Source organism: Hetaerina americana, unplaced genomic scaffold, assembly GCF_022747635.1.
Source record: "Hetaerina americana unplaced genomic scaffold, ioHetAmer1.1.p SCAF_1, whole genome shotgun sequence".
In the NCBI taxonomy this organism is placed as follows: domain Eukaryota; kingdom Metazoa; phylum Arthropoda; class Insecta; order Odonata; family Calopterygidae; genus Hetaerina; species Hetaerina americana.
Genome location: NW_027286069.1, coordinates 102,327,070 through 102,388,343, shown reverse-complemented (window position 1 = coordinate 102,388,343; position 61,274 = coordinate 102,327,070). Strand labels below are relative to the sequence as shown.

Here is a 61,274-nt window from a genome sequence, read left to right as displayed (position 1 = left end):
TTTCTCTAGTTAAGACAGTATATGATACGTTACCATTACAAGGTTGCAACACATTATTGAATCTACAATTTGAGAAAAATGGCATCCTTGTTCTAAAAATAAGGGCTAATATTTCAATTGAATTTTATGATTTCAGTGTGTGTATCGTGATGCGAATAAACAAATAGAACAGTCAATCTCAATGCTTCAATTTATATTCGATTCTTGCTCTGGTAAAACATGTTGTTTCGTCAGCGCTCTATCGATGTTAATAGTTTTTCCATTTCATGTAATCTTCATACTTTAAAACATTTCATCACTTTTGTTTAATTTAGCGAATTATCAAACAACGTCTTCTGTTTATGAAATACTCTCTCAACTTCCGCTAGATCCCAATTCCCGAAGAATTATAAACGATAAGATGCATACGCATGTGGCGAGTGGATAGGCTATTCATCATTATGAAAAGACGCAACGATTAGAAATCGGAAACTTGCGAGAAACGTTCGACATTCTAGTTGGGGGATTTCGTGACCCATGCATCTTTTTTTGAATGCTCCCTCTCTCTCTCTCCACAGGGCGCGCTTTCCAAACTGTTTCTCAGTCGTTTCTGGCTGTCTAAATATTAATCTACAGTCCGCACTTTTATCAGCGCATTTATTAAAAGCAACATCTGAATGTGATCAAACGATGAAGGCTGCTCAGGAATTCAAATTAAATTTCAAAGAAAGAGCATACATAATGCACGTATGATGTTTATCTTCGAATTTTTAGTCATAGGATGATATGTATAAAAGAATGTAACTGTAATTAAATGAAAGCTTTGGTTGTGAGTTATAATTATTTGTTCATCTTAACCGCCGGTTGAGCTTATTGACTAAAAGTATAAGGTTTCCTCATATACTTATTAGAAATAGCTATGGACTATTTCATAATTCTAGATATATATATATATATATATATATATATATATATATATATATATATGTAGATGATTTCGTCGAAGTAACAGGGAAGTATTGAATAACAAACTTGGACAGCAACAAACAATATAAGAACACATAAAAAGATCACTCACACGTTATTTCTTGATCATTTCGAACTTGTGAGTGATCATTTTTTACGTATTCTTATATTGTTTATTGCTGTCCAAGTTTTATATATATATATATATTTATTTATATATATACATATATATATATCATTTGACAATGCATATTTATTTTCACATCATATATTTCTTAATACATTTCATCGTTGGTAGTCCGAAGGTTGGTCTGTTAATATACAAGCACTGAATAGAAGGTAAACGTCAGGAATCAAACTGCCATAAATTCCTCTTAAAAATATTCATAGTATCCGTCGCACCAGGGTAAGGTGTGTCGTTTAAGTTAATACAAAGGAAGAGATCGGTTTGAAAAGCTGTATTAATTTTTTTGAGACTCAAGCTTATTATTTAAGTTGAGGGCCTTTTTGAAAATAATAGGTCAAAATATGGCATACGCCATATTTTGACCTATTATTATGTATTATCTGAATCAACTGTGTCAACGAGATGCACAGTTTTTAATACGTGAAGTCTAGTAATATATGATATTTTTATTAAGAATGCTTATTACACCCATTTTTTAAAACACCCTCGAGCAATTATTAACAAAAATAAACTAAAATTTAATACGTGAAACTAATTCTGTTTGTATTGAATATCAACGTAGTATTGATGCAGAAACACTTAATGGATCCGTGCATCATTTAATTTTTTTCGTGAAAAAATATAAAAAATATTTTCTCTCAAGTGAACATAGTATATTCGACTGCTTTTCCAAAAACAATTAAAATATACAAACGAAAGCCACAATGGAAAACCATACTTACAATGAGTATAATAATTTTTTCATGTATCATCATCCGCCCTTTGAAGTTTCTCTTCTCTTTGCATTTGTGCTCTTTATACCGCTCCAAAACATGGGAGCTTCCGTTTGGTTCTCGGCCCGCTTTCATTTTCGGAGATCAACGTCGCCTGCGGCTAATCCACGAAAGGAAACAAAGGGCTCTGGGGCGAAGAGGATCACGAGCAGGCAGAGTAGAAGGGCGCCCTTTGGAGAGGGAGGCGACGGGTAAGGAGGTCCCCCTCCGATTGGTTCCACTCACTTTAGTCCCCATCTCCGAATACCATCTAAAATCTATCGTGCCAAATGGCCAGCAGCATCAGAAGTCCTTTTACGAGGCCTCGAAGGGATGCGGAAGAGACTGCGCTTGCTCCCTAAAAGGGCGGCAGGACGGTATCCGGTCTCTGTGACATGTGACTGACAGCTGCAGGCTAGGCCAACGAAGAAACCGATCCAACTAGGCTGGAACTAGGCAGAGACTTAGAAAGAAACAGGTCAATTCTCCACGTGTTAAGTGAAAGACACTCTCAGCCAGTCGTTAGCCGTATCCCTATTTAAATCACTTCTTGCGCAAGGTATTTGAAACCCACCCTGATCCTCACAAATACGGTACGCAAACCGTTTCGTTTAAAATATTTTAAATACTATTTTACCACAAGATTGGATCCAATCGAATTTTCTTAATTTTCCCTGAAAGGTGGAAAACATATTTTTCTTAAATTTGATAGTTTAATTTAAAAAATATTAAATGTATGTACATTGGCTGAGCCATTCAACTAAAAGTCTGTTGATTGTGCTATTAATTGCGTGCCTTCTAATCATCGGTTTACTTTGTACTGTTGTATATAAGAAAGTATGTACGAATAAATTATTGCAATTTATACCACGTTTAATTAATAAATACGCACCAATAAGCCGGATATATTATTCTACAAATAATAAAACCACTAATTCCAAGCTAAATCTGAATTAAACCTTGGGTACGAAGGCTACGTGTGTATGAAATGGTATTTTCGAGAGGAATTTACGATAAAAAATGACATTAACAATCAGCACACATTATAAATCTAATTACCAGAAATTACATAAAATCTGAATACTCATATCATTGCTTGGATTGGCATATTAGATAATTTTCAGATTTTTTCAGTTTTTATATTTTGCTTTGTCAGAATACAAAAATGCACAAAAGGGATAGATTTAGCGCCAGAAGATAGAATATGCACTTGAAAGGAATCAAACAGTGCAATATTTTTAGAGCACGCTATTCAACGTTAATGACATTTTTTAAATACTATGATATACTATTTTAGCAAACGCCGGAAAACAATGCGGTACACAAATATGGACTAAAATTTTAAACTTGGAAGAATATAGAGGGAATAAATGAAATTAAATGGTATTGGATGTTGAAGACCCTGATTGAAGGAGGAATTTTAGGTAAGCTGGTGAGAAGGAATACACCAATGGCATAAAATTGACTAGAAAATATACAGAGCTGAGGGAGGAAATGTTGCGGGGTTTAAGGAATGTATAATATGACGATTGACATTAGAAGATACGTAACTTAACGTTCAGGAAGATATAAAATAGCTTTCATGGTTCCTTCTGTTGAATTAAAATCTGTAGACGATAAGAAGGTGGCTGTGAAAGCTGGAAGTTTAAATGATATTTGATATTCAATATATTTTCTATGTGTTCTTCAGAATTGTGTTCCAAATTTCATTTTTAGATGAGATCTAAAGAAAATGAAATCCAATTTCCATTGATAAAGTAGTGTAACTTACAAACTTTTCCTATCTTCCAACTAAATATGGAAATATTCTGCATTTTGAAGCAGGATAACTTGCTTTTTATGAACTGTATTTTGGATTCAATAAAACTGTGTATCGCTGATCTTCATGCATATTCCATGAAAATTTCTCAACACTTGATCCAGACCGGCAAATTTTGTAAATTTTATCCCTAGGCATTAACTGTGGGCCTGATATGTCATGAGTAAACCCCCACGACGATATCTCCATGAGTTCCATGAATGCGAGTCAATTAGGAGAGATGCCTCCGGAGTAAGTCGTCACGTATGAGAAGAAGCCGCCGTCGCCGCCGTCCCGCTCTCTCTGCCTTTTTCCCCTCTCCCATCCCCCTGACCCCCCATATCATTTGGACTCTTGCACCGTCGCCCAATCCACACTCGCTGTCCATCCCTTTTCCGCTGAAGAGATTTCTTTTGTTTCCACCGGAGGAAGGAACGTCGGGTAGCGAGAGGGCGGGGGTTCCTGGCAGGAGGAAGGCACCGACGGGAGCAGGAATGCATGGGGTACCTTCTTCCTCCTCCCATCATTTCGACACCACATTACGGTCAACTTTAAGGGGAGGAGGATGAAAGAGTTATCGCAATCCGCAGAAAGCGGGTAGGGTAGGGCTGGTTGAAATATAAAAACAAAAGAATCGCTTTCGCCGGACTCAGAGATCAGAGGATTGTTTTACGATTCCATCGAGCTCTCCCCCCTCCCCTCTCCCATTCCCTCCGACACCTTACCCCGCAGCATCAGCTGCCGACTGATGCTGCCGTTCCTCTTAGTTCCCACCCTCCCCCCTCATACCTAGTACACCCCCACCCCGCAGAGCGCGTCCTTGGATCGCTATCGAAGAGAGGGGTTGATTGCTGGGTCGCGTCTTCTCCTTTATGGAGGAATGGGCGGGGGTTTACATTAAATGAAAAAAAAGAACGTTCACGCAAATTTGACGGTGCAATGGCCTATTTCTCGGGGGGAGGAAAGAAATGGGTAAGGTTAAACAGTCAGCCTTACGGACGGCGCCACGAGACCTTTCGCTCTCATCTTCACGGGATATCTTCACGCCTTATTAAATGCGGGAGAATGGATTAGAGTTATGAGGGGCGCACGAATTGCCACCACAGCTGAATCCGAGCGCGATTTGTGACCTCGCAGTAGTTTGAAATTTCTTATCAGTATCTGGGCAGGAAGGATGGTAGGGCAAGAGACTTCAACGCCTGGAATTCCTCGTATTTCGCGTCGCACGTCCGTGGCTCGGCCTTTTAACCGAGAGATCGGTTAAAATCTGGATCGCTTATCAAGAATTCACAGTAAATTGATTGTTCAAGAATGCAGTAGAAGTTATTTTATCAAGGGAAATGATTTAAATAGTTTGTGCTGTAATTACAGATTAGATGGTATTGTTTCTAGTACATGAAACAATTGCTTCGAGGAAAAAATTTGAAGTTTTAACCCCATTTACTTTGAAGGCACTTAGAATTTTCATGACTTGTCTTTTATCCGTATCCGCTACTCGTTTTATCTCCTTTTACAGTAATGCGATAAAATCATGAGTAAAATATAAATATAGATATTAATCTTTCATAGACATTGACGTCTGAAATATTTATTCCCATGATTATTTTTTTCGAGATTTTCTGCCAAAAGTTGGTTAATTCATATTAATACTTAATCATTAATACTCTCATAAGCTAATCATTCTGGGAAGGGATGATTTTCCTCTCACCCTAAGGGGTTAAATGGAAGAAGGGACCATTAGGTCTCAACCTCTATCTATCTGCCCATCACTTGAATTTTGATAACGGTCCTTCATATAATCTCATTTTCATATCAACCCCTTTACTTTACCCCTGAACTTGACCTTAGCCATTATTTTTATATTGCTATATTACTAAAAGCTCATCACTACGATATTTATTTCATTAGTCATATACTTATGGCAATAAATATAACTTTTTGGAGAGTAGATTAGGATGGTTGACTATTAATTCGTAATATAAAAACTGCTCCCTGAAAGAGGAGTTTTAAATATAACTTTGTTGTCTTTTAAATAAAATGTTAATTAGGAGTAGTTTTCTATATGTTAATTGATGCTAATTAGCTTAATACGTACAGGTGTATCAAAAAGAAGCGGTACTTATTAAATCTTCTCGGCAACCTGTGCTTGATGAGAAAGGAACCAATTTCCTTATTAGGAGTAGTCTCAGGATCTGAAAGTGTTCTAGGAGTCCCCTACCTTCGCCCAACCTTTCCGTGTTAGTTTTGATGCGAGAGCCTTCAAAGACCAAATAGATGATTACGATATAAGACGTGATTCTTGTGCATTAGTGTTTAGTCCTGATTGCACCAATTAAATGATACCTAAATGTGGCTTTGGCATGAAATCTGCAGCCAACGTATTTGGAATTAAAAGTTAAAATGAAAAATTGTATGCCCGGAAATTAATTGTTCCTTCTACAAATTTTGACATCCATCTGTCTTAAAACCCAAATGCAACAAGACTGATACTTCTAAATGAATGACTACGATCCACTAATTCACAGGTGATAATACGTTTCCAGGCGTAATGCGACTAACGAACTTCCACTTTCACCAAAACAATTGCTCGTAGATTAATCTCCCTGCTACTTGCTTTTAGACTAGTTCTGTTCACACATTCATGTCCGTTCATTCTCAACATAAAGTGTTTTCTTCTGTACTTCCGATGACAGTATCCCTCTCATTATTACTAAGCCGGCTTCTATAGATTGCATTTTACCTTCTCAAGACAGTGAATGAAAATCAGTCGGGTACACATCCATCACAAATCAACTCGTAATTTTCCCACTTAGAGTAATATACCAAAATGTGTTCTTTTTTATTGACATTTTTAAATTACTCTGAATATTTTTCATATTTATCCCTTTCCATATTTCACTTCTCTCAATTTAATCAGGCTTTCATGGTTCACAATGCAATCATTCTTTCCTCAGATGTCATGTAAGTAAAATTACTCACCATTGTTCCTGGTAATTTTCTCTTCTGGTAGCCAAGTCAGCAAACATATGTACCCACACTTTAAAACCAAAGATTGATGCTGTCACCAATCCGCTGGGAAAAACATCGTGGAAATAGAAAGTATAAGCAATGATGCTGAGTTGCTCAACAAAATGAAAGCAAAGGAAGATGCGATGTCGATGATGATATGACGATACGCGATGAAATAACTTTCGAAGCTCAAGATGTCGTGAGCCTCAAAAAAACTCAAGGATTTTGATGCGCTCCATTAATTTTTTTATGCTTAGTTTAGCATGGAAAAGAAACCATTTATGCAAAGAATAGCTGCCAATTTCCATACATAAGGTAATGCCGCCAGTATTGATCATTAATTGCTCATAAATATACATTCTTTAGCATTTAAATTTTTCTTAGGCTCCTATCTTTTCCTTAGTCTAATGTGCATCATCAGAGTATCCAGAAGATTGGTTTTGATAGATTAGGGTAGATATCAACCCTAATTAAGCCATCAAACGTTTAGCGGCGCGGAAGGTGGTAGTATATAAAAGCAATGGTTCATTGCTTCATTTCGCATTCATGCACAGATAGATTTTTACTGATTATTTTTCTTCAAAACCATTTTATACAATCATATTTTTCTTTCCTGTGAAACAGCGTTGATGCTGTTCACAAAGGACTAGATCAACTTGGTGTTTACAAGGCAAACAAATTTAAGAGAGGAAGTATTTTCTTCTATTTACTGGAAATCATGAAACCAGCATTTTTTAACGAACCGATTTTCAAACGTTCAGTTCCAGGGATACGTCAACTGAAATAATCATTATTCTCGTCTGTATCTTATATTTCTTGAAAACACAATTATTATAATGCATCTTTTTTTAATTGATCAGAGATTATCTTTAGCTTGCCCAAAAAAGGTTCAATTAAATTTGTTTCTCTACGCTTGGTGACTGCGAGGGCAGTTCTGCTACCGGCAGTTGGCGTTGTTGGAACGCTCTTAGGATAGCGGCCAGCCGTCTTCACGCCTAAGCAGCGTTAGTGTTGGGGCCTTCTTTGTCACGGCTGGACGACCGGTGAGACCTTCACGTGATTCCCTCATTAGTTCTGCTCAAAGGGTTACAGGACTCGTTCCAAACTTTACTCTTCTTCTCCAGCACGAGGTCATCCAGATTAGAGCGCGCATCAAATGCACCATTCATATCGAATTCATTTCCTATTGCAGGGAGAGAGAAAGAAATTCATAGAGACGAAATTGAAATACCATCAGCATTTAATTAGGATTGAGATTGGGCGCGATTCTCTAGCCTATCGTTCTTCCGTTTTACGAACATGTTATTGCGCCACTTAATCGTTTCTTCACTGCGTTAGAGTAACAATTATCCCCCCTTCACTCCACGAACTTGAGATGCATACTTCCTGAGGTGCTTTTTATCGACATTCTAAAAAATGGTCAGCGTTTTATTTTGCATTTCTCACTGGCGCATTCGATTATAACCGAATGGCCGAGACACCTTCAGATTAATTTTCAGTTATTTTATCTCATTAAAAATTTCAACACTATTATTACCACTAATATTCTTATCGCTCATAATCTATGCCATATATCTTTACAAAATAGCACAATTAATAATGAACCGTTAAAATTGGTGGAATAGGACGGATGTTTCATGCATGAAAGCAGCTTTATGAACTTGTTGGTTGAAGTTTCACTCCTCCTTTCTTAGCTGAAATTTTCTCCAACACAGAGAGCAATTTTTAAACACACTTTAGCCTAATAATTTATAAAAATATATCAGGTCTAAGTATATTGTCAACGTTAATCACCTCAGAATTAAAAAAATGTCATTTGGAAGTCTGTCATTCAATTTAGGCTTTGGATGGGGGCAAATTGAACCCGCGTACATTTCTTAGCCTCGCTTAATAGCACAAAACCTCTCGGTTCCCTCTTAAACAAACCTTAAATCAATCCCGAATACTCCTTTCCTCACTTCATTCCGTAAAAAATGCTTATATTTTTCCTTCCCTTTCTGTGTCTGCCTGGCTGTCTCCCCGTGTTCTCCCTTCTATTACAGTCTTCAATTTTTCATCGCCTATCAAAATGCTCTGTATCCAAATTTTCTGCCTCCTTTGGATTTATCCCAAACTTCTGTCTCCTATTGAATCATGTCTAGCGCGTTTCTGATTGTTTGAATTTCCATCAATTTTACCTCTTCTAGCCTTTTCTATTCCCCACATATCAATATATGCAATCTACGCCAATGATCTTGCTTCAACAACCAAGTTTCCGAGCCCTAAAAAACCACACTCCATAGCCAAGATTTCACTAGCCTTTTCTCAACGTCCCTGTCATAAATTCCCTCCTTCTCGTGAAAGTTTATTTGCCACACACCGACTTTCATTCCTTTCTCTAGTTTTTCTCATGCATCCCTTGTCATTTCCTCGGCGTACATATTGAAAAGTATGGGTGATGAAGGACATTCCTGTCTCGATCCCCTACCTAGCACTGCCCATTCTGACTCTCCATTCGCCACAAGCACCTGAGCGGTTCAAGCCATGTACAGTATGTCTCCTCCTATCCCTCCAATCTAATCATGACTTCTGCAATGCATTCGTTAATTCGAGTCAATTTACTTTATCGGATGCCCGATGGAAATATATGAAGCAAACAAATATATTCTGATTGTACTCTATACTCTTTTCCAATACTTACCTCATTACTGTTATGGAATCACGTGTGCCTCTTTCCTGATTATTCCCTGAGTAACCATATTCTCCCACCCTTTTATTTATGATTTTAATTAACATCTTTATTGCGTATAGATTTAAATTTATTTTCTGTATAGTCCCCACACATGGCTTTCTCTCCCTTTTTTGGAATAGAATCTAACGCTGATGTAATGATTTCTTTAGGCCCAAGCTCTTCCTCATAAATGCTACAAAGTACATTAGCCCATAAAAACCCTTTCGCGTTTTCCTAAACCCTTAATTAGTCCTCCTGGTATGTCATCGATTCCCATGATATTATTTTCTTTCGAATCCCTTAGTGCCCTTTCTATCTGGTAGGGTCACTCATGGCCGAAGGTTAGGAGGCATACAAAACAGTCCACACAGTATCTGTTCCTCAGTTAGGCGGCTCGTAAAGTCATCTGACTCCAGTGAAGCGACTTTTTCAGGTGTCATATCAAAAACGCTATTGATGAAGGCTACAAGAAACCACCTCAATCACTTATTCCACGACATTATGGTGGACAACAATTATGAGAAAAGTCCCTGAAAGACTCGGCCAGCTGGGGCGTTAGTCGTGCCCCGCAGAGAGAAAGCCAAAGTTTAAGCAGCCTTCATCCAACAAAATCTTTGCAAAATAGGCTCAATATCAGCATCAGAGAAAGGATATATAGTAGAGGACCAAACCAGTTAGAATGGGGACTTGGAATATTTGGACATTATTTAGGATTGGGAATTTTTAAAGTTAAAAACTGAGGATGGCGAGAATATATGTAGATATTTTAAGACTGTGCGGGTTGAGGGGAAAGGATGGCGTGGATTACTGGAGCTATATAGTAGTTAAGAATAACATGCGGCGGAAAGGAAGAGAGCCAAAGAGGCATGGCAGTAGCATCGGTCAAAAAGGCAGGGAGAAGCGTTGTAAACATCGAGGAGATGAGCAATAGAATATATTCTTAGAATAAAAGCTGAACCAACACCCTTCTTCAATATTCAGGTCTAGATGCAGATAGCGTCGTAGGAAGAAAGAAATAGGGTGAACCATCAATTACAGGAAATAACTGCGGGTGGCCCTGGGAGGAAACATTTAAAAACTATGAGGGATTGGAACGCGGTGATGGGCGATGGGGAGTGAGGTAGGTGACAACAGTTCAGGAGCAGGGAATGATAGCGGAGAGATAACTGTGCATGAGACATCATTAAATCAAAACATGCACTTGGCTAAAGCATCACAATTAGCGTAAACATACTTGGAAGGTGTTTGTGAGTCCAGAGAGATATATGTTAGGCTACACATATTATGGTTACGCGCAGATTTAGGCACTGGGAAATTAATTAGCAGTTTCCTGAAAACGAAAGCGAAGGCAGTATAATTTTGTGCTTCAAGTATAGCGTCACATTTAAGAGGATAATACAAGTAAGACGAATATGGTAATTGAATATAGAAAAATTAACCGGAACAAAAATAAAGGAGTGCTTAGGTAAAGTGGGAAATTTAACGATCAGAACAGAGATACGGGAACAGTAGAAGGAAGATGAACGCATAAAAAAAGGAATATCAAAATCCGCAAGCGAACCTATAGTTAAAGCTATTAGGAAGAGGACAGGAAAACTATGGGTTACATGCGATAATATGAGGGAGATAGAAGAGAGAAGGAAATGGAAGAATTCGCTAACAGAATCAGGTAAAATAAAAGCACAAAGAGATAAATGATAAACTTAGGCGGAGAAAGGCGAAAGAAGACTGATGGAAGACGCTGTGTGAGAATACTATATGTAGATTAGAAAAAGGAAATGTTAAAAGTGTAAGCTGTACAGAATAATGAAACCTCCGTCAGAAAATTAAGTTGGAAAAATCTGTACAACCTATCAACGATAAGTCTGGAAAATTATTAATGAATAGGGGAGAGATAAAATAGTGATGGAAATAATGCATTGAGGACCTAAATCTGTGGTAAATATATTAAGGCATCAAATTTTAGGTATAGAATGAGTGAGATAGAAAGGGTAATAAGGGAATTAAAAGGAAATAACGTCGTGGGGTTCGCTAACATCCCCGGGGAACTAATTTAATATTTAAGAAAACGCAGAAGAGTTTTTATGGCCTACTCTATAGCGTAGCATTTATTGGGGAGACATTTTGAAAACGATGATAGTCATACATTCGAGTCTTAGTTGAGGTGAAGAATGGAAAACATAAGTTTGATAGGAAGGAAAACAAATGAATAAGTACGAGGCATTGGGGAAGGAAAAGGGGCTATTGGAAGAAATACAAAGAAGGGAGAAAAGGTGAATGCTGACCATTTTGATTGGCGATAAACTTTTGAAGAGTGAAGTATGGGAGAACACTAGGCAAGTAAGATAGGGGTAGAGAAATGATATTGAATGGAATGAAGGGTGGTACAATTTTGGCGAAAATGAATAAAAGTTATATTCGGTGTGGGGTGTCAGATCGTATGTATTTAGGTGTGGCTAATAAATGCAGTGGTGTTCAGTCTCTGCCCATTCAATAACTGGTTTAAACAGGAGGCTATCAAATGATAACAAAAATTGGAATTTAGATCTTATACCGATCGCATTATCATCACCAACTTTGTTTGCTAATTTTTCAACAAACATGATATCCTTTCCTCGTTAATATTTGAAATTCAACTTCCTCCCAAATACTGAATGCGAACTTTTAGTCTTAAATTTCAATTTTACACCCGACAGATACATATTTAGAATATTTCTCAAAAATTATATTAATTGCCATTACTCGTGTTTCATGTAAATCTTTCCGAATAACGAATAAATTGTTTTATTGAAGACACCACCAGACAAAAATTAAGTCGACTAAAATGGATGTTAAATATAATGAAACCTTGCATGATCAAATTTTATAAATTATCTCAAGTTCAACAGTTGAGGAAATACTGTGTAAGGCTACAGAAATATTTTTTGATCATTCGCTTTCCTTTCAAAGATAAGGCATTATCCTTCAAACATTAACATGAATAATATTCTGTTCTCGGAAAGCAAAAGGTTGCGTGTCGATGAATGAAAGCAATGACTCACGCTCAGGGAAGCCCAGAACTATCATTCACACAATGCCAATGAATCACACCCTAAAACCAGAGGCTTTAAGAAATGATACTATCATCTCCTAAAGACGATTAAATCCTCAATCCTGCTGCCTTTTGACCCGGAAAAAATCAGCGCCCTAAACAAGATTAGTTTATGTGCTTTAGTCACCCATCAATCATTTTATCTCTGAATAACGTGTACTCATCATAATTATGCTTTACTCGAACACGATCAATAAAATTACTGATTGTTTTTTCTTTAAATTTCTTGCTTTTTTTCATTTATACTTAATTCGATGTAAAATCCAAAAAAACGAATTATTATCATTATCAAAATAAGCACGTAATATGGTTTTTTTATTTTATACTAGATGGATTATCGCATATGATATACTACCGTATCAAAGCATCTTCATGTATCAAAGCTAAGAATTGAAATCCCGGGGCAGGAACTTAAGGAGGAGTATCAGCATAAAAGATTTAAGGACAGTGCCATAAAATGAGAACGGAATATAGCAAGAAGACTGGGAGGTGGGGAGAGGTTTGTTCGCGTTTTCAATTTCACAGGCTCATTGAAAATGTTTTGAAGGCGGTATGTTTTGGGACTCTAGTTTTGGAGGACACTGGTCTTCTGCATTAAAATCAACTGAAATCAACCACTATAAAGAATGGTGTTTTAATCAGTGGATGGCCTTACTTTTTCTAAGCTTTTGTCCAAATCCATTTTTTTAAATCTCAGGACCACATTACGGGTATAATTTCGCTATTGTCATCAAAATCCAACGAATGCTTACCAAACAGGGAAATAAGTTGAGAAATGAGTGGTTTTGTAAAACTTATTAAATCTTCATGCATCCGTATTTTGATACTATTTCCGATCTCTCCCACGTAAATTCTGTTACAGTTGTAATTTGCTTGTATTTTTGGAGGTATTAAATTTTAATTTTAATTTTTTACTCCAAAAACGCCTCTTGTTTTCTTTATGGCATCGAGACGCCTGACGAGGGATTGAAACAGGGAATGGGGTAACATAGGAGATTTTGGTACGCAATTTGAATTCCTTTAATTAACTTTAACAAGTGCTTTCTTTTACTTTGAATTCAAAATATTCATATTCCAACTGTGGAGAAAACATTTTATCCAACCCGTAGAAATAAACTTCATATTATTACAAGCGGAAACTTGTCTATAAACAATATTTCTTGAATTATTTTTACCTCTGCAAAAATAATCCCTGGTACCTCAAAATGAGGTGTTCACGTAATGGCACGAATAAAAGGGATATTCTCAAAGACTAGAATGGATCCTGGATTTCGTATTCCAGTGCATATTGGTGAGAGACCCGACGGCTAAAGATAATAAGGTCCCAATTTTCCTCGGGATTTAATAGCCCTGTGACCGAAACAAGGAATTCTAGGTTGGAAGTAACTTTATTGCCAGTTTCACAAAAAAAAGGTGATCTTCGTGGATTCCCACACCGGCGAAGGCACGCAAAAAATATAAAAATCCAAACACAATCCGTAAGAGTATCATCTGCAATCCGATCATTTTTTTCCCACAGACAAGTCGTACGGGCCATAATAATTGGAGTCACCTCACGAGCAGGCACTTTCGTTTTCCCCTCCATTTCTCCTCGCCCTCCCGGCCTCTCTCTCCCCCTCCCCCTCCCCCCGGGGCCACTAATTCAGGCGAAGACATGTCGATCACGGAGACCGCGGGAGAGCGTCCCAGTCGCACACACGCGGAAAGAGACTTCACCGCGCTCTCACAGCCCCGACGGCGGCGGTCCCCTTCACCCGTCCCGACCCCCTCCCACCGACCTATCCCGAGGATCAATTCCTGTCACATATTCGGACGCTCGGGTAAACAGACAAACGAACCGGTGGAGGCAGGACCGTCCCGGAAGAATAATGATGGGAAGCGGGAAAATCTGGGGATCGGGGGCGTGGGCGCCGGGCGGAAAAAGGGAAACCGAGTTAAGGGAGAGAAAAGGGGAGGGTGGGCCATATGGGTATAAGTATATGCCTCTATAGTTTCCACTTAGTTTAATTTGAAAATTTCAGAGCAAATCGTTTAACCGGTCATCAAACTTAGATAAATTATCATTCTATTTATAATTGTTCCCCATTATTATAGATGGATATGTGACATTTATCACATCAAGAATCATTTCTTTACATTTAGAACCGTCAACAAAGACTCCACTAAAGTGAAATAGAATATAGCCCCTTTTGTAGTGTTGTTCTACGAAATTTTCCCGAGAGAATTTCATTCAAAAGAGTTTTGATGCCACGAGGGTTTTCTGATTATTTCCTATCTGCAGCGATGGTCGTCTTCGTATTCAGTAGAAAGTAATTTAATATATTTTTAAGATAACATACATACATCTGTATATACATTTAAAACCTTTTCGGACACAAATGAGTCCAATAAAAATTAATGGAAACGATTTATGCATTTACTTCATGAGTTCTTCAGTTTAATTTTTTGCTCTGTTTCAGAATTAAGCAAAAATTTCTCATTAAATTGTAAGTGCCAAATAGTAAAAATATGAATTCTCTCATGTCTATTATGGGGTTAAGAGTCATATTATATTTATTTATATATATATTATAAATGCATAGTTATTTAAACTAAAACGTGATTAGTGCCTCAAGAACAGCCCGCCAATTGGTGAATAATGCGGCTTGAATGATTTCTACTTGAGTTTAAAATGTTATGCGACTTCCTTCGATCAAAAATCTCGAGTTTCTCCATTCAGTTTTACATTGATCTTAAACAGTGTATGGGAATCCACTATCTACCAAATTGACGGATGCTTCAAATCTCTGTTCTTGTTTGCTATTTTCACCCACTTTGCAATGGAAAACCCATTTTGTTTGCGATAAAATAACAGTTCGTCATTGTTATTCATGCTTATCTTCTCATATATGCATATGCATCAAAAGATTGAACCGTGGCTTTGTTTGTGATCACCGACGGAGCCGCCACTCCCTTTCTGTGTTTCTCATCGTCAGTTGTTTTCAAATAAGGGGCAAATAAGTATGGGTTTAGTTACTTAATTACTGCAGGGATGAATGCACCCCAATTCTCGTACGTTCCAAATGGAAAACCAGTTAAGATACCCTGAGCGTATTTTATTAATTGAACCCTCAGTCCCTTCAGCATGGACCATCTCCTCTTAAACATTTCCAACTCTAAATGTGGCATTACCACATGGTCACCAGTTTTCAGGAGTGATATTTTATCAATTCTATGGATCAAATCATTGAATTAAATAAACGGATGTTCCACATGGTAAAAAAATTGGTCTTGCTCTTGAACGGTTTCTCAAGTCTTTGAATTCTCAAAATGTCGATTTTGATGAATTACCCTCGGCATCTCCCATTCCGAAAGTGGACCGGATGCGAAGGTGATATAAGAGTTCGGCGAGACGTTCGTTCCTCCTTTGTTTGATGACGTGAGCACATATTTCGTGATCTGGACCCCCGGAAGTCTTCGACGGTTTCTCAAAAAATGCGAGGATGTTGCGGTGAATGGGGGATCCTTCGAGGATTGTGTGCTTTCCAAGGTTACTGGGGAACGGAAAAGTGGGTGAGAGATATTTCGCCCATATAATATCCCTTGGTTGCGAGAAGCCGATGGCTGGTCCGCATGGGAGGCATGGAAAGGGGATTGGCAAAAGGGAAAGTGAGGTCCGTGGGAGGAGAGAGGGGGTTGGGGGGGGAGACTGGCTTGAGAGGATGAGCACAATGATCGGGTCCTGATTTCCTTTTTATTTTCCCCTCCGAGGAGGAAGTATACATGGGGAAGCTCTCTGCATCGGATGTGGGCAATATGAGTTACACAAGATTTTTTTGGGAGCGATTACTGTTCAGCGTGACAGCGTATCAGTTATTATGTGCGATGAATAATTCATTGAATATAAACTGCGCAGAGAAGAATGATCAAAACTGCGCTTATCTAATCTACCGCTTTTTTACTGCGGAGGGTTACTGAATCTCCGTGTGGCCATCCAAAACATGCGTCGAAGGTTCTTCACGATAATGCTCGTCTCCGCGTGGCACAGCTGGCACAAAATCTGCTTCGATAATTCTCCAGGCTGAAGTTCGAACTTGACTCCAAAGGTCTATAACACCTGCAGGGCATTAGTCCCTTGAAGCCAGTCTTTTGCCTCTTAGTAGTTGAAGTAACTGACGGCAGAGGTCTATGATGACAGCGTTCAAAAGTTGATCGCAAGAGATGGCAAAATTTTAAACAGCCGTGGCGATGATGTTGTTAAAAAGATTGTGAATATACGTGTTAAGATTAAAAAATAAAAAGTAGATAAGTTATTAATGCTTTGCTATTAAGGAAAAATGGGTATTATTTGCATGGCTCTCATATAATCTCATCTGTTTATTATTTTTGCTTTGTCAGCCACTTAAATCTCGAATAATCCCCTCCAACCGGAGTCACCATAGTGATAGTTTCATCTGCTGAAATATATCCATTAAAAAAATTGAATCCAACGTAAAATCCGAGTTTTTGTCTCTTCCTATCTGCTCTGTTTAAGTCACAACAAATGCACACCATATTTAAGAAGAAAACGGGAGTGTATGTATCACGAAAAAATCACTAACTGACCCGAGGTGAGTGTTATTGATGTACGCGTAACATTATTGTATCGGGCATCTCTGTTATTCCGTGACAGTTTGTTCTATTTTAATGATCAGTATTCGCATCCTGGTATCTACAATTGTACAAAGGGTAAGATCCGCGGATACTCTACAGTTATTGAATAGCATGAGCAAGGTATAGGAATGTTATACTAACCATATTTTTAAGCCTGTTAATATTTGGGTCCTGTAATACGTTTTAAGTTTTCAATTCAAGCTCTATGGCAGGGAATAAAAATAATTAGCTTATAATTGTTACCACACGATAAAGAGGCCAAAGGTTGAAAAAATAAGGGAAAAAAGTTGTGTTACAAATGTGGCGAATGTTTTATCAAAACATTTTCAAATAGTTTAACGAAAAGGTTAATATATTTACTAACAAAACGTCCTCTTCGATTTAGTGCCGTCAAAAGTGGAACTTGCTTGATTAATAAGGTACATTATTATATGTCTAATAACTACATTATAAAAGAAGTTGAGCGATTTATCAAATAAAATAGTAATGTCAAAGAATCTCCCGTTAATTCACTGAAAAATTGACAGTCAAATATTGCTCATTGATTTTACCACTCAATAAAAACTATTGCAAATCTGATGTATCCAAAAGCTTTTTTTTAAATTTTCGAGTCATTCCAGTTCGGAGAGTAGTATTTATATAGAAATATACACAGAGAGGCAGACACATTGATACTTTTATGAATAAATAAAAAACGAGGAATTAAAAATGTGGTCATCGACGTAGAATATTTCTTTGAACATATTTTTCACTTGATATACATACTATATCTAATTTTCTTCTTATACTTTGAGTAAAAGTAGGCAGTTAAATGACATGTCAACGACTTCCCCAGTTGCTTTGTTGGGACGGAGTTAGTTGGATAACCGTGTTGAAAATTTAGTATTTCTTAATTTAAGCATCAACAAACATTATTTAATATTGCTCATGTCTAGCAACTGGTACGATATGTACAATTATTACAAAAGTACTCGATGAAAAGTTTTGAAACACATTACAAATCGTGATACGTATTTGAGCGGCAGCGAAATAAGTATTGAAACTCAACCACGTGTCATTTGCAATTCTCTGGAGAAAGCAGGGTAGAACTGCATTACTGTGTAGCAGAGTTATTTCAATGAGCACAGAGAGCCTTCCGCTTTGTGCCAATTATTTTCAAATTGTAAGAGCGTAAGAATTCGTCCCTCTTAATTTTCGGTAACATATAAAAAGGAGGAACACAAACAGTCCTTAAAATAAAACAATACGGGAGAGATCTCTCATCCATGAAAGATCTTGATACCAAAATACTTTCAAAAAGCACCTGAAAAGCAGATATTTCTGGCGCAAGCAACCCATTGTTGATGCCACAGCCGTAGAAACGCTCGAAGTTTTTGTTTCAACCAGGAAAAGAAATTGCATCTGTCACAATATATTAAAGCTATCTGGTTACCAGGCATGCTGAAAGAAAAGGCATCACAATAACCTTAATACATTTCAGTTAAATTTTAATGAATGGGAAGTGAGAGGTATTCTATCACTTTATTCGACAAAGGAAGCAGTGGTCATGATTACCATGAAAACGTTATGTGCAAATACATTCATCTCTCTCTCTCTCCAAACCACGACCAATGTATTTCCTTCCCGCCGACGAATTTGCATTCTTGTTTTAAATTTCTTGGGTGCATTATGCTCATCCAGCAACGATAAATCGTTTAATAATATAATTACAGAAACATAACGCAGGTACGTGTATATTGGGCTGTTTCCGCTGTGGAAAATAGATAAACGAGTAGTTCAATCCATTCTATCGGTAAGTAAAGTTTTTCTAAAATTTCATTTCGTAAGTGTATAGATTTTACTAATGTTATCAATAGACATACTCAGTATATTTTAGATGTAAATTTCACATTAAATAGTAAATATTTGAGATCAGAATATGCACAAAGTTATTCTTAGAATTGCATGAGGCAATCGCGTAGCTTGACATGACAATAGTTTAAGCACGTTCTACGTCTTACGCTCATTGAAAAGGCGCACAATGTGTGTCCGTCGGAGGATATGTTTGTATTTTTTATAATTAGTGTAGCCATTCAAATTTCTTTGGCTTCTTTATAATTTACTCTATCAGGACAAATATAATCGCTAACCGAGCATCTTACCTATTCTCTCGGGTGAAAATTCCCATTTTGGGTTGCAAATAATAGTATAAAGTTGGCGTATGTAATCTAATTTACAAGTTATTCATCTGGGTAATTAGTTGGGTAAATCATGAACCATTTTGATGAATATTGGTGAAAGATTTAACTAAACGAATATTTTAACAAACCTGTTCGACAGTACGGCTTAAGCTGATGCGTACGTAAGGAAACGATATTAAACTGCGATGTTGGCAAAAATTTTATTTGAGATCCCGTAAGAGTTATTTAATTATACGGCGTGCTAAATCACTTTGTGAAATTAATGAGTTCTAAGATAATAATAGTGTGTTTTGGAAATTCATGGAGGTTACTAAATAGGAGCAAATAATTCACATCTGATTTTTATTTCTACCTTGAGACCCCACACTTGAAATTCTTTGTATAAAAGGACACGCAACGCTAACATGTTTCCATAATACATATATCATGTATATATAGTGGATAATGAAATAATTTCCTTGAAATAATATAATAATATATCAACAAGAAACCAATATATTATTTTTCTTGGCGCAGCATTATATATCTCTTTGGGTCCTTTGACCAGAGACAATGGAACTTTTGGTCTTGATAAAATTTTAAGTTTTAAGTACTTTTTACAACATGTATTATTTACCTGTCTAAGGCATACCCAATGAATAAAAAGTCTGCCATTGCGTGCATAGATCATGGCAGGCACTGCCCAAGGCTTAATTTTCAAGTCCAAAAATGAATAAAAACTTTTAATGTATTTTAATAAATTAAATATGATAAAAAAGATATATTTAGGGAAAAGGAGCACTTTGCTAAACTATGCAGGCTAAAATTATCTTATATGCGCTGTAACAGCATCATATGCACACATTTGCGGAAAAAATGTACTCAGTCAAGTTTAAAAAAAAAATATTTTTATTCTTCGACGAATTTACTCAGCTAATTATTCACACACATCTAATGATTTGATTCCTCAAAAATATCTTCTACGTGTCACATATTCACAAATTATTTCATAAAAAGGTATCATCAACAGATGCACACATCCTCTTTATTCTCATTGATGAAGCTCAGTCATTTAATGGAGTCATAATGATTAAACGAACTTTTTCAGTGGAATTCACAGTTGCTATTTGGCACAGTTCATACCAGAGTGTTCCCTTGCCTTCTTCGTCGAAGCACAACATTCTTTCATTTATTCTCTCGCATTGAAAGTTTCAATTTCCTGTTTTCTTCTGTGGGATGATTCCAAATTCCAAATTCTTAATTTCGTATAAATTAGGCGCCTCGTTACATGGCAGAGCATCTTCTGGGTCCGTGCATGTCAGTGACTCCTGATTAAACATGGTCAAGTTTCCACAGAAAAAGCTGTAGTGTGCCATTCCCAGTACCTGCAAATAAATATTTAGGATAATTATGTGCAAATTTCATTAAGTAATATTTCGCATACAGACACCTTTATGTATGTCAGAATTATCCAACTAACCATAAATTCCCTTCATCTATCCGAGAGACATATTATGATCATATTAATATGCTATAATAGTAATTATTATCACTTAAGAGTTAGCATTTATTGAATAGCTGGCACGAATTAATAACAGTAATTACATTGCATTTGAATCCTCGTAATTGATTAGATTATAACGGGGTGGTAAGTTGTCATTTTATTCTTTACTGAACTTAATTTTATTTATTTATCTCTATGTGAATTAATGCCTCACGGCTCAGAAAATTGTTCGTTTGCTCTAGGATTAAAAAATATTATTCTGTCAAGATTTCAAGAACGAAAAATCAAATTTGTATTTATTTGCATGAATTTATATGCAATGACAAGTTATTTCCCCTCATTTTTATTTTTAACAGAAATTTTCAATGAAATCCGTAAAACCGATATCTTTTTGTGGATATTTTTTTCAGTTACGAGTAAAGCAGAGGAAATTAATGAAAGGGTAATTTTCTCTGCAACATGTTCAATTATAATGAATGGTATAATAGCAGCATTCCATTGATTTTTTTTGTCAAATTAAAATTGCTAATGTTAATTTGAAAAACTGCTGTTACTTAGTTGTTGATGCAGGGTCAAAAATCAAATGTTTTTTGTTATGGAGGCCTTTTATTAAGACTCCTCGAGTTGAAAGCTTGCTTCTTGGAAACAAAAAGATGTTTCTTTGGAAGAAAAAGACGTAAGCGACTGTAAAACAATGCAGCCAGAAAGAAAGCAATTATGTCACGGATAAAGTGTATCATTAAGTGTAATTTCTTTCAAGCTTGGTGAGATGTTATTATTTATTTCGATTTAAAGGCGGGAATTTATCCGCATTAGCAACTACCATACCATGAAGTAGATATTGATCAAGCCGTATTATTATTTCAAGAAACACAGCATGGAGGAACATTTGATTGACTTTAGATATAAAGACATTGCCTTCTTCTTAATTTTAGAGAAAAAAGGTTAACATAGGACGATGTGAACTCAATTTCCCGGAGTCATCCGAGGATATTCTACCTTGATTCAGTCTTTCTTTTGAGACACCGATTATCACCATCATTGATGCTACTATACCACCCTCGTTAAATTTGAGTTGTAATTTTCGTTACTTATAACGTTTTATATCAGATTTAATTTAATCTTTCTTTGCTTCGATAGGCAAAATACGTGTTCACTAAATGATAAATTCTTCGGTAATTTTATGTTGAAACCCTCTAAGCCATTGCGTCATAAATACATCATAAATATATCATTCTGAGGTTTGATATTTTAAAAAAAGGAAGAATCACAAATTCAAGTAAGTACTGCATTTATCGGCACATAATACGCTCTTTTTTACTCCAAAAACGTACTCTAAAATCAGCCTGAGTCTTATGGGCTGGGGGTGTACGAGTTTAACTTCAAGCTACTGTTCAAGCGAAAGCCGATTCGCTGGAAAAAATACTTATAATTAAGTTGATTTTCCCACGTCAGGCAGACAAAATAGTTGTCTGTTTTACGAATTCAATAACGCTGCTCTTTTGAACCAGTAGTAATTATAGATTTTTATTATTTTGTTTTAAGTAGTGTCTTTTGAGCCGGGAAATACGGTATTTTAGATTCAATATGTATTTGTTTTGGATTCCACCCACTATCACATCGGTAACCAAACTCTTTACATTTTCTCACAGAAAAGTGTTCAATGTTCTAATATGCAAGAACTTACCTTCCCATTGTCGTCCACTGATGGACTGCAGACGTGAAACACCTTACAATCGTTTTCCACATCCGCGTAGTAGCCATATATCCTACCATCGCACGAGAAGGTCGTGCGGACGTTCGGGATGATCTCTTCGTAGCCGGAGGCAAAGGAATAGCCCTTGCTCGCTGGAGCCTGAGCCGCGGTGGGTGACACCACGGCACTCAACACCAAGGTGGCCACCCCGAGGGAAACCAAGAGCACCACCCTCAGCTCTCCCACGCGGGGGTGTTCCTTGTCTGCCGCCATGACAACTTCTTGGAAGGGTGAACCAGTGGCGAGTGGAACTCCTCACTGTTTATGAAAAACACAAAGACATACATAAGACTGCGCGTTCTCTCTCATCAGTTCATTACCAAAAAGAGTAGGGGTTGTTTTTTAAATGTGACAACCTGGTAATTCCTTTATTGTCTAATTGTATGAATATCTTTGAAATACATTAGATAGAGATAAAAGGGGGAAGCCACAAAACTGAATCCGTAACCTAAAGAAAAATTAAGGACTCATTTTACTTTCAACCGTGTCCAACAAATAAAAGTCAGGAGATTCTCCGGATCATTCGCTTTATTACATATCTGAAGCATATGAGAAAGAAATATATCCAGTTAAAATGGAAAATCAGCCTTAGTTTCTTTAATTAAAATCTTAAGTGCAATAATCTCTATTTTCTGTTGTAGCTATTCCTGGTCTATAAATTTCCTGCCATTATATTTACTCGCATGGACAATAGCAGTTATTTTGTCATTCTTTGAAGTCCGAATAACAATGTAAAGAGATAAATGAAGAGTTGACAGTAGCAAAAGGAAACTGGAGTACAATGCTGTCATCAATGCAAACTTGAGTCTACATGAATAACAACTTAATTGGCATCTCTCATGTCCCAAATTACTGGCACTGTGGTGCCCTTTTTGCTCTCTTTAAACAAAACCCGAAAAACCGAATTTCTTAAAAGTATCACTGAAAATACTCTAATATGAACGTAGTCCGAGTTCTCTACTCCTAAGTCGAGAAAACAATTCATTTCAGCCACCCGATCTTGCCCCGCATACCAATTCAGTAAGTATGTGTCGCACGAACAAGGAATGAACACGTCTTAAATAACGGAAGTGACATTTGATTGTATCGCGCTTACCTTCAAAGCTGATGCGCTATCAAGAATCTTCATGGCGCGCTCGTGTTATAGTATATCGTTCTCCCGAGATTGATTACGAAAAAGCTCATCTTTGAATTTCGCGCTTCGAACACGGCTAACGCGATTTCTGGAACACTAATCACCGTAAATGGAACTGGGTCGCAGAATCCGTGCTCTAAAATTGATGCAGAGGAAAACCCCGTTGCGGGCAGTGATGTCGATAATGCGCCAAAAAAATGCGCTCCGTCAGTTGTGACAAAACATATCATAGGTATGGAGCGGACAACGAACCATGTCTCATATGTACAGTAGTTAGAAATAAAATTTGTTAAATGTATGTGTCCTTCCTTCTACCGTTAAGAATGCTGGGAAGCATTATTACGAGCGCCTATTCCGTAGGTAGAGCCGACTATGCTTTCTCGGTTGCCTCTCTTGCACTCACCGTAAGAAAAAGTTGCCTCGCTTGTAACTGACGTGAATAAATGACCCACGGGAGGAATGAAATGCAAGACGGGCACAAACTGCTTTTGCTGCGCGAGAATAGCTACGTCGTCCTCTTTGATCGACGCGATTATCTTTGCTGAAACCCCTAAGGGATCCCCAACACTCGATCGCAAGGCATCTCGCTTGATTGCGCGAATGATTAGAGTGAATTTGACGAATAAATTTGAAACACGTCCGGCTGGGAAAATAAATTTGTCCTCCCTCCGGTCGTTAGGCATCATTAGCATGTGACCGTTTATGTCGCTCCTCCTTTCCGACCTCACCCTATTTAATCCCCGACCACGTCGCCTCCTCCCGCATCCAATCTCAGCCGTCCCCGATCTCCGCGTTCAATTCATCGACGATCGATCACCGGCGGAGAGCGATGCGTGACGCAACAATGAGCTCGTCTTCGAGAGAGAGAGAGAGGGGGTGGGGGGTGAGGGGGATAGGGAGATACCCTTTCGAACCGCCACTGCCGGCGGTAATCCGCGGAGAAAGTTATGAGAACCGAAGGGTGCACCCAACGCCGTTGGAGGAGAAGACGCTCCGCGCACCTTTGACCTCCTCTTCGGGGGGGCCTGTTTATCGCTTTCGCCCACACGGTCGGACGGTTCGGAATCGGCTTCGAGATGGCCTAGACGGATAAACATCAGTCGAGAAGAGAGAGGGAGAAAAACATTACTTCAGCGTTGCGCGTAGTGCGTAATAAAAACCCTCCAGTTAGCAGGTGACTAAATAGTTTTGCAACATGAAGTCTGCTACCGCACTCTTTGCCTTTGGTCCACGTAAGGCTTATGTCCACCGTCCTGTGAAAAATGGGTGCCAGTCGTCGTGATGATGCATTTTTTTCTAAGTTATAACCGCGTGCGTTAATATTGTGCAAATATACTTAACCTCTTAGCTTGCTGAGAGCAAGCGTAGGGATAGCGCAAGGTTGGCCCTGAAGAATGTGTCATTCCAGGGAAATTAAACTTTGACATTTGCCCAATCTTTCTTCGAATGGCAATGAAAAGAAGAAAATAATGGCACCATCACTGAGTCCCAAATTTGAATAAAAATGTGAACTCACCGTGGCACACGGCTGTGAAATCAAAGACGTATTCATTAATATAAAATCCGTCAGAGGAGCATCTCTTTCTTAACAATCACTTACCAATAAGGATAGATTTTGTTCGTTCAAAATTATTTCATGGGAAATTGCAGTACTTGGCGCTTTCTTTTCTCCTGGGAAAACAAAGGAACAGTGTTATCACGAATATTATTGCAGACATTAACTCTTAACTTTCAATGACAACAACATTTTATAATGCGTTCACAATTGAAAATTGCTGGTGTCGATTTTTTTCGTGTTAAATGGCTATCTTCAAACCTACAGTGTCTTTTAAATCGGTATTAAACCTAGTTTCAAGTTATTTTTCCCTTTCTGGAAAGATAATATTGTTATTTAAGTTTAAATAAGTTCTAGAAATGATGATAAAAAGCAATACTGCTGGGTAAATACTTGTACACTACTTTGGTAGAATACAAGTAAATTGTACATTTGAAGGTTCAAGAAAATTCGGAAAGTTAAAGTGGCCTAGAAAGTATGCCACCAATTTCAAATACTTAAAAACTTAGGGAACAGTAATGATCTTGTGGATATATGCATTATCTAATTTAATTGTAAATTTCATTATTATTTTCCCGATACTTAATTGAGAAAAATCTTCACCATGCGTTTCTTTATCACTCAGGAAGAGGTAATTCTGACTAATAATACCCTCGATAAATATACGAATACGTTTGTATCTGGCCATGAAGGTATTTTGACAAGGTTATAATTATTCGGTTTTATGAAGAGATACCGGCAGTGATGATGAGTTGACAAACGTTCCGTCAACTTTCACCTGGACCTCAGAGGACGAACTTTAGGAATGTGCGGGAAAAAAATAGAGGATGGAGGTAGCAGGAAGGAAAGAGCTAGTAGCGGCAGACTAAATAACATGAACGTAATCATAAAAGTTACACGAGAGCAAATTTAAGTGGATCACGTATCCGGTAATTTGACACATTTAATTATCATCTGTAAGAACTGTTAAGGGTAAGAAGCTATCGAATTAAGAAATCACTGAATGGATTTGGACATTTTCTGTTGACGATATAATGAAATGAATCATTCTCTTCTTAAATTTGGAGCATTAACATACAATTAGCGGTAAAAATATTTAGATTTCGACATTGTCAGCCTCACTCAATAAGAATGGAAAATATTTAAATATAAAGAAATAGTGGAAAATTACCAAAATTGAATCTCAAATCTCGACTTTATTAGAATAATAATTGATGCCCTTCAGTATGCTTTCTTTTTCACCATGTATTCGAAGTTGCCGGTGAGTTTTCTTTAATAATTATATTATTGATATGCTTGTACGAAGTTTTTCTTTTTGTGTACTAATCGCAAATCAAGGGATAGCGGACATGAATATTACCTCTATGATCATACGATTAAAATTTCGGATACAGAGTCCTTTCTCATTCAACATTCAAGGTTCCTCCTACTTTTAGTGGGAAGGTGTACTTTTAAGTTTTTAAGCTACCTGGAATCTTTCATTTAATTTTAGCCTAGCGGTGCCTAATTTATATTTGCATTTTCTTCCTCCCGTAACTATTGCCTATTTTTGATTATACAGGTATTGTTATTGATATTACTTGCGACATTGCTTCCTACAACCCCACACATACTGTAGTTATAATCAGTATGATGAATCGATCACATTTCAACCATTCGCAATTCCTTTGAGTAAAAGTCATTTGGTAATGTCATTTTCTACTGGAAAACTCATTTCTTACGTAATGCTAACCATAGAGACTCATTTATTGACACAGCCAGAGTATATTTTCAAATCGCGAATAGGAAAGGGATTAGCTAAAAGGGAAAAGTTTCTAGTTCTCTCAACAAACTACGCAAATCCACTTCACAATCACATGGCGATGCATGAGAGCGGACGGATCACCGCTAGCCGAGAGAGCAGTTGAGACATTTACGTTCGAGAAGAAACACGGGGAAAGAGGACGAACATTCAGAGCTCTCGTTGATAGCCGTGCCCGCTTGCAAGCATGTCTGCGAGGAGCGGAGATGCGGCTTAATGAGAAAACCGCAAAGTCTACGCGGAGTGTATGGAATTTATCAGCACTCAAGGGCTTGTCAGCATTAACTCTTTATGATGTTTTCATTTTATCTAATGTCCTTGGAAAAAATGATATAAGAGAAACTTTATATTTGTCCACCATTCGAAATATATGGAAATTATGCCGAGAGCTATCACCCTTCATTCATCATATCAAAATACATATATTTCATTCTCGCATCGTCATTCTGGTAATTGCAAGGACTGCCTGATTTTCATACACATATTCAATAAGTGTTGCCTTTAAAATCAATTACGGATTCTAGAATTTATATGCATAAAAAAGTGACATTTCTATCCTGCAATTAGAGGATTTCAAATTATTTTTTCTTCTACTTGACTTTAAATATTCTGTTCGGTGTAAAAAGCATTAGCAAAATATTTCACGTGTTTATTTTCAAAACATGAGTATGCTTTACAAAATCTTTCTTTTTACTTCCAATAGCGGGCATCATTTTTTTGGGGAAAATTTAATCAATTTTGGGTGAATAATTCCCGAATCAATCAGTGTGCATGAATGCTCGCACAGAGCCTTTACGGCTTGGAATAAAATTTTATTGCTCATACCAAAGTATTCAGTTATTCTTTTTTAACATTTTGACGTAAATTGGTTTTTGTCCAATTAGGCGTGAATTTGCGTATTTGAGTTAGTGCCTTGTGCCAGAAAAAACTTATTTGGAGCAGTTTGAAATTAGGAATCAATGGGGAAATAATCTTTAAAGCTTAATGAATGATGTATGAAATTTATGTTCCGGGGAAACTTGCGTCTCAGTGAAGTTTTACTACTCATCAGCTTGCTTATTTTTGCTTTAAGTAATTTTAAATATATGGTGACAAATATCTGATCTGTTTTCAATTACCATTAAGACAATTCTATGAGGATTTTCTTAATATATACCCTATCCTACAATATTACTTACTCTAATTTTATATTCTAGTTTAGTAAGCACAAAAGACCTCAATTTCTTAAATAATGCGATAAAGTAATTTTTTAAACATTTGCAGAAGTTGTCCTTAAAACTTCAAAAAGCAATGAGGTTCCTAGGAATTTAATACTCATTATCGTTTAGCCTTATGGTACATAGTTTTATTCCTTTGTTTGTCAACATGATTTCAGTTCTTTTAATCGGATTAATTATTCATTAGCATTTTAAAGCATTTATGACGGGCTACCAACACCGAAGATTTTAGAAATTGGAAGCCTACGTATGCACATGCCTGGAATTTGGCGGCTTTTTGGGGACCACTTTCAAGGCTCCGAGGCACGTTTAAGTATAATTTTTAATTCTTGCCGCAATGCGTTCCCAGGCATTCCAAAATTTTATTCATACAAAGAAAGAGATGCCTCCAAAAGATAACATTTATCATTTTTGATGCCAATAAATTCTTCAGCAAACAACTTAGTCACATTTTGATTGATACTTGATTTTGAGGTTAAGGCGATTTAGGTTTTTCCAATACGTGAAATTAAAAAAAAGAGGGAATCCTATAAGTTTTAAATTCCAAAGGTGGTAAAAAATGAACATTTTTAAGAAGAAATTTTGAAATATTAAACTGATAAAAAGTATTTTATTGCTTCAGCACAACTTGAATACTTACCTAAAGTGCTGCAATTAATAGTTCTGCCGGTGATTTTAAACCCCAAACGAAAATGTGCGCTACCGGGCTCATCAATTTTCTCGGGTTCTGGGATATTTCGGTTTTTAATGAAGTTGATTCATTTCCTGAGCTAGAAATTACGTAAGTTGAATAATGCAATACATAAGTTTTGAAACATTTTCCGTTGCAACTGAAGTTATTCAGTGAAAAATAAAGGCTCAATGAAAATTGGAGTTCTTTAAAAAAGGTTTCAATTCCGTAACGCAAGAGAATTTGATGCTTGGTTTGCCAAACGATTGGAAGTTTTGGTCAGTTATCAAATTAAAAATTTATAATTGCAAGAGTGCTTACCATTCTTAGGATTTTTATTACAAAAAAAGAATTTTTGCAAGCCTTTCACACGAAAACATTTTGCTACTGGCCGTTATCCGGTATGACAAGTGTAAATTCATAGAAATAGTTCAAATAAAATCGCCAAACATCTCCATATGACTTTAAATCCATATAAAAACGGAGGACTCATACAATTCATTCCTGCATGACTTCTTATTTTTTCATAATAAATAAAAATTAACACTTTTATTCGGTGAATGAACGTTTATCTCCCATTTAATTGGTAGCTGATTAGTCGTCATTGGCCAATCCCGGGCAGCAAATTTCGTCATTTATATCTTTTTTTGGCCTATAAATGGACATTTTCTTTATCATTAGGGTTCCTTAAAAATCTGTATCCAACTATTTATCGTTGTTCATAAAAACACTGATCAAGTCTCATTATGTTCTTGTTTCACGTTATTCATTAAAAGTTACATTATTATTTTGTTATTTTCGAGCGCCGTGAAGAGTTGAAGCTCGAGGATCCCCTATCCTCAACAATCCGGCTAAATTAACAAAAAAAACGAGTTTTCTTCTTGTAAAATCTTTCCGTGAGAGATTGGACATGAAAAAGAGAGAGTGAGAGAGACAATATTTGACTCGAACTTGAGAACTGTATAATCGGCCAACGAATAGCAAAAGATTCTTTGGACACCAATTACTTCATGCCACCCTCTCCTTTCCTCCTCCCTTTACTGCATGGGTCATTCCCACTCTGCGTCTTCCAATCGTGAATACAATGTCCTTGAACGCTAGCATTTAAGGGCAGACACACAGCACACTCAAAACAACCGTGCCCGAATTTACCTCCTTCTCATGGCCGTGTATTCCTCTCATCTCTCCAAAATCTCGGAAGCCGTTCGGAGAATATCCTCGAAAGGTCAAAACCTTCGGCTCGAATTGAATAAAATTCCTCCCAAAGGATAGCTTTCTTTGGCCTAGAAGTCATGGATACCAAAATTACCTGCGGAGACAGCGACTAAAATTTTGAAGACTGACCATCCCTCTTCGATCACTCGAAACTTCTTTCAACCACACCTCAAATTTAACTCCCGCGCGAGCACCACTTTTGCAGAAGGGAAGGACCTCGACCTATCCAAGAGGATTTTGTTTTGACCTTCAACTTCTCGAAGTAACTTCGAAAAAATAAAGAGCCCAAGTCGTTATATTTCGACGTGGGAAAATCATTTAACCTCAATGAATACATTTTTTCCTTACTTTGGGATCATGATTCACCGAGTGGGGAACGATCTGCGAATGCTATGCAAAATTATGATACGTTAAAACGATTTCCCATCGCAATTGAAAGCGTTTTTCATTCTATGCTAAATTTCAACAAAATAGATTTCATGAATTGTGGTAATATTCTTTAAAAGTACACAGTTCAGGTGGGAAGAATTTAGCTTGCTAACTTCAGGATGCTAAAGTGTGTTTATTCCATTCTTATCATCTCCAAAAGAATTTCAATTACGTTGCTTAATTAATATTATAATTTAGTCCTAAACCTTTTATTCTACTTTGTAGTAGTTAATCAATTCTCCAATGAGGAAAACTTCCGGAGCTGTGTTCCTTATTTTATTAATTTTTTAAAATAATTATTGTCAGGTGCTCCACAGAAACCCACATTATGGAGTATGTCTACGATTTAATTGGGTTGACTCCTGACAGATCTAATACTACACCCATACACATTTTTAATAAATCCAGTTATATCTCGAAAACGTCTTTGGTTCTGAAAACCAAATCAGGCCCCGTTCCAAAGAGAGTGCAGAAATTCATCGATCGCTGCAAATAGTACTGTCTTTACTTTTTGTCATGCCTTTACTTTTTAATTCATGTGTCTACGTTTAAAAATACTGAGCTTTCCAATATAACGAGGGGTATATGTACAAGAGTAATTATTGCATCACATCAAGAGAACTAAAATTTAATATATTAAAGAGAAGGAGCAAACGGAAACTAAATGAAGGGAGCACCAAATAAAACCCTCCAAGTAAGGTAACAGAACAGGAGATCCAAGCTTATTTAAAAGGCATACGATACTTAACAATTAGTCATTTAAATGAATGTATGCACTCCCGACTTTTTAACACGCATTAGGGCGTGCGTTGAGAGTGAGAAAGGGGGAGGAGTGGAGGAAGAGGAGGAACGATCTCCGCTGCAAGAGCGTCCGTTCATTGTTTAACCACAACCGAAGCGCAATGGCGAGTGGGAAAGACAAGCGCGACCCGCCAAGCGTCGCTCGGGTGTGTGTGGGTGTTCGCGTACACGACTAAAATTCCGCTTGTTCCTGTTCCCCGCGTCGCCTCCCTTCGCTCCTTTTCCCGACACCGGAGATCCACGGGAAGCCCGGCGCTGAATAATGAGGGGCGACGTACGTCTTGCGTGACACTCTCCTGCCAATCACCGCGCCTCCGACCCCCCGGAAGAAGAAGAGCCATCGACGACGCCGCCGCCGCCTCCGGTGAGCGCGCCTCCCACCGGCCCCGGCTTTCGCCCTCCCTCGCCCACGCAAACCATCGTCCTCTGCGGCATCCCCCTCCTCGTATCTTCCTCCCCCGCCACTCATCTCTTCGCCCCGCACTCTCTCTCTCCCGCTGTCCATATATCCCGCCACTACTTTCTCCTCCATTGAGTCGTTGTGACACCAAATGAAACAAAGGAGCATCAGTTGCTGCAACCAGGCGGAGATATTTATACGCGATGTAACACTTCGGAGTCGTGTGATGACCCAGGCGTATAAGCCAGCCAGGATGGGACCCGGGACGACGTTTCATAATGGGAGAATCTTTGAATTTCTATTTCTCCGCAAAGAGTGAATCGCGCACGCGCTTAATTAGCAGGTGACGCCTGCCATCAAACTCTCGCCCAAGAACAGAATCCATCGCTCGAGCGTGGTTTCGTTAATTTCAAGGCGAGTTACGAGCTGTTATGCCCAGGATGGCATCGGTAAAAAAACAATTGAATATTGGACACAAATTTGTTAGTTTCTCATAATATTTGCGATAATAAGTAATAGAGTATTTTACTTCACCCAACCTCAGGCGCTGCTTATCAATGCATCTTAAATTGGATAAGTTAATATGTATTTGCTATTAGCTCATTCCTCAACTCTTAGCTAATCCCGTCTCACTTTATTTCGGTGTTTCTTCGTGACGATGGATTGGGTTATTCTCTGAAACATTATATTTAATAAAAAGTCTACGAGGAAGCGTCATTGTATTGCAAAGTGTGTTGAATCCTTTCTCTCTGGGGTCAATGTCTTAACTAGCGTGGTTGTATTGAGTTTATGATTTAACAGAAATTGTAAGTGACCCAGTGTCCTACATAAAGTACATCTTATGAATCAAGCCAAGTCATACATGTATTTCTACTTAACGTGTGTCCATTAAATGGCACATTATTTATTTTTATTTTAATCTATCGATTCTCAGATCGTGAACCTAAATGATTCACGTGCAGGCCTTTTCACCAGTGAAGAAATTAGTCACGATTCGCCTTTGCGAGCATCTATGATTCATAGCACGTTGGCGTGTTCTATCGCACGACCTTACCCGTTATCATCATCGGAATATATCTCTGAGAATCTGACAATTTTCAAAAAACCTAGAAATTCCTCAAATCCTCGGTCAGTACCACGGACTGGAATATAGAATACTTAGAATCATAAAAAAGTGTATTGAAATTAGCTAAAACGATTTTTCAGGTCACGGACCTAAGCATAATTCGTACCTACGTCAATATCGGTATTAATATATATATATATATATATATATATATATATATATATATATATATATATATATTTATGTAAAATAATACTTCGCATTTCAAATATAAAAATCTATTTATTAGGTGACTAAGTTTCGTCACAGAGTAACACCATACAGAATTTTCAGCTGGTGAAGAGAAATGTTGGAGGGGAAATGAAACGGAATATTTTACCTTAATATATAATCAATAAGTTCCACAAATATAAACCAGAAACAGTTTCTTTTGCTATATAATACAAGCACACACTTGATTGAAATCAGTGGCTACTTACTGACTGGACCATATAATATATCATATAAATAAAATATGTTATACTCATTTCATTATAAGAATTTAAATATATTCCATTTTTATATGAATAATAATAATGAAAGCTGATAACTTATTCGGGAGTACAAAGAATGTATATCAACTATCTCATCTTGAGTTCATCACAAAGTTACACTCGAGATGAGATAATTGAGAGAAAACATCGCCCAAACATCTTTATATAAAAAATGAAAGAATTCTTTGGCTCTTAAAATATCGTGTATTAATTTTCAGTACGTGGAAACGCTATAAGACAAGGGCTCATCCAAATATTCAAGGACTCATGCGGTCCTTGAAGCCCTAAAACTATTTATTATTCTTATTAGAGATTACGCAGGTTTAACTGTATATGCGTTGATGTTCGCTTTAAACAGTTAACGCTATTTAGTTCTGCTTTTATAATATCTTTTAACTTTACAACGTTCCATTTTAATTCCGAAAATAAGTTTTGCTAATGCTGCAGGCATAAATCCCAACTGCTACTGAAAGTCCTACCATAAATTTAATAACCTCAGGATCTATAAGTGGTATGACCAGTATTTGATAAAAATGCTTGGTGTTACTCAATATCTAGTTGTCACACCCGTACTTTTGTTAACAAACAAACATGAACTGTAGTTATCAGTTTGATTTATCGAAAGGTTATAAACTGAGCCCTATAAAAATATAATATTTTATCTAAATATTTTCTGAAATATTATGCAAAAAGTGCATGCGTGATATTAAAAAAAAAACAAAAAGTAAGTACCTTGACAGGATACCAGCATAGTTTATCGCTCATTAAACATTTCCCTAAAGAAAATGTGATAGTGACATGAGAATTCCGTATGAAATCGAGAATACTTGTCAGCATCATGTTTCAAGATTTCTTTAAGCTTTTGCATTTACATTTTTACATTTATTAGGACATTCATGCATACATACATTTGTCTTTTACATACATTTGAACATACATTGGTCATACAAACTCGCTTGGTTAAATTTCATCCCTGAGAATAATGCAAATCAATTAAGTTTCTAGCCAAGTTTTAATTCTTTTTTGTATGCGATCACTTCATTTAAACTTTTAAAATGGGGATGTGTAATTTATGCTGCCAATGTGAAGAATCTATAGAGAGGAAGAAAAGGGCAAGGATTATGAAACTTGCCTTCGCCCTCTGTACTCCAATTCACTGTAATGAAAAAATGTAATTTTTCCCAAGTTCATACCGGTCTTCATGACCTAAATGTTACTCTAATGCAAGCCCTATGTTAACATTAATTCTGCAAGAAAAAATTATGAGCAATAAATAATAATTAAATCAATTTATTCCACTTAAAAATTAATTTGTGTTATTCTTTTATCTCCCAACTGCCATTTTCACATTATTGTTTGAAATATTCGCTCTTCGTATATTTGATAACTTATGCAGAATCTAAATTATTACCAAAAACTTGTCACGCTAATGAACATTTTAAGAAATGAGATTGTAAGTGACATTTTCCGCGCTCAATTCAAGCGAGATATCAAACGGAATTTCCTCACGTTGAAGCGGTAGATACTTAGGGATAGGCTGCTTGTTTGACATAAAACTCGAAGGACACCACGTTATACCCACATATTATATAATAATAATAATATTCATAATCCCCAATAATATACATAGGATAATGCAAGAATTTTATCTTGGTGTATGAATATCGTGTGCGCAGAAAGTTCTGAATTAGTAGAGGTAAAATTTCTATTGGGGTGGAATTATCTAAAACTAAGGATGAAATAATTTGCTAGAAAGTAGCTCAGTTTTTTTTTTAATCTAGTCCTCTTCAATAGTTTTTACCTTGGTACATAAAAGAGGGTTGATAGTCTGACAAAATTGAAGTCATGATCAATACATGTAACTTTTAGGAAGAAGCGGATTCAGCCCCATAGCCTTGAGTGCACGAAAAACCACCGCACTATTCAAGGGGAACACCTAATGACGACGCGGAAGCAAATAATTGGTAATTGGGGAAAGTAGCGCATGACTATTGCCATACCACTTCAACACTTGTTTTTTGTCACCCGAATGCTACTGATGGCCACTGATCCCGCGAGGGTACCGTTAAACCTTGCCATCAAGTGCCCTAAAGGTCACAACATCATAGTATTCACAGCCCTTTGATCCAAGGAAGAATTGGAGCACATGGCCCGCTGGCGAGCATGTTGTTCGGTAACAAGCCCGGCTGGAGATTCTCAGGACTGATTCGTTCCTCACTGATAGCTATCTTTTAACATCAATAGCCACCAAAAATTCAACACTGCACTTTTTCCTAGTTTCACCCTGATCTCTCTGACAGTCTAAATGAACAAAAACCACGATAACATCTGTTTCAGACCGAGATATGGGGAAATCTGCATGAAACGCACTTGTTATCATTCAAATATTGTCAACCACTGGGCATTCCAGTAACAACGACGTCGCCTAAGTTTATTATCCACAGGATGTCGCCTTACCTCCAAAATGCCCGCAACTCTCCTCGCTCCAAGAGATGTCAGCTTTGCCTCACCTCACTGATCCAAGCGAAGAATATAATGGACAAGTCTTATGTGAGTTTCCCCACTTAAATAGGCGAAAGCACCTTCCTCCTCCTCCGACTCATCCTTTACTTCATATCTCACCACCCTTTCACCCCACGCTCTCTCTCTCCCTCTCTCTCTCTCACCGCCTTTTCGAATTCTGTGGAGATGGACAAAGAAAGGGATGGAGGAGGGAGGAAGATGGGACGGGAAGGAAGTCAGTGGGCGGCTCGATGAAAGGGGTTGGAGGATGAGGAGGAGGAAGGAGCAGGGAAAGGTGGAGGGGAGCTGGACGGTGGCGCAAGGAATTTATTGTTATCCCCCCCTATGCCCCTCGTTTTGTGAGAGGTCAAGGGAGCCCAGCTACGAGGAAAACTGCCCATAAGCAAAATTCCATGGCGACAAATCCGACCTGGAATGGCCTCCTCCTTGTTATTTGAACATGTGGTAACATGGAGACACAAAAGTCGACGAGATTCCTCCTCAAAAATAAATTCTGCCTGTCCTTATTTCAATTCAGTATATGAAATGAACGCTTGAAAAAGAAGCTCCGTTTATTATTGTAGCTACTTTTCATTGAAGTGAGGTTGGAGCGACACCAGGAGTTGTCGTCAGCCTGCCAGAAGTGAGACCCAAAAGGTTTCCTCAGCTTGACGGTTCCAACCACCAAATGGTGTGGACACACGTCAAAATCTCTCCGCCGTCAGGAATCATCTCGTGGTCCTCAGCGTGGCAAAGGAGCACACCCTCTCTGCACTCGTACAATTTGCTCATCGAAACCCGATGATAGCTGATGAAGGATGCGGATTGACCATCCCTTAGAAAATGTTTAATCTCTTGATTAATGCGAGTCCTGATGAAATTGAAACCTTTTAACCCTGCAACATCCACACCGGAGGGGTACGCTGGAGACTTTAATTCGAGACGCTAAAGCACTTGCATGAGAGCTGGAAATTCCTTGAGGTTTCAAGACTGTTTATTCTTTTTGTATCTGGGTGAATATTTTACGCTACGCGATGCGAAATCCGTTTGAGTTACAGTTACGTAAATGTGTGTGGAAACTCTTTACGAGGCAGGCGATCGGGAATATTTTTTTCGGGTGCATTCGATTGGACGGATAAGGGAATATTCAGCGCGCACGCAGCCGTATTTAGTTTCGCCGTTTTTCCGCAGACACAAGAGTTAACCGAGAAGACGGCGGGAATGATGGGCATGTCCCCTCTCTCCTCTTACCCATCACTCTCGCCTTCTCGCCCGCCGTCCCCTGGAGAAATCCCGTATGCACGCCGCCGACCATCCTCTTCCTCCGCCTCCTTCTGCCGCCCCTCCCTTCGAATCCCCCGCCACCGTCTCTCCCTCCCAGCATCCTCCTTTCCCTTTCCTTTCCGCGGCAGGAGCCGAGTCGGTCGCAGTCATCAGACCCTCTGGGGGAGTCGTGTCAGTTTACAGAGGGTGGAGGTACTAAAGTCACACAGAGGGCAAGGTGGCTGGGGGGTGGGAAGGCTTATTTTTCTGTTGTCTTTGGAAAATGGGAAAAGATAAACATTATTTATTTGTGGTTCACGAGAAGGGGTTGCTTTTGGGTACGGCAGACGCGCAATTCGTGTTTTTCCCCCCATGGTCATCGAGCCCGAGTCCTGTTTCCCTCAAGGTGACAACACCAAGTTCCCTTTATTTTTTTAATATGACACCTCTTAAATTATCAGAGTCTTTATATTATTTTCTTTATTTATCATCACTGAAGTACTCGTAAGTCTTGGACAGTAATATTAACTGGCCATATCGTATCCAGAGGGAGTTATGGAAATCGGTCTCATATAAGTTTTATTTCCCGATTGCTCGCAAAATGCTGATAACTTTTTCCTCTAGCAATTAATTCATTTTGAAAATTAGTTACATTTAATTAATAAATAATGAATTTTTTAACCTCATGAATACTGCCCAGAAGTTAATCCAGTCTTGCATATGAATTAGATGCAGAAGTTATCAAAAATTTTCATTACCATGCTTGAAAAATAATTAGCATGAGATATTTAATTTTGTGTTTGATTAATTGATTGCATCATTAATGCTAACATAATATAGCAAAAATGTCGCTTGCAAATGTTTAATGTCATACATGATTATCGTATTTGTTTTCAATTAGGATACTTCAAAGATTTTCTCAAATGCATTATCCTATTAATTATTTTATAAATGGTCAAGTCCGGAGTGAAAGGTCACATCTAGGTAGGTGGACAACATCACAAGCATCGCAACCGGTCTCGTTGCCACTCACTAGGTCAAAAAGTTTAGTAAGAAGAGTGGCAAAGAAAGTGGATTTTCTAACTAGGAATTACGGTATGGACGAAATATTTTAGCAGTCATTTTGCCTGCTAGAGATGCGATGAGGCGCACTTATAGTTAAATCCTAAGGTATACATATATCTAATGCTATTGCATTCCAAGTTAGACTATTTAATATGTGAGCTGATGCAATGGTTGGCATTTTTGTTGGCACACACATTATAAATATATATTCAAGAAATTGTCATTTCTATTTTATATCGTATCAGTATTGTCGATATATTTTTCAGACGTTTTTCTTCTTATATAGTATTTCCTTTCGATGGACTACTTCAAGAAAATCAATTTAAGTTTAGTTTAAGAGTACCAGCTTAAGTACTCATTTATATAATGAAAGCTATCACAGTAAGCAATATATGCTAATTTCTTTTAAGTTAACGCAACATATGGAAATTCGAAAGTGGTACTAAAGAGTCTATTCATGTATTTTCCCAAATTTTCTCTCTGTCGTTTAAAAATTACTCAATTCTTGGGAAGAGACATAGTCTATGTTACACCGTGCAATAGACTGCTAATAGTTCTCGACCCACGAGTTCCAAACCCATCATTAGCCCCGCTATCTCTCGGCATGAAATCGGAAGGAAAGTTGTGAGAAGCAATAAAACAAAATAACCCAAACCCGAATCAGTAAAAAAAACTCGGAATGAAAGCGATAATGAAGATATAAAAAAACTATTTAAAGTTTTACGAGATTCATCGGTGTAATTTTTTCCATGTCACAAGAGATAATACAAAATATCTTGAATGTCTTGCGATTTTCACTTTGCCATACATGCGGCCACTTGATATTCTTTGCTTTACCAAACGGACGATGTTATTCAGCCGATTCACTTTAAGCGTGCAGATGTACATCTGCATGATACCCCACAAGCCGCCGCAAGGGCGTGTGGCGGGGGGTGTTAGGTCACCAACCGTAAAAAGGAATTTAAGATTGTGAGTATTTTAAAAGATAGTTCCCAGTGCTAAGAGAGTTTCCAAATAAGGAGTGAAGCCTATTGGGGAGTCATTAAGTACGGTGGAACCTCAAATTCTTCTCGCAAAACTGAAAAGTCGTGTTCTTCCAAAGATAACAGAATTCGTCACGATTTCGAATCGCACTAATCAACGTTATGTCAAAACTTTTTGGAATATAAGCTGGAATAAACAACATTTTTTAATCAATGCACGTGCCGCCACCAAGAGATGGGATTTAGTTGTATTTAATCTCTTTCTGTACTTAGTTATTTTTTTCAACATTATGGGCAATATACGTAAAATTATGCAAAGATCTCCGAACTACTATCCTCACGCATGTAATTTCCTTAAAATATGTGCGCGGATGAATGCTTGCTCATCAACAATGTTTCATTTATACACTACGTTGATCTTCATTAAAATTCGACTAGCTGCATTGCTGGAATCAAACTGTTGTTATGAATTAAGCAAATACAAAGCCGAGGTATTTATTTGGAAACGCTAGCCAACTTGGTATCTATCTCCTCTTCACAGTTGAGTCTAATCAAGTCTGCTTGAAGTGCGTCTTTTAGAATCGTTGAATATCGGTATCATGTTTTCATCCATCTTTTTCTTCATGTTTCCACCCTCGTCTTTTCATAATTTGTAAAATATCAGGATGCAAAAAATTACGCACTCACTCGATGTTATGCCTTTCCCAATAAGTGTTCTCAAAATGACTGAATTAACAGTAAAATATGAAAGGATTCAATCTAGAACTTCGGGATCATTATTCTTTGTTTATTATAGTTAAATCAACATTAATTCATTTAAACTTTCGTAAGAAATGTTTAACCACCAATTTACTCTGTTCAATCAATACTTTACGAAACACATCGATATTCTGAAAAATTCCAGCTATTTGAATGAAAGAGTATAATGGCTAGCCCAGGGTATAATGGCTTCGACTACTGAGCGAAGGGCCCCGGATTCAAATCTTGATTTGATGCATTTCATAGAAACCCCATCTAAAGATCCAAATGATGCCACTTCCTGGTTATAAAAATCCGTTGTTAACCAAACTGTGTCAGAGGGAAAGGAACTGGCCCCGTGAATGCGTGAATTTCTTCTGCCTCAAGGCTTAGTGTGTGAGGGGGGCTTTATAAAGTGTGGAATTTTATACAGAGAGCTGCTTCCTCACCTATTTTCACCTATCAAAATCGATATTTATGTTATTTACTGTCAAATAAGTTAGGTGATCTTCAGCATCTCCTCTAGTGTTACATAGTCCCAAAATGTGATAATGCACTCATAGTTCAAAAGTCCCATAACACAACCTCTTTAATCTATATATATAAAGGAGAGTGTTTGTTTGTACGTATGTAATTTGTTTACTTTTTTGCTGTCATAGAAACGGCATTTTTCCAACTATGCCAGCAGGATACTTTTGCAAGAACACTATTGTATTCAGAATTGCCGAGATATTATACGTGGAATACATCAAGGAAAGTCATTTGTAGAGGAAAAATGGGCAACTTTGATCCTGAGAATAATATTTATTCATGTGACGCATTGGGCCGAGTCTACACAGTCCATCCTAACAACGCCGAATGTTATTTTTTAAGAATGCTTCTACATACCATTAAAGGACCTCGCTCATTTGCAGAATTAAGAACGGTAAACGGAGAAATATGTGAGACATTCAGAGAAGCTTGCCAGAATTTAGGGTTGCTAGAAGGAGATCAACACTGGGATGACTCATTGCGAGAGGCCAGTTTGATTTCTCTTCCAGGACAAATCCGAATTTTGTTTGCCATCATAATAACCTCCTGTAATCCATCTAACCCAAAAACAATATGGGAAAATATAAAGAATCAATGAGTGAGGATATACTGGCTAAAGTTCGAAGTGAAAATCCTACATTGGATATTACGTTTAACTCCGAAATTTTTAATAAAACTTTGATTATTTTGGAGGAAAAGTGTATCACCATGGTTAACAAGACTTTAGTGGAACTCGGTCTTTTTGCACCTGTACAAGATCAACAGGGTGTATTTTACCCAGATTATATACGTGAAACTAGCTACAATGTCTTAGACTTAGAAGCATACATCGCGGATAAAAAGCCACTTCTTAATGAAGATCAGAAATTCGCGTACGAAACAATAATGGATCAAGTGGATAAACAAGAAGGAGGTATCATTTTTCTTGATGCTGCTGGTGGCATGGGAAAAACATTTTTAATTAATTTAGTTCTCGCTGAAATCAGGGTTCATGGAGAAATTGCTCTAGCCGTTGCATCTTCAGGTATTGCAGCGACATTAATGGAAGGAGGAAGAACAGCCCACTCTGCCCTTAAGTTGCCACTTAATATTTCCCGACAAGAAAATCCCACATGTCATGTAAATAAAACAAGCGGCCAGGCACAAGTTCTTGTAGAATGTAAATTGATAGTATGGGATGAGTGTACGATGGCTCATTAAAAATCTCTTGAGGCCCTCAACGCAACACTTCAAGATCTTAGATGAAACTGCAGTTTAATGGTAGGAGCTGATACTCCTGTGTGGAGACTTCCGTCAAACTCTGCCTGTCATTCCAAAATCGACTCCAGCCGATGAAATTTATGCCTGTTTAAAACATTCTGTTCTATGGAATCATGTCCAAGAAATTAGCCTTAAACAAAACATGCGAATCCTCTTAAGAGATGGGAATGCTCAAAATTTTGCAAATAAACTTTTGGAGATTGGAGAAGATAGATAAGTTATTGAAGCATCTGGTATGATAAAATTGTCATCAGATTTATGTGTATCGGTGAAAACTGTTCGCGATATGATACAAGCAGTCTATCCTAACGTTAATCAAAATTATAAAAATTTAGAATTGTGGCGAGAAAGAGCCATTCTTGCTCCTAAGAACGATTGTGTTAATGAAATTAACAAGGAGATACTAGCCATGCTGCCAGGAGACGTGATTGAATATAAATCGGTTGATACCGTAGTGGATGCTGACGAAGCCGTCAATTATCCAACGGAATTCCTAAATTCACTTGATCCAGCTGGATTGCCACAACATCGCCTTATACTTAAAGTAGGATCTCCAATCATTTTATTGCGAAATTTAAACCAAAACTCTGCAATGGGACACGATTGCGTGTGACAAAATTAATGAAAAATATAATCCAGGCAGTCATTTTAACTGGAAAAGGGAAAGGTTAAATAATTTTTATTCCACGGATACCTCTAATCCCAACTGATCTTCCCTTCAACTTTAAAAGATTACAGTTTCCAGTCCGGCTAGCTTTTTCAATTACCATTAATAAATCACAGGGACAGTCTTTAAAGTTTTGTGGTGTTGATCTAAGATCGCCATGTTTTAGCCACGGGCAACCATATGTTGCTTGCTCCAGAGTGGGTTCGACTAAAAATTTATATATTCTTTCTCCCGGATATGAAACAAAAAAATGTAGTTTATAAACAGGTGTTAAATAAAAAAGATTCTTAAATTTGTATGAAGTGGTGTATTATTGTACTTTATAATTTGTTGTTTTTATTTATGTAGTATATTTATATTATTGTTTCTCCCTAACCCGTGCAAAGCCGGGTATTCAGCTAGTGATTAATAAAAGTCCGTCTACAAGATTCGTTGAACTCCCACCATCCATTATTACTTTTAATACTCTTATAGAGTAATTAATCATTTTAGGCTATATTTTTTTATTTTATTAAGCATTTATAGGCACAATTATTGAACTTGACTTATTGACTTAGGAATGAATCTTCATATACAAGTATTTTTTCTAGCAGGTTCTAGTTTTTTATCTCAGTTTTACCGGTGGAATTATTTAATTTTTAAAACTTTATGCTATAAACTACACTAAAAATACAAAAAAATCCTTTCTTTATTTTTTTTACAATTGAAAAATGGTGCGGCACTCATATATCTATTGTGAACCTCTTACTTCCACCACACCAAAAGAGAAGAATTCTCAGAAGACATTTCCATTATGGAAGCATTTATTCTACAACCGACTTCCTGTTGAGTATTTGATCTACCATAGAGTATGGGAAATCAGTAACTGTGTTGAAGAACTGCCTTCATGAAGGGTTTTATTTCTTTTTAATGACACAAATAAGGAACCAGAAAATTATTTCTAAATACAATAGCAATACGTGACTATAACTTTTACTTATGTGTATAAAACTGTACCAAACTGGAATCACTTCGTAGTTCATTTTGTATTTATCATTAAGGTCACCAGAAAAAAAGGTGATCTCGAAACATTGAGCAAATATGAAAAACACGAATTCACTTGGAATTATTATATTCATTATAAATTTTTGGTTGCTCAAAATTATTTTTATTCTTCTCTCATATTAATATTTTTTAACATTTCAACAAGCTGCCAGCAAACGTAACTTAAGCTTTACTTCAGTAGTATGATACAGGGCCCAAACTATGTTGTAAAAAATGTGACATATATTCCGTTGTAGTTGTTTACTCCATATCTTCCGCTTGTCATGATTCTCATTAATTATTTTTTCACTACTACCGGAAACGTTGTAATTTAACCATAAAAGCGAAGGAAGACTGGAGGAGAAGAATGGACAGGAAGTTTTGTGTGTCAAAATGTGAGAGAAACTTAGCGACGAATTAACCCTACTTGAAAAAGAAATAAAAATCGAAAGGTCACAAAACGCTAGCGCCTCTAGATATAGCAATCGAGTTCCTGCTTCCTTCTCCGATCCAAACGTGGCCTGGTAGAAACAGGAAATTGAGCACTAAAATTTCATCCCACCGAGAAATGTCATCGCAGCCGTAGCATATGAGATCAGGAAGTTAATCAGTTACTATCATCTAACCAATTATGCGAATTGGGCATATTCACAACAAATACGTGGCATGGCGCGGACAACGACGATATCCAAATTAATTTATGCTGCATTCGTTTGATATTCATATTAATAAGCGAGTCTATCATTATCAGTCACACAATTTGGAAGTTAGTGTTTATATGGCATTTATGATTGCCTCAGTGAGCATAATACAATGTTCCTAATATACTTATTTTCATTTTTCGTGGACGGCTCAAAAATATGTGATATTTAGTTGTAAACTGTTTCATTGATGTTTCGTCCGCTGAGGATCTGCTGTCTCCAAATCGGCGTGCTTTTTGTTAACGCAATCTTTTAGCCACTCCAAATTAGTTTTTAAAAATAATTTAAATTTGTCTGTGCCAAGTTTTCTCCAATTCTAAGAATAAAATTATGTAAGTTTATGTGTTTGTGTTAGAGTTAACTCATGCGTGAGCAAGTTTAAATACCATGTGGCCCAGTGTAATTAAAGTTAACTCCACAATCAAACATAAAAGTGTAGAATTTACCAATGCCCATTAAATAATGATTTAAATAATGATCGATATGCCGAGAGTCATGAGGCATTTTTTACCATCTAAATAATCGTATTTAAATGCATTGATATTCAGCAACCAGCGAGACAGTGCCAACTAAAATGTATCTATCTTCTACGCGTCTCATTTTCAAAATCAACAAATAATCGGAGAGATATTATGGTTTAGCTATGCATGTAAACTCTACAGGTTACGTACTTATTCTTTAATACTACAGTTAATTTAACATACCCTTACTCGTTATTAGTAGATATGGCCTTCGACGGCCACAATAAGCCCCATTTTTGTTGCGAAATTCAAAGTGGTGCAAAATAAAATTAGAAATAATTAGATAAATATAAAACACGCATGTAACCTAAGTCATATTCATCGGATCTAAAAGCCTTATGAAAATTTAAAAGATTTCAATTATAAACTTTCTCTAAAGCGTATTAGTATTACCGTTCTAAATTCCATATTGTATTTTAATGTTACCACTGATTATGGCAGAGTACCAGGGTCGTTGATTTTGAAACAGTAAGGTTTGCACCTATCAGTTATAAAATGACCAAGAAAAAAATTCGAAAAATATTTTCAGTCACTTTACTCTTCAATGCACGATGTTTTGTACTTATCCATCCTATACATTTGTTATCGCATTTCTTATCAGATCTTCCCATGAACTCAAAAAAATCCTTTATCGCATGTTTCATGCATTTCATTTCATGTAGCATACGGCTAATAGCGTGGAGTATTCCCATCCACGTGTTCTCTTCCGTTGTTACCCATGTCTCACCTCCATAAAAATATTTCAATATTTTGTTAAATCTTGGTTGTTAACGATATAAAATGGATAAAAACAGCCAACAAATTTCGTGTTTACTTTCCCTTCTTAATTTTCCATCATATATTATTACTCTAGGTTTCTATTAAAAGTATAAATAAATTGAAAAACAGGTTTGCTTATAAATCTTCACTTCCCTCCTTTCCCAAATGATTTTCTTTCATCGACCTTTTGGCGTTCATTTCCTTACCCTCTAAAGCTAATCTTCGTGTGCATTGATATCTCTTACCCACATCCTTATTTGGCTATCGTAATTGTTCCTCGATCCATTCTGAGGCGTGGCCTCCAAATTTAACTAAAGAAAGCTTTGACGTCTCAATGCGGACTCTAACAACTATTTTGGTTTTTCTTTTCCATATCTAGCTATCCATGCGGATTTTTTTTCTTTGGCTCTTTTGTATTTCTCCTGGTTTCTCACTTTTTCCATTCCTTTGATCTTCACCGCCGTCTTCCAATCAGGCTAGTAAATATGTTTATTTTATTGGGTCTACTTTTGTAATGGCCCAAGACACTGATCTACGAACTCGCGCACAACATACGAGTATTAGTTTGAATTATATCTAATTTCAGAAAAGTAGCTGTTTATTCATTTTGATCGCTTTTAGAGCCGCATTATATTATTTTAAGAGAAGATTTAATAGCTTCATGGCTGTCTAATCTTCATGATTCCTTGCCAGAGAGTCTTAACCAGTAATTTAAAAAACATTGTCGCCACCCTCCGTGTATCAGGAAGGGATTCAAAGAGGTCAAGTGTTAGAGGTACTATTGGAGAAAATATTTGAAATTTTCTTATCACTGGGTATGCATAAACGTAAACTGTATGAAATCATTCAATAATTTAATGAACGATTCTTTAAATTGCATTTTACCTGTTTTAACTACTATATACGAGGGTCATCCGGAAAGTAGTACCCGTTCGTGAAATAAAGACACAAAAGTAAATATTAACAAACATAAAAAATTTTATTTGAAAGAGGATACTTTAAACTACTTCTCAACATAATCTCCAAGCAAATTAAGGCATTTGTCATAACGTGTGACAAGTTTCTGTATTCCTGCTGCATAGTCCTTCGCCGCCAGCTCATTGAGATACGCGAGGGACCCATCTTGCACAAATTTTTGCATAATGCAGATGGTGTTTAACAATTTCATGAACAATTGTTCGAGAAACATTGGGAAAATGCTCACAGATGTCATCAATTGTGACGCGCCGATCGTTCCTCACGAATTCGTCAACTGAGCTCACCAGTTGGTCTGTAATGACAGACGGTCTCCCCGAACGCTCATCGTCGTGTGTGTTCCCCCTCCCCATGTTGAAGTTGCGACACCACCGCCGAACAGACGACTCGTCCATTACATTGTCTCCATACACCTCCTTTAATTGGCGATGAATATCACATGGGCGAACGTTTCTTGCATTGAGGAATTTAATCACTGCCCTCACTTCACAACTGGCGGCGTTCTCAATTTTTTTAAACATTGTAAACAATCACAGAAACAACACAGGCAATGCTAGCGTCACGCAACTTGGCTCAGAGAAGGCAGACAAGCCACTGAAGCTATCTGACCTCGTCCAGCGGCTACTCGCGTCGTCAGCACTTCATGCGGCACGAACGGGTACTACTTTCCGGATGACCCTCGTACATAAGCTTTTTATTTCATTAAATATGGAGATAAAGGCTTTTATTTCAAATTATTAGATGATTCCTATTTTTAACATTCAATTTTTAATAGCTTATCATTAATATTGTGACTTTTTAAGTGATTATCCTTCCATGTAAGGCATCAGTTGGTTATAAACTTAAAGGTCGAATCATGGCGGAATGATGACCAGGGGAGTGATAAGCCAGCACCAAGAAACAATACGTAGCTACTACAATACCCCTATTTACGTTTCTAAATTTCCATTTCCTCCAGTTTCCTTATCTTTTTTTACAGGATGTAATACTTCCTCCACATTAGCTGCCTAATTTTTTTTATTTCGCGTGAACAATTTATTAAACACAATAGCACATCGGCTTGAGGTGCACGAGGAATGAAATGTCAGCCATCCGGTTCCCTAAAAGAGGAAAGCGGAAGCGATTTCAAATACAAAGATAAAATTCTTGCCTCGAATAATTGAGGGCTATTAATTACATCGGCGTTATTTTAGACGTATGCAGGAAAAACCTAAGTGACTGGAAGAAGCAAATTTCAAAATTCTGCGATATATTTTCAAATGAATCTTCATTTCCTTCCTTCGAAGTTTCTTGCGCGAATAAAATAGTTGAAACAAATGTTTCCAATTCAAAGTAATGTATACAGTTGACCAATGTGTTTTAAATTTGTTGTAACGGTGTATTATATTCTGATATCAAAAAGCCATTTTTTCATATGGTTGTCAAACCTTTAACGGAAAGGTCAATAACAATGCACCCATTATCACAAGCAGAATTATTGCGCAAGATAATCTCAACCAAAATCCTGATACCGCGGTGTATCAAACTATTTCTTTATAGTTATATTTATAGTGAAATTACATCTTAAAAGATAAATAGTAATTGCTAATGAAGATGACAGCGTTTTGAGACTTACCTTAATTAAATATGTATGGGACGCATAGAAAATCACTAACTTCTCCTTTTCCACGAAATTTCCATTTTCTCCAGTTTTTGCGAGCCCGGAATGCGAAATGAGAGCATTTTTGTCTACATTTGTTCACAGCTGTGCATTGCGTAAATTTCGCAGCGTATTTTAACTTGGTCTATCTCATTCCAAAGACTCCAGCCTCAAAGAAACTTCCCCGAAAGCAGCGGCGTGTGAGAATGTGACTAGGAATAAGGGCTCAGGAAAGTTTCACCATTGATTCTCCGCAGGAATGTTTCTCAACCTGTGCACCAATGGCATCAGTGATCCATGAAACTCGCTAAAATGACAGTGATAGCATTTGATTATTAGCGGTAAATATGGTTCCCTTCTTCCAGAATTAGAGTTGAAGTTTTCGTGCATCTCACAAAATAACGTTTTTTTCAAATTCAAATGTAAATAAATGTTCGTTGTCCTCTTTGTGCAGATTTTAAATAAAAATTAGGGGGATAGATATAACGAGTTCTGTCATTATTGGACAGATACTTATGTACTTATATGTCAGATTATATCGTGCTTAATGTCATATTACTTGATAGCAAGGATATGAAAATCAGCAGGTTCTCAAACATCATGCGTAAATTAATCGTTTCGGGTGTAAATTTGTGAAATTGTTCCATGATGAAGGACGTTAAAATAACTCTGTATTTTCAAATAGAAAATTTGATTTAAGACAGCATAGGTTTCACTAAGGTGCGGCATCATCATGCAAAGCAATTACATCCATACAGGTAGGTATATACGAGTGTGCAATATTTAGGTACCCCTGTCTGGATGTAATTTCTTTGCCTGATAATTCTACACCGCAATGAAAACTAGGTCGCGTTAAAGCAAATTTTCTGAGAGAATTGACAAATTTTCAATTGGCGCTATGTATCTTGCGTGAAGTTAGCCTTTATGACCAGAAATTATATAGAATAACGATAGATTGACGACACAGTAACGATAGAGTCTAAGAAAATAGAATAACGATAGAGTAATGATCATATTTTTAGTTGAAATTTCCCCGGATGAAAAACACTGAACGAAAGGCTCCATATCTTACGGATGGAACTTGAATCTCAATGATTTGGGATTGTTACCAATTCAGGGGAAGAGGAAATCAACGATTGATTCGTGGGAAGCTACCTATTGTTAACATTCATTTATCATTAGTTATTTGGCCAAGTGCATTTATTTCCCTTCCCCATCCATCATCGTGTTGACCGAAACTGCCCTCCAGAAATTGCTGATAACTCCTTCCGATCGAAAAATAAAGTCTAACCTGTCATAGGGTAGTCGTAGGTCTGCAGTACTCCATAGCTAATAAACGTGAATCCTTGCATAATGGGAATGTTCAGCAGTAGATGTAATTATAGGGTGCCCTATCAAAGCGATTTCTATCTGAGTCGTCGGTAACCCCTCACCGCTTAACGACGGCGCACGGTCTCTCGCCTCCGCGACCCATTCTCCGAAAGACGTTTTGTTTCCCGAAGCCTTAATCTCTTCCGCATTCTGAAGTGGGCGTCTCTCTCGAAGCCCCCGGGTGGGAAGAGGCGGTTGTTTAAGTGGCGGGGCGCGGGGGCGTGTTGATCGTGCGGGAAGGATGGGGTGCTTCGCTCCCGCTCGTCCCGGCCGGAGGAAGCAACCGATATCCTCCACTCCCTCCCGAGATGAAGCGATGAAATGAGTGGGCGTGCCGCGGGGGCGAGCGAATCGGTCTCCCCTCTCGCGCGCTAGAGAGAGGGACACGCGGGCTGCACACGTCACGTCCCATTGTCGAAGCGCGCTTTTAACGGAACCTCCCGCGGAGGCCCCTCGCCCTCCCGCTCCCCTCTTGGTCTTCTCTATTCCGCCCAGCCCCGCGTACGCCCCCCGGATCCCCACTTCCTTGCCACCTTCCCACCGGGACATAGTTCACGGACCATCGGTGTACCCAAAGACATGAAAGCACTATAGCTCGTAACGCATGCCCAAAAAACAATAGAGAGTGGAATTCCCGGGTGGAGAACTTTTTAAGTCGCAAAGAAAAGTATCGGATTTGATAAAACACGACTAGCATGTCTTCTTGACAATAGGCTCTCGTTAAATTCGTGTTAGGAAACCGCTATTTCGCGACTTCAGAGTAGAATGTGTCAGAGTTAGCCATTTTCTTCCCAGTGTGGTGGTTTCCTGTGTGCGAGTGTATTCTCTCGCCCACATTGAGCTCATATTGAAGTATGCGTTAAAACTTGTGGTCATAACATAATTCAGAATGAAAGTTCAAATTCTCCAGAAAAATTCATGCAAAACACATCAATCGAGTTAGTTTAAATTTTACCCAAATACTTTAACACGCAATCGGCTAAGAAATCTGAAATCTTGGCACCACTAAAGCTATGCTAAAACATTTTATTGCGATTAGAGTGATAGGATTTTGTAAATGACGCTAATAGTTTTACGATTTTTTTCCTTAAGTGTAGTCAACGTTTCTGCTTTTATAAGTAGAAGGGCCGAGAGACGATTCATAGATGAACGACACAATTAATGATTCATCACTCGATTTTGTCATTCCTTTTGTGGGTTTTCTATCTCGTACTATATACTAACTGGTATCGGTAGTCAGTTTATCTCGCTGATCTAGTACGGAAAGTAAAGGAGATGTGAGCATTCAAATTGAACTTTTTAATATGTATCCTCTATCTTTTCAAAATAATTATTCAGTGACTGAAAATTTCAATACATTTAACCATTATCAAAAAAAGTGTGCGCGGGTCATTAAAGTCAAATTAGAGACGTGAATCTCAAAAAGAGATTCACACACATATACTCCACTTTAGTGAAATCATATGTAAATCACTTAGCTTATCGCTGAAAAAATATTAGCTCGAAGTTGGTCTTTCCTTATCACTATGCTTCGTGTCCACTCGCAAATTATTACTTTCTCCGGAAGAAGTCAACACCACAGCTTTTTTAGCACTTTAAATGAAATGCAAAACAACATAGGTCGATATAAAACGGTTTGATGCGTGAATATGTACTCACCATCCATTGTTTCTGTTTCATATTTATACATTGTCAAACTCCTCATACTTTCGGATGAAAATATTTTCATTACAAATTTGACCAATATTCCACAGAATTGGTCTGTGGAAAATTATAACCTCTTTTAATATGGACATCAAACAATTCCATGAAGTGCAGCCTGATAGTTTGAAGTATATTTTCATTGAATTTTAAAAATGTAGGAGATGATTTTGAAGCCACGACAAGTTTATTTGGTGACAAATCTCGTTGGAACATTGATTGCCGATCGTATTCTTAAAATTCGTGAATTATTGAATTTTTTAGCATTTTTTGAACAAAAAGTTAATAAAATGTTTGCAAGGAAATTTCACATAAAATAAATTGATTTTTTAATCAATAGTAACATAAATTTTTAAAACTTAAATTTATAAAACTAAACAGATTTCATTTTACTAATTACTTGTATAACTAACTAAGCTAAAGAATCTAAAATTGATAAATGTTTCTGTATAGTTTCGAAGTAAAAGTATATGTCCTTTTGGCTGTATTTCGTTTCATGCCTGATTTTGGACACTTAATAAATATTCCTGGTACCTTTTTATCTATTCAGTACAACAATAATACGCTTAATTATCAGTCCCATTTAAATTGACCCTGCGTATCATACCAACGTGTATTGTCTGCTGTTTGTGTCGGGGGGGGGGCACGGAAGTCAGCACTCCCGGAATCCGAGGGGTCTCGCCCCGGAATGCATACCCTTTACCCCTCCGATTGATAGATACTCCTCCCTTCATCGGTCGACAACCTCTCTTTGTCTCGTGCTTCTGAATGCGTTTTTGTTTGTCACGAAGAATCCGTTTCCGCACGCTTTTCGAGTCGTCACCTGAATTCGTTATTGCCACAGTGCGCACGCGCGAGGATGCATGCGACTTAAAATGTCCCCTTTGACTCCGCACTCTCCGAGGGCAAGCATGTTCTCATGGGCATATCCGCTTGCGGATATATGACTGAGCCGCCTTCCCGAAGGTCATCTTGACCTTTTTTTCCTTTGAGGAAAAGGCACCTTTTGAGACAAATTATTTGCCCGTGAATTTCCTGGCAAGCATCACTTAAAAAAAAATAAGGGCTCCACCATTCCAACTCCGACTTTTGGCACAAGCGCAAGTCTAAAGTTGATATGAGTCATCTGATATGATAACTCGTTACCCTACTATTTTCTCAGCGCAAAATCATTCTGATTCCTTAAGTGCAGTGCCCAATACACTTCAACTTTATAATCTCGGCAAACCAATGAATTCACTCTTCGCATGATACGCATTTAGGGTGTCCGCTTCAGTATTGACGACCAAACTTTTGAAAGTGAACATATAAATTTTTTAACGCAATTCGTGTCTTATGTTTTTCAAAATCGATTTTGTCAGAACAAATGCGACTGGGGCGTGCATAACGAAGGAAACACAATCAAGGAATTTACCTTGTGTTGAAGTGTAATTCTCCACACAAGATTGTAGGTAGGGGAAAATTGGGTGTGCCGGGAGAAGCACAAATACCGACTAAAATGGGTGGGTATGGAGTTCTTGAGGATTGTACGCGGCAAAAATACGTGAGATAAAGTGATGAATGTGTGTGTCATGAGAGAATGTGAATTTGATGTACCGGTAATGGACACGGGTTGGTCATGTTGAGAGAAGAGATGAGAGTCGGAACGCGAAACGGGTACATATGAGAGAAGAGTAAATGGTTCGAAAGGAATGGGAAGATTGAGAAAGCCATGGGTGAATTCGAATGAAAATGACCTTAGAGACAAGAAATATTCGGACTCTCAGGAATGGAAGAGGATGTATGATTTATGAATAAGGTAGAAGTGAAAGAAGTGTGGGGTAAGTTGGGGTAGTTGGATAGAAATTAGTAAAAGGAGGGTTAGATAAATGAAAACCTTTCATCAGACCTCTATTCAATTTGGCTACTCTTGAAGAGAAAGGCGTGAAGGGTATGCATGTATTTACAGGAAGAGGTAAAACTTGCTCAAAACTGAACAGAAAATCAAGATAACTTTGATTGTATTTCTCTTCCGTCTAAATCAAATAATACGTGAATTGTTTCATATGGCTATATTGATTCGTGCATGCAGTTTTTATTTGATCTCGACTATATTTTAATGATGGGTTAAATAGTGCTGATCACTAGTAATTTTCATAAACTCGGTGTCTACCTTGACAGGAGACCAAATATTTAGTTATGCACCAGCCATCGTCGTTGAGCTTTCATTACTGTTTTTTCTGTGTTGCCTTTAACGTACATGGCGTCCAAGGCACCTGGAAAATGAGTATATTGTACTCTCACAACCTAGCGGTAGCTTGCAGGGTACTAAAATATCTACAAAATTAAATAATAATTTTTCCAGACAAAAATTTTCACTGCGTGGAACTTATTTTAACCCAAACATCGGTGTATTAAATACCACCTGGTACAAAATTTGTTCTCCCCGTATAGAATATAGTCAATGTTCATAAAAATAATATTTTGAATACAAACGTAAAGTATAAAATAATTTAAAAATAAATATTTCATATAGTTTCTTCTTTTTTCTCAATTTATTGCATGTTGAAATTCCAAACCTTTGATACAATACTAATTAATAAGCTCAGAGTAAGTTCTCTAACTCCTGTGATTGCGTGATGCTAGCTAAAAACGTTAAGTGACGTGTATTTCCAATCTAAAGCGTTGATCATCTCGTGAGGGCAAATAATTTTCAAAAAGTGAGTTTCATCACTTAAAAAATGCATACCTTTACTATTTACCAATAATTTTCATGGCAAAAAACTTTCTCGTTGCCTATTTCAGTTTAAGAAAAGATGAAGTAAATGTTACAAGATTGTAATCGCATGAAAATTGAGGACGACATGGAAATAACTACGCCAAAAACCTAATAATTTAATAGCCATGCTTTTCGTGAGTTTAACTCAATCTTTTCAGCATTTACATTTGTAAGGTTTATATCAAAATACAGATTATATATAATAGTTTTACGTTTGGATTAACAAAATCTAGCATTAACGTAATCTATATATAAACGTCAGTGCAATGATCCCGTTTCAATAATCAGTTCGAAATTTCGATTATAACCAGGATTTCTACACTGGAGTCCCTGAGTCAAGGGGTTTAGCGTCCAAAGCATTCATCCAACTAGAATTTAAGATCCCGATCAGCAGACATGAACTCTATCAACTCGTTTTTTTCGTGACTTGGGTTTTACTACCAAAAAATTTCGGAAAATTGTTTACAATATCTATTATTCAGGTAAATTCCGCATTGTAGTTCACTTGAATTAAATATAAGATGCATAAGTATATATGTATATACATATGCATATACACAGATGTTCATATGTGCATATGTGTATATGTATATACATATGTATATACACAGATGCTCATAAGTACATATGCACATGTATCCATAATGTAAGAAAAATCTTACAAGTATATTCGCGGAATCAATCAATTTCTCTCTGTCTCTAAAAGCGATCCGAATTGATGGGAAAGTCGTCTTTCCAGATCATGAAAACATCGAACGTATTCTGATCGAGCAGAGATTTTATTTCTTTCTTCTTTCACCTTTCCTTGCAGTGAAATTGTCTTTAAATCAGTCACATTATATACGGGCCCTATCTATTTTTTCCTCTCTGACTTGCAAAAGTAATACCCGAGACCAGAATTCCAAACCCTGCGAACGCTAGCGTAAAGCTGTTTTTTCTCCGTTCTGCCGTGTTCGCCAAGAGTCTGTCCATCATAGCAAATCCCATAAAGTACTCTTGGCAAGTCCCCAGAGTGCAAGCTCTTAATCCTGAAGCCGCGTTCGCCATTCCCCCGGGATCAAGATTCGTCTGTACGTTTGGAAATCAACCAGCGGTGCGGCGTCCCCTCTAGTTCAGTGCTGGAACTGGCCAGCGCTCGCACTAGGGGTGACTCACTCGAGCACACGCACAAACTCATTACAGTCCCTCAATATAATCTGGCATCTTGGCAATCCTGCTTTCCAAAACTAATCGTTCATTCCAAAAGAGATGCTTTTTGTACATGGGACGGAAAGTTTTGACTAGCATGCCAGAAAGCATTAAAGAAACAAGAAATGGGAGTAGTTTTTTTTAAACAAAAGAATGGATACTTGCTTATGAAAATGTAAATATTTTATTTTAGACTGCTCGTCATAGTTTAGATAATATTTTGTGCAATTTATGTGAAGTAATGCATGTTAAATAATGTATGTCAATTTTTATACCCTACATTTTTTATGATGGATTATCTCTATTTGAAAATGGATGTTGGACTTATATTTTCCATCTTGAAAATTGAGATTTAATGGGTAATTCTCGGTTAAGTTGGAATGAAAAAAGAATATTTTAATATTTTCATTGTATATAAAAGCACCATAGTATATACATACCCACACATAGTTTGTATAAAAAGTAATGGGAAAATGTTCATAAAAATTGATTTATTCCAGATATTGTCACAATGCCTCAAAATTCTTCAAAGTACACTCCTTTACCGTCGGCATACTTTAGCCAGCAGCGGCTTTCCACGACTCAAATACTCCCTGGTAGGCGAATTCCAGAAAGTTCCTTAAGGGTACGCGTGCAAGCTTCTTTGGGGGCACTAAGGGTCCTATGGTGGTGTCCTTTGAGGAAGGATGTCACTTTTGGAAATAGAAAAGAGTCTGCTGGTACCAAAACAGGGCTTTAAAGGGGTTGCAGAGAGTCATCGATGCGTCACAGTTGGTCTTTGCAAGCAGACACTCGACTCTGCTTTTGGTCGTCCGTCCAGACCTTCGGGACAAGTTTAGCGCAGATCTTTCGCATTGCCAAATTTTCAGTGATAATGGCGTGTACTGTTATCTTTTCAATGCCAATACTATCTGCAAGCATTCGTAAATTTAACCGAAAGGTCTGAATTCAGCACGTCACGCATGCGTCATGACAAATTATTACCGATTCTTTGTATACAAACCTTGTATTATATATATATACATGTACATATATACATATGTACACGTATATATGCCATGAATTGAGTTGTTTCTAGTAACAATGCATTGATTTCTCGGTAAGCAGCCTCCGACAAAATCTTCGAGGCTGCCTACAGCTCCAAATCATTAGTTACTTGTATTTTATTTAAATTTTTGGGGTAAAAATATACTATTATCGATTAAAGTTGTAGAATTTCTTATTCAATGATTTTTCGAGCAAATACAACTTGTTTGTATTAAAAAAATTCATTAATTCGCTTGATTCCCTCTTATATAAGAAAATGTGCAGGTTTTTTTGTAAGAAAAGATCTTCTACACTCAACTTTTATTTACAGAACAATGCTTGTTTTATTTAATATGATCCAAAGGATGCTATTACTCGTCAAAAATGGCCGCAAATGGTCAAAAGCAGAGAAAGGTTCAAATTATGACTAAACCGCAAATTTTGTGTGATATATCACTCCGGCAATTTGAATGTTTGACTCTCATGTTAATCTCCCGCTGCAGTTTTTTCCCGCCTCTGTGAACCTGTCTCTGCCTACTTTGATGCGGTAGTTTTTTTGCATTTGCTTAAAGGTCCCATCATAGTAAAACTATGAGTTAAAACTTGAATGAATATTTTTTTAACTAGGCACTTCACTTTTTAACAAATTTTATTTCTTAATATCCTGAGGCCTTGTTAGAGCTTTATAAAGAGTATTTATTTGTGAATCAACAAATATGTTGAGTGATTAACGGAATTTTAAATGTGTTACATAGTGAAAGTGTGAAAATCATTGGTTATTTTAGCATCCTCGATATTTTATTAGTCTTCTAAATATTTCGATTATTATTCTTTTATCCCATGGACATATCTTTTATCTTACAAAAAATGTATATTTCATTGTTCTAGTCAAAGTAGAGGCGGAGATCTGTAAGCAAAAGTAGGTAACATGAAGTTTGACATGAGTACGGAGATGGATCTTAATGAGAGCCTATGTGTCTAATAATTCATTTCGGACAAATTCTATGCTTAACGAAGAGATCAGTGCACCTTTTGTATGCTATTTCACCAAAGTTTTGTTGGGTTATCAATTTAAAAAATATTTTTAATGCAAAATTTCATATGGAACTCATCTATAGTGAAGATTATTTTAGTATGATAAGAATAAGGTTCCACTTTCTTTGCTAATTTGAGAATTCCGAAACCATTTACCGAGGCTGTAGTTTATGGTAGATTTAGGGGAGGCGACCGCCAGCTGAGGTCATTTGCGCCATTAAGGATGGATTGGAAAGAAGAAAGGTTGAAGAGAAACCCGGCGTCGGCATTAGCCTACTCTTTACCAAAGGTGCCAAGGAGTCCACAGGTTAACGTCCCAACCGATGGGCATTGAACTCACTCCAAGTGCTCTCCACAAAGCACCTCAAGTAGGGATTGGGATGCCACTGAAAAATAGCCATCATATCCAAGATTTAAACACGTGCGCTCTGGGTGGGAAGCCAGTAGGTCAGGCACCGCAACAACCCTAATCCCCCTGTAGTTTCTCTAGTGTCAAAATTGCAATAGATAAAAATTATAAACATCTATGCGTATGAATACCACAGAGAAATGATCATAGAGGTAATGTGAGTGATTCATACTAAGAGATCCAACGTAGATTTAAAAGTCATAATTTTTCTGCCACTAACCTCAAATTTGAAGTATTTATTCTTACACATCGTAAACATATACGTTCTGCCTGACTTATTTTTTCTTGAATGGACGGACAGACGGACGGCGGTTTCTCATTGAGTTTGAAGGAGGAAAGTCTCGGGAAAGGCTGCAGGCGGGTGACTGTTGGCTCCAAGTCTTTGCTGACTGCGAATCGTTCGTTTGCGAAACCTCTATAACCATTACTCGTTATGTTCTGTCATGAACCGGTCATTGGAACAGCACTACACCATCAAATTTTGCGTGAAACTGGGCAAAACCGGGAAATAGACTCGTTGCTCAAGATGCTCAAGGCAGATAATGGTGATAACGCCATGGGTAGATCGGGTGTATTTGATTGAGAGCCTCTCGGCCATGTGATTGAGGATCCAAATTTTTAGACATTGCCCCACCACACTTCTTCCTCTTCCCCCACCTCAAATCCATGCTGGAAGGACGTCACCACGGTTCGGTGGAAGCGTTATTACAGGTTGTGACGAGGGAGCTTAACAGCAATCTGTGCGCCGCCTTCCAGAAGGCGTACTAATCGTGGACGACCCGCTGGTAGCGGTGTGTGGACACACAAGGGTGCTACTTCGAAGGCTATTCAGTGAATATATCAATTAAATAAATGATTTTATTGACTCAGTCCTACTAAGTTTGGGATAGATCTTAAGTATGTTCATGCATTTGGACTTACATTGATTTGTCAAATTTTTAATGCACAATTTACGTTGATTTTGATTCTGTTACCAAAGTACACACTCATCCTCCATGTACCTACTCCCTCAATCTGCCTTCCTCTTTGAGGATGCTGTTTTTTTCATCTCTTTGTGATATTAAACTAGTTTGAGTGTGGTATGGGTATTTGTTAATAATTGAAAATATGTTTTTCGAATATTCTTTTCAAATTATCTTTCTACTGGTATTGGTGAATCATAAATCGTTCCGTCTATAAACAACCCGTGACCGCTAATGCCTCAATGAAGCCGTAAACGTCAACTATTTCCGAAATGAGCTCGCATTGGGATGTGCACACTCTGGAGTCAAGTTCTTGAGTGCACGGATGAGCGCCAGATCACGCTTCTTCTCTCTCCTACTTATCCCCGCCCTCCCATCCCCCATTTGGCTGCGATACCCCCTCCCATTTTCCCCCTACCGACGCCCCCCATTCCCCTGCTCCCTCGTGAAGGGCGGGGAGATGTGGGTACTCTTCTGCCCCGGGCCCGGCGTCCCAGTTTGTCCGCGTCGCGACACGCAACCATCGGCCGCCTGGTGGATGACGGACACCGAAAAGTGTGTCGCGGGTCGACATCGCAACCGCGAGGTCGGGATGACTCGTGGGACAACCGAGCATTATAGGAGCGTCGAAGAAAAGAGGAGGACTAAGCTCTATTGTTTTACTTAGTTCCCCTCCCATTCTCGCTTTCTTCGGCTAACCTCACGTGGATTCACACTGTGTTTTCGTCTTCTCCTCTCGCTCTCCCTCCTCGATCCATATGGAATATTGAATCCCCATTATGTGAGTAAGCGACATGGGGAGAATCATCGCAAACTCAACACATATACACGCAAGCATCACCTAACTCTCCCTTACCTTCCCCTTCCCGCGCGTCACTTCTTGTTTGCATGGGCCTCCGCTGAGCCGTCGGAATGAGGGGAACTCGAAGCACGAGCCGGGCCCCCTCCTACATCATCTTCGCCCCCCCCCCCCCGGTGGTGTTCCCCGCTTTGCGCAATTTGGGTGTGCGGGCGGTTCTGAGTATCGCCGGTGCCCGGGTCGTTCCCGTCACCGTTTGATTACTTCGCACGCTAAGGTCACGTGTCGCGCTCTTCCACGTTGTTGCCCGGCTCGAGGCGAGGGAAAGGAAAAGCGCCGATGACCGAGGCGCACTTAATTGTGGGAAGAGTCTCTGTGATCGATCGCAGGTCCTCTTCCGAGTGGTACAGACTCTGCTTGGGGGCATAGAGGGCCCTCATCCGCGAGGAATATCGTGGATAATTGAGCCAATGGAGTTAATCGAGTTCGAAGAATTAGTTGCGAAACGTCGAGGTCGGTCAGGTGGATAACGTGTCCACCTACAGACCCAAATGTCGCGGGTTCGAGCCTCGTGTGGGGCGTTAGTGACGCACAAATAGAAGTGATTCAGCAATTGTGATACCTGGTGATATATATATATATATATATATATATATATATATATATATATATATATATATATATATAGATGTATATATATATATGTGTGTGTGTATATATATTTTGTTTTCAAAAATCAGGACATACAGGCCATCAAACATATCCTGAAACAAAATACTTCTCTTAGTGAGCATTGGTAATTTATTAAAGTGCATATTAAAATGCAATAATTAAATTTGATCTTGAGCAGTACTTATTGAGTCAAGTGATATTTTTAGTATCTGCTTTGTGTGCAAAGTTGGATTAACGTAACTGTTTGCCTTCCATCCGATAATTAATTATTTTTGGACCTCATATCCAAATATTTGAATGCATAATTAAAAAATAAATATTCTTCTAACTGTCTAGCTTTCCATTTTGTACTCGATAAATTCAGGTTTTCCAAGCACATAGATGGAGATGAGAAAACATCCAACAATGACACCATTTTATTAAATCATTGAGTATTAAGACGAGGCAGAGACGAACAAGCAACTCTAGTGAGTTACCTCCTATGTATATGATAATATTTACTGCTAGGTTTTATGTTTACGACTCATTCGCATTTTTCAATTACCATGTAATGGCTCGTGTACATCTAGTAGAATTTAATATGTAAAATCGATGCATTCACATTTCATTTGACATTGTACATCCATTCGGGAGATTGTCAAGTTCTTGAGCCTACTACCCTTGGGATTGCAAAAGTATTTTTTTGAAACTATTAGAAGCCATAAAAATTGAGCAACCGGTGTATTTACCGAAGGCAGTGGAAAGTTACTTCATCAAAGATCTATCCTTCAGGCCGTGTACGTGTGAGAAGTATGACTTTTTAAACTTTCGTGTACTTAATATCGATAATCATTGATGAAGAATTTGAACTTATTAAAATCCATGGACTTAATGAAACTTTATAAAATTATTTAAGATGCATATAATATCTTTTTAATCCCAGAATATGAGATATTTTAACTCTCGTATACTACTTCAACTGTACCGAGTCATCATACTTGATTCTCTTTAAAACATCCTATGATATGATTTTCCCCTTATCTCAATCCCCGAATAAATATCGTAAATTGTCATCCGGCCTTCACTGGATATCATAGTTTTAGACCGCCTTTCAAACATCATTTTAAAAAGAATGTTGACGTAGAATGAACAGGAAAGGTGTATATTGCAACGCAATCAATAAATCTTTGAATCTTATTTGAAGACAGTTTTTATGATTCACAATAATGGCATAATCTTGGATCCCGAGTCCCTTGAACTACGAAGTAAACACTCAGTTCTATGAGCTCACTAATTATTTTGTGTTAATAACCCCCTATCACACTACGCATACTTCAAAACCGCTTACTTATTGTCCTCACCCTAATAACTTTACGAAACTT

At 37.6% G+C, this 61,274-nt stretch overlaps 1 protein-coding gene across 1 annotated transcript; it reads right to left on the bottom strand.

Moving 5' to 3' along the window:
* Positions 1-20,266: 20,266 nt before the first annotated feature.
* On the bottom strand, positions 20,267-22,618 carry LOC139693999 (U-scoloptoxin(01)-Cw1a-like; the record flags this gene model as incomplete). The annotated part of the gene is made up of 2 exons (XM_071592421.1): positions 20,267-20,668; positions 22,475-22,618. Coding segments are annotated over 2 exons (318 nt in total), but the record flags the coding sequence as incomplete, so codon positions are not given.
* Positions 22,619-61,274: the final 38,656 nt, after the last annotated feature.